General features: G+C 45.1%; 2 protein-coding genes and 1 long non-coding RNA gene across 5 annotated transcripts; 2 read left to right on the forward strand and 1 right to left on the reverse strand.

The window, feature by feature from the left end:
- The first annotated feature begins 11,412 nt into the window (after window positions 1–11,412).
- LOC115276613 lies at window positions 11,413–13,011 on the forward strand. 2 transcript variants are annotated; one of them, XR_003902028.1, is made up of 2 exons: window positions 11,413–12,263; window positions 12,702–13,011. It is a non-coding gene; the product is annotated as an uncharacterized LOC115276613 (long non-coding RNA). The 2 variants fall into 2 exon arrangements; XR_003902029.1 differs by having other exon boundaries at window positions 11,413–11,867.
- Window positions 13,012–40,239: 27,228 nt separating this feature from the next.
- Window positions 40,240–46,986, reverse strand: SEC61B (SEC61 translocon beta subunit). Its single transcript, XM_029919895.1, has 5 exons — window positions 46,891–46,986; window positions 46,622–46,782; window positions 46,328–46,425; window positions 43,706–43,807; window positions 40,240–41,134 (listed from the first exon to the last, which is right to left on the reverse strand). The coding sequence occupies exons 2-5, from the start codon at window positions 46,622–46,624 to the stop codon at window positions 41,047–41,049; spliced, it is 291 nt and encodes a 96-aa protein (XP_029775755.1). The 5' UTR covers window positions 46,625–46,782; window positions 46,891–46,986; the 3' UTR covers window positions 40,240–41,046.
- ALG2 (ALG2 alpha-1,3/1,6-mannosyltransferase) lies at window positions 46,983–55,005 on the forward strand. 2 transcript variants are annotated; one of them, XR_003901810.1, is made up of 3 exons: window positions 47,012–47,434; window positions 50,177–51,986; window positions 52,090–55,005. XR_003901810.1 is itself a non-coding variant. In XM_029919894.1 (2 exons), the coding sequence occupies exons 1-2, from the start codon at window positions 47,087–47,089 to the stop codon at window positions 51,077–51,079; spliced, it is 1,251 nt and encodes a 416-aa protein (XP_029775754.1). In that variant the 5' UTR covers window positions 46,983–47,086; the 3' UTR covers window positions 51,080–55,005. The 2 variants fall into 2 exon arrangements, 1 of the variants encoding a protein (XP_029775754.1); XM_029919894.1 differs by having other exon boundaries at window positions 46,983–47,434; window positions 50,177–55,005.
- The last annotated feature ends 5,336 nt before the right edge of the window (window positions 55,006–60,341 follow it).

A 60,341-nucleotide genomic window follows, 5' to 3' on the forward strand; every position in this document is an offset into this window, starting at 1 on the left:
TACAGCAAACACTCCCAAAATAATCTTAGATTGTATTGTAGTTTCACTTAACAGTATATAAAATGCTGTGTTGTGACAGGTATCAACTATCCATTAGATACTGAATCAATTCTTCTTAAGCACTACTAACTGCTTGTTTTTCTTGAAGCTAGATCATTCTGAATGTTTCCTGTTAGACCTGTGAGTGCAAACATATGGTTTCTGTCCTTCTCTGCCTGGCTTACTTCGCTCAGCATGACACCCACAAGGTCCATCCACTTTCCTACAAATGGCCATATGTCATTCCCTCTCATTGCCATGTAGTACTCCATTGTGTATATATACCACATCTTCTTGATCCACTCATCAGGTGATGGGCATTTAGGCTTTTTCCATGTTTTGGCTATTGTTGACATTGCTGCTATGAACATTGGGGTACATGTGCCTCAGCATTTCTGTAAGAGATTTGTCTATTTTAAAGTAATCAGCTCTTAGATTTTGTTTCCTACTTTGCTACTTCCATCTCCATTATTTACCTCCTGCTATTGTGTTTAGTTTCATACTTTATTCAACTGTTGAATTTTTCTCTTTCTAAAAAGGTTTACTTTTATATCCACAATTATTTAGGATAGTTTATTCATTATTTTTTTCAAATAGAAATACACGGGAAAGAATATCTTTTTGGGGGGCACCTGGGTGGCTCCGTCAGTTGAGTGACCAACTTCGGCTCAGGTCATGATCTCGTGGTTCGCAGGTTCTGACCCCATGTTGGGCTTTGTACTGACAGCTTGCTCAGAGCCTGGAGTCTGCGTCAGATTCTGTGCCACCTTCTCTCTTTGCCCTTTTCCCGTTCGTGCTCTGTCTCTGTCAGTAATAAATAAATGTAAACAGAAAAAAAGAATATCTTTTTTAAGGTTTTTTATGGTGTGTTTTTGTCTTTGTTTTGAGAGAGAGGAAGAGGGGGAGAGAGAGAGAGAGAGAGAGAGAGAGAGAGAGAGAGAGACCATGAGGTGAAGAAGAGCAGAGGCAGAGAGAGAATCTTAAGCAGACTCCATGCCCCAGTGTAGAGCCTGACACAGGACTTGAACTCATAACCATGAGATCATGACCTGAGCTGAAATCAAGAGTCAGATGCTTAACCAACTTAGCCACCCAGGTACCCCTGGACAGAATATCTTTAAGTAGTTATTTCAGAGAAAGTTTGTATAAGGTGTACTTTCTGAGACCTTTCATACAACTTAATATTTCCAACTGCTTCATGCATGAACATCTTGACTGAGATTAATTCTTTAGTCACAATATTTTTCTTTCAAGCTTTATCTGGACGAACTGATTGTCATTTAGGAAAGTGTTTCCCAAAGTATGTTGGTAGGAACATAGATCTTACATCCTATTTTTGAGAAAATGAGTCCAATGGTCCAAATATTTGGGAAATGCTTCCTGAATAGTGCCAAAAATTCTAGTATTGGAACATTCTAGTATTTGGCATGAACACAGAAAGTCTGAGAACCACTGACCTAGGATATGACATCTGAGAAGTCCTCACTTTGGGAAGCACATCACATCTGCACCATCAGTCTCTTTTCACCTGTCTCTGTGTCATTCCCAGACTGAAATTCGATTCAGCAAGTGGAGAATCCAGAGGACTTCTGAGGACTCCCTTTCTGTCTTCCTCTGGAAATTCTGTTTCTCGTTCTGAGTGATGCTACCCTGGAGAGTAGTGTGTACCTGAGAAATCAGTGCAGTATCATTGGGGAAAGTGAAATTATGTCTGGAGTATAACACAATGAATAATAACTTGACTTATATACTTCAATTTTCAATTTCAATGTATTCAATGTTCCAAATATATTTCATAAATAAATATCCACTTTTTAAATTGACACAGCTGATCTTTTCTCTAGAATTTCAAAGACAGAACCAGTAACAGTCAGTGACCCTCACATAGAACAGAACTTTGTTATTCAATTTTTTGCAAAGCAAATAATCTGACACTTCTACCCAATTTTCAAATAAAAGATTACTTTCTTGACAAGATTAATATCCTATCATAAGTTATCAGTAATGTCAACATTTATCCTAAAAGCAGGTGAAACCTTAAAATTTTTTCCCATTGAAAACAATTCAGCATTGCTCCATCTCTATCAGGCACACTATAAGTATTTTCCCCCAACTTAGTTCATCAATTTCAAATAATTTTGGCACAGTATGAAGGACATCGTCAACTTCAATGATGATCTTCTTCAACACTTTTAAAAATAGCACTTCTGGTTCAAATGTATCTCTAACCATATACCAGGCATAAGAAAATAACTATACTTAATTCTTGTCCTCTGTGTATTCATTACAACTAAAACCAAAATGTGTTATGATTGGTTTTGCAAAATTTGAAGTTTGATACCTTCAACAGTCACATTGACACCAGACTATGGAACTGAATGGGAAAAATGATATATATCCCAGTATTCATCTCCAAGTAGTTTTTGGCAGTATTCCAAATGTAAGATTGAGGAGAGTGTCTCCATTGGATGAATATTTTTAATATCATTCTTTGTGATTAAAGAAGCTACTTTATATCACAATTCCACTTTTGTACATTCCAGTCCAATACTATGCATTGCGGGAAAATCCAGCTTGCAGGAAAATCTGCTGTCTCTTTAATTACGTCAGTATGATTTTAATGTTATTCAACTTGAGAGCCTTTCAAGGCAAACTTGCTCTTCAGTTTTAAACTACTGGTACTGCAAGGAAGCTGGACTTCTTTGCAATATGTAAAAATCTATATGTATTACTTATGTATTGCTGCAAAGAACTTCAATTCTAATTCTTATTCTTATACATCTTTTGATTTTTTTTTTTTTTTTTTTTTTGCTTGGAGTCTTTTCTCTTTGTCTAAAGTCTAACAATAAGGGGGGTTACCTGGACGGCTCAATTGGTTAAGCGTCCAACTTTGGCTTAGGTCATAATCTCACAGTTTGTGAGTCTGAGCCCCACATCAGGCTCTCTGCTGTCAGCCCGGAGCCCAGGACCTGTTTTTGATCCTCTGTTTTCCTCTCTCAGTCCCTCCTCAACTTGTTCTCTGTCTCTCTCCCTCTCTCTCAAAAATAAGTAGAAAGTTTTAAAAAAGTAAAGTCTAACAGTTATACTAGAGTATGTCATAGAGTTGATGTTTATGAGTAAATTTTACCAGATACCCAGTGAGCCCTTTCAATATGTAGATCCTGATCTTTTATTTCCATAAAATCTTCTGGAATTATCCTCTTAAGTTACTCCAATTATATATATGTTGTTTCTACTTTTCCTGTCTACCATTTCAGCCGTGTTTTCTTTAACCCTTTTTGATTTTCACTTTATCTTGCTTTTATTCTTTTGATTGTTTCCTTGCCTTTCTTGCATTTCCCTAATTATGATTTTATTTTAATCTATTCTTTCTTGTGAACCTGAAAAAGTGCCCAAGGACACTTGATCTTGATTTCTGATATGCTTTTGTCTTTTGCTTACATTTCTTTCCTGAATTCAACCATTTCTCTTAGATCCCTAATTCACTTGTTCCCTTTTACGCTCACATATTAAAGCATAATATCTTTAAAGATGGCTTTTATTCTTTGAGGTTGGGCAGAAATATTGTGTCTTCCAAATTTTAGTGTTCTCTCTTATTTGCAAAACACTAAAATTTCTCCTTTGCTTCTTTTCATGATTGCCACTAAATTACCAAAAACCATCTCTCCCTACCCTTTAACTTTCTTTTTCCTCAGTAGCAATATCTTTTGAAAACTGCTCCCTTAAATAGCATACAATTTTACATTCCTTTCTTATAGCAAATGCTCAGATACACAAGGACTCTTTTTCAGTATTTTCTGACTTAGGATAGACTCTCCCTCTCTGGCAGTGATTTTAGATCAAGCATGGGTTTGTCAGTATCTACCCACTTCACTCTCCATGTAACATTTTCCCTACTGTCCTTGTTCTTTGTGAAGCCAGTGGGCAAAGCATGAAAGTTAATTTACTGCAAGTTGGTGTTTCTTAATCTACTTTTGGGTAAATTTGAAATGTATGCATCCTCTTTCTTCTAGTTACACTGAAGACATGGTTATTGTGCAGTTTTATTTATCCTTCTAGTTAGTCTGTGTTGTTTTTGAGAGATTCAGATTTTTTGGCCATCATGTAGGCTACCCTTAGGGCTAATTTAGAATGCTTTAATTTAGAACACCATATCTTTTGTGTGACCCTATCAACCATGAAGATTTCATCAAGCTTTACTCCCTGGAGTGTTCACTAAGAATCTGTTAGCTATTTTGTGTTTTCCTGACATAAAATTATGTGATGATATGGAATATCCTTTTTTAAACTGCATACCCCTCAACCACAGATTCTAATATTGCCCTCGCCCACCCCAGGAGACATCCTCCACAGTTATGGGCCTGAACTTAAAGTCCTTAACTATGAGGGTGAACAAATAAAGCATCCACTAGGACCTTGTCCCCACATTGTTACTCTGTCTCCAGTCTCCTTGTTTGTGTCTCAAACAAATAGTTCTTGTCTTTTGACACCCAAGCCAAGAGCAGCATTGAAGCATCCTTCCTACTTGAGAGGTCTAATTTATCATCTGACAGGGTCTGGTGCAAATTATTACTCACCAGCCTTAAATGAGACAGAGTGGGCTAATGAGGGCCAATAGGGGTTAATGGGAAGATAAAGCATTGGAAATCAAAAGGCTGGATCCTAGCCCCAGCTCTGCCACTGGCTCACATTAACCTAGAGAAAGTCCCTGCCCTGATCTGTGAGCCTCAACTTTCCCATCTGAACTGAATGCTGCCTGGGGACCTTCACAGCTCTGAGGAACTCAGGCCTTTCCTAAGTGGAACTTTGGTTAGAAGTTAACCTCATGGCCTCAAAGAGCTTTACAGGCTCCATGGAGTAGAGGCTTCACAAGCAAGAGAAAGGGTCATCCAAGAGACAGAAGGGCTGAGCCCTCACCCTACACTCAAGTGAGAGATGTGTGAATACTCACAGTCACCTAGGCATCTAGCCCCTACTGTATCATTCATGCCAAGTGACCAACCAGTCTCTGCTTGGATAAAGCCAACAATGGTGCGCTCACTCTCTTTCAAAGTAGCCCCTTTTACTTTATACCTTTATGTAGCAAAGATGGAGAGGATACTTCAAGAGATATTAACACACACCAAAAAAAAACCTGACAAGAGGGAGATGTTAAGGACGAACCTAGTTTCCTGACTTGTGAAAACACACGGATTAGAGGTGCATTCACTTAGATAGAAACAGATTAGGGATGGCTAGAGCAAGATTATGAGTTCAGTCTTGGGCACACAACTTTGAAGAACCATTGAGATATCCAAGCCAAAGCAAGTGGCCAGTTGGATATTCAGATCCAGAGCTCAAAGGAGACAGTCAGAGTGGGGACAAATAAGTTAAAGTTGCTTTTCAAAAGATTGGTAAATGCGGTCACTGAGGAAGACAGTGTGAAATGAAAAGGAGAAAAGGGCCTCAGATGAGAAGCTGAGGGATACCAACATTGAAAGGGAAGGGAGATGAAGAATTGCTCGCCAGCCTGCAAAGTGAAGGAAGAACCAGGAGAGTCTCACTTCAGAAATCGCTGGAGGAGGGTTTCGGAAAGATGAAATTGTCAACAGTGTCAAGTGCTGCAGAGGAGAGTTAAGTGAGGACTGAAAATGCCCACTGGATGCAGTGTAGTGGAAATGCCTGCTGACCTTACTAAGGATGGTTTTGGTAAACTGGTGGGGCCAGAAGTTAGAGTGGAAGCACTGAGGGCCCAGTGGGAGGTGAGGAAACGGGGCAGCAAGTGTAGACAACTCTCTGGAGGCATGTAGTTGTAAAAGGAGAGGAAAGAGATGGGAAGTACTGGTGTGGAATGTGGAACATTAGATGCTTTCTAAATAGGAAAGGGCTTACATCATTACATCAAAGGGATGATCCAGTTGAGACAGAATCATTGAATATACAGAAAAGAAAATGTTACCTATAGTTCCTTACAAGGCAGGAGGAGATGGGCTCAAAAGAGCAGAAGAAAGGGTTATTTTGTCAGTGTTTTAAAATCCTTAGGACTGAATCGCTTCTCGGCCTTTTGGCTAAGATCAAGTGTAAAATCCTTAGGACTGAATTTCTACCAAGGCCACACAAGTAAATAACTGGGAGTTTTTGTTTTGTTTTGTTTTAAGTACCATGCCAATTTGTTAAAATACGAGTTTCTAATCATCTGCACATATATATTGTCTTCTTTTGCTCTCCTCACATCTCAAAATTATTCAATTACTATGAAACATGTTGAAAAATATAACCAGTGTACAAAAATTATGACACCTGAGGAAAAGTATTATTTATTCAGGAAAATGAAATTTAAGTAGTTCAGAGAAAGAAAATCCAGAACACTGTGTTTTGGTATACTTTTTTAGAATATTCTTTATCTTCTGAGTAATTAAAGGGAATCCAAATGGGAAATAAGACATTCAGATGATAATCAACGATCTTTTTCTTCAAAGTAGAACCACCGAACTAACAGAGAACCAGACTGCTATGGTCCTCCGTTATCACCCATGTGGCCGCCCCAACCATCTAGTTTCTTACAAAGCCCCCAACTAGTGGGTTTTATTTTTTACCTCTCATTCACTAGCAGTTTATAGAAACACATATAAATTCAGAGCCATACTCATCCCAACTCAAAAGAGGGAAAGGTCTCTCCATGAGGATCATCACTCAGAAGAATTATTCCCATTTCGAGGTCAAGCACCACAAAGCCACTGAGGGCCTCACCACTACCAGGACTGCTTGTATCTCCGCAGCCCATTCATTTACAGATTCCTTCTCTATTCACATTTGCTGAGACCATTAGGCAACTCACAGAGAAAAAGGCCACAGGGACAAGTGGATGATGAAAATGAATATAGCCCTTCACCAGTGATCTTAGCTTCATATAATCTAAGAGAATTCTAAGGAACCATGGGTTAGTGGGATCAACCAGGACAACCACTCACCAATGGGGATCTCCTTATCGGCTCCTCTAAAATAGTACTGTGGCCTCTATTTGAACCCCTTGAGTGACAGGGGGATTCAACACCACAACACTGACACAGAAAACAGGACACTGTCTTTGAGTTTCTAAAATGTTCTTTAGGAAGACAAGCCTGAGTGCAATCAACCTAGGATAGAACCACAAAGAAGCAGATTTTCTCATTTCAGGAGACAGAGACTTTGAGAGAAAGGGCCGTCCAAACAGATCTCACAGACTCATGGTCATTTGTTCTCTCTCCTTCCTTCTGGCACAGAGCATCCTCCTGCCTGGCCCACTTAGAATCCAATATCATTGTTGGAAAAGATCTCCTGGTACAGAGCCCAAGATCTTCTGGGAGCATTTACTGGTTTGTCCTTCTTCTCTTATGGAGAAATAGTGACCATTCCATTCATTTCCTAGGGAAAAAACCTTCAGAATTTGATAAGAGGGTCCTGTCATACCTTAAACCCACTTAAAAAGGCAAAGGAGTCCATAGTCTACCCAGCGGACTGGTGAAGGAAGACTGCTCGGGCAAGAGCCCTCCCCTGGCAGTAACTTGTGAAAAGCAGGGCATGGTAGAACGGGGGCTACCGCTCAGCTTTACCAGCAGTTCCTGCTGGGTCCCATCAGCAGGGCCCCTTCAGCCCCCCTCCCATCCCCCTCCTGCTCCCCAACCACCCCCTCCTATTCCCCTTCCATCCCCCTCCCACCCAAGTGAAGGCGCACAGCTGGATTGCAGGGCCCATAGTTTGATTTACATAAGTGGGATCAGATGTCACTTACAGTCCTGCAATCTGCTTCTTAAAGTAATAATTATGGCCATTATCAGGTTTTTTAATTATTATTATGCATATCTCTCCATGTCTACACATATAGATTGACCTCATTCATTTTACAAGCTGGTAGTATTCCATTAAGTGGATGCACATAATCTATTTACATGATCTCCTCTTATTAGACATCTGAGGAATTCCCAAGTCCTTCCAAAACTACGGTGACAATCCTCACGCATACATTTGTGCACACTTCTGTAAGTGTGCTCCACAATACACGACTCCCTTTTCCTTCACCTGTTACAACAGTGAGCAATCAGCACTTTTTACACACATCTCTGTGCACATGTATAGTATTTCTGAGACTATGTCTCTTGAAGCTGAATTTGCTAACTAAAAAGGACCAATATTTAAAAAATTTACGTCAAATTGCCCTCCTGTAGACCTTGCTCATTTATATCATCTCAGCAGTGAGAGCTTAAGAAGGTGACTGCTTCCCTCACACGCACTCCTACTTTGGCGTTTTTTAACTTTTGATTTTTGGCAATTTGTGAGGTGGGAAGGGGACTTTAAAAAAAAAAAGAGTTACATTTCCCTGGTTATTGGTGAGACTGTGCATCTCTTTATATCTTTGTTGGTCACTTTTATTTGTGCCTCAGTGGTGTGCCCGTTCACAGCCTCTGCTGGTTTTCTGTTGTCTTTTTTCATATTGATCTGGAGGAGTGTTTTACACTATTAATACTTTATTAGTACTTGACCTGTTCTACACACTATGGATTTTTCCCCCTGGCCTGTCACTTGTCTTTCAACTTATCTTTGCCCATTTTTCTGTTGACTTAGACATATTTTCCCATTGATTTGTAAAGTCTTTTTCTATCTTGAGGATCATCTACTTTTGCCACACATCTTGTAAATGTTTGTGTTTGCCACTTTGTTTTGGACTTTGAGTTAGAAAAGATTTTATGTTTCTTTAGATACAGAAATATGCCTTTGCACATCTTAAGTCTTTAGTAAGTTTTCCCCCACTCTGAGATGAGATAGTCACCAATATCTTCAGGTTTCACTAGCTAAGACTCTTTAATGCATCTGGAATTTATTTGTTGTGCGGTATGCCATAGGAATCTCTCTTTTTTTTTTTCCAAAATAGTTGGTTACATTTCTCAATATCTTTCATCAAATTAGTCATCCTTTCCTCTCTGGTTTGTAATCCCGACTTACTCATATACTTTTTATTTGGACTTAAAAGAGATTGAAATGATTAATATCAAAAATCTTGACTTCATTTACAAGGGAGAGAAGAATCATTATTTGTTTTGGATAGGAAAGGAAAGTATTGGTGTGGGATAAAATCGGGGGAAGGCAGTTAAGATAGTCATGGAATTTGCTGTGAAAAAGGAAAGTCTAAGGAGCAAATGGCAAAAGAGAAAACTACTGAGTCATAGAAGGAACGTGTTATCACAAAAATGACGGCCACAGGGAAAAAATATTTGGGACAGTCTTAAAAAGAAGATGATGCAAGCAGAATTGAGTTGGTGGCACTGAGCTTGCCACTGAAGGGAAAAGGGTCACGGTCAGTGTCCTCACCACAGAGCCGAAGTGGCTGTCTCAAAGCCTGAAGGACAGTGCATGTTAAGTCATGGTTAGTTAATTAATTAACGAATATAAAGAACTAGTGTCGTGGCTATATTAAATAGCTTTAAAGTAATACATGTTCATTACGTAAAAGGGACAGAAAATAAAGAAGACTGGAATAATGCTAGCTACCTTTTATTGAGCACCTACTGTCATCCAGCATTTTATCAGCTGCTCTACATATATTTTATTTTATAAAGAAGAAAATCAAAACTCCTATAATCCCATCACCCAAGATCAACCACTAATATCACTGCTACATTTCCTTCGAGTCTTGCTCTTTGGACAAGTTCTGTGACACTTGCTAATGTTTATTGAGCCCTTACTGCCATGCCCTGACTAATACAATCTTTTAAACTTTGTTAAAGAAATACTTTTGTAAGCCTTGTAACAATCCTAAGAGATAGGCGCCATTACTGTTGTAATTTCATAGATAAGGAAGTTGGGACCGAAGAGGTTAAGTAATGTACCCATGTCACGCACTCAGTTTTGTAGATCGCTTCTTACCATTTAAGCAGTATCAGGAGTATTTTCCCACCTCATTAACTCCCCCAGAGGAGATGATCTAATAGCTGTCTAGTATCTCACCACATGGGCATGTCATTTATTTAACCATTTCAGTATTTCTGTTAAACCATTACTGATTTTTCAATAGAATAAATACTGCTGTTCTGAACACCTTTGTACTTAACACTCTGTGCATATCTAAACACTTGATTTTTTTTTTTTTTTTTTACCAAATGACAGTGGAATTAACTGAGCCAACCTTCTTCCAGGCTTTTTCTACATATTGTCAAATTCCCTTCCAGAAAGATTCTACCATTTTACGCTCCACCAGAAATAAATAAAAGCACCCATTTTATGCTCTTGTCAACACTAAATATTATTGATTTTAAATCCTAACCAGTTTAAATAGGTAAAAGATATTCTATAGCATAATTTTAGTTTGCTGTTATCATGAAGGAGAAACAAAAGAGACTGGTTCTTCCAAAAACTTAAATTAACTCTCTCTCATCCGCCAAGCACTCTTCCGGAGGCTAAGGATGAGACAGCGAGGCTAACCGAACCCCTGCAAGGTACGTTCCGCGGGGAGCACGGGAATGCCAACTGGAAGTTTCCTTAACAAGCACTTGGTAGCACTCAGTGTTTATCAGCCCCTTGTAAAATAAGGCACTAAGAACTCATTTAATCATCACAACAACCCCTGTTTTACAGATGAGGAAACTGAGTCACCTATGCGAGGTCATACAAGGAAGCAGCAAGAACAAGAATCAAACCAGGCAAGCCGGCTCCGGTGCCTTTGATCACTGCCCCACCTGCCTCCCCTCTGCAGAGGTGTGCTCAGGGTGTGCTGACTCACGAAGCGGTGGAAAGAAGACAGAGAACAGAGAAACCTAAAAAGAATTGAACAAAGCTGAACAAAGAGAAAGAGGATCAGAAGCAGGGGTTCATTTGGTCCGGAAATATTATCATGAAAAGCCAAACTGTATCTTTCCTCTCCTATGGCAAAAAAGAGCAGATCATTAGTACACTGAACAATAAACCTGGAACAGTCCAAAGACGGAGGAAAGGAGTGGCCTAAATTCCGCCTGCAATGAGGCGCAGGGGAGGGAAGAAGAGAGCATCCTCCGCCTTCCTACCCCTCAAGCAATGGGAAGTACAGAGGGTTCAGTCCTAGTAGCACTCAACACTGAGCAGATGGGGGAGGGGGAGGCAGTGAGGAATGGAAACTTGTACTTTTCCTGGGCTTCTGGCCAAGCGATCTCCCAGCTTGGCCGGAGGCTGCGGCCTCCTCTGGCAGGACCTGCGGTTTTGCCTGGACGCGGGGCACATTCCCATGGGCTGCAGCGCCATCTAGCAGATGTGCTGGTGAAACAGCACCAGCAGGGCCATCCAGGAGTCCCTCCAAGACACATGTCCTCTGTGCTCAGTGCTGAGGTCACTGGGAACAAACAAGTCATTGTCCTTGAGAAGTTCACTGTCCATCTGGGGAACAGTCACAGGTTCTAGAACAGTCACTTGGACCAGTGTCTAGGGAAGAGGGAGGAGCGGGCCAACCTTCACTGGGTTCGGGAGAGGCCGCGCAGAGAGAGCAATATTCAAACCGGGTCTCAGAAGATGTGTTATTAGTCAAGCAGTAGAGATGAAAGAAACCTCCAGGCAAGGAGACCGAAGCCTCGAAGGCCCAGAAGTTAAGAGTTTAGCGCATATTAAGAAAGGCTGGAGTGTTCAGATCACAAGGCAATAACAACTTCACAGATCATCTAGTTTAACATCCTTGTTTTGCAGATGCCATTTTTGACATTCACGCAAGGAGGGGACTTCATGCAGATTTACACCACACCGGAACCTTATCTCCTGACCCTCCATCTCCTGCTCTTCCTCTCAACCATGGAAGGAAGAGGCCAGCAGCCAGCTCTCTGGAAAAGGTCACTGTTACGTGGCAGAACCCTATAGTAAGGCTGTGCCCGTGGAAATTAGACCTTGACTCAAGAAGACATGCTTGGGTTCGAAACCCACCTCCATCAGTAGCTATGGGACAGAGTACTTAGTCTTTCTGAGTCTCACTTTCCTTATTTGTCAGGTGGGAATCAGTAGTTCTTACCTCATATGGCTATTTTCGAGGTAAAAAAAAAAAGTTAATCCCATGGGCACAATGCCCAGCATAAGCTAAATGCTCAATCATTGGATAGTAGAGGTTATGATTTTAATCTTGTCCTTCTTATTGTAATATTATTGGTATTTTTCTTACTTGAAAGTATACATTATCACTAATGGATTGTTTATGATTTATTGTTTCTACTGTTAAAGTACTGAGTACTTCCTGAAGGAAATGGAGCTATTCTATCTAGGTGAGAACAAACACAGAAGCCACAGTCCTATTTCAAAACTTGAAAGGCTGAGATAGAACAGGAGTAGAGATGGTCTGAGGGGCCCCACGGGGCTGGGCCACAAAGGTAGAGAGCTGCAGAATGGAAGATTTTACTTCCATGTGAAGAAAAACTTCCTTACCCTCCAGGTGGCCTTGGGAGATATGCACCTGTTACTAGAAATGTTCATTCTGAGACCAGATGACCATTTGTAGGGCCTGCACCTACCTTGCACAGGGCAAGAAATCATCTAGTCCATTTCACTTTCTGATCCTTTTAACATCTAATTTAGTTTTGCATTCTAGGGGAATATGATTCAGTAGGTCATCTGGGAAGACAGATGTCTATGTTTATAAATTTCAAAGTCATGAACAATGCTCAAGGAAGTCAGGATCCAAAAAGCATTACCCTGTTTTTCAGAGGAACTCGTTAGATTTTAACTGGAAATGTGAGGATGAGGCTGAATGTCCCTGTCAGACTGGAGACAAAAGGAAGAGAACAGAGGAAGAGAAGGCAGCTCAGCCTTATGCCCCAGGTGATGCTCGGAGAGTGAGTCTTCATTCTGAGAAGATGAAAGGGGCGTTTGCAGTCCTGATATCTATATAAGGTGTAGAAATACCATCTTAAAGGCATTGAATAACAGAACACATTGAATGTTTACTGTTCAAACATTTATGCAGAGTCTACTGTGTGCAAAGCACTTGGAATATTAAAGTAAACTAAAACTAGAGTCTAGATGAAGCTTGGAGGTGTAATATATGTGAGAAGGGAATATGACTTAAGCACACCATGTGGGGCTCTGGGCCGACAGCTTCGGATTCTGTGTCTCCCTCTTTCTCTGCCCTCCCCTGCTCGTGCTCTGTCTCTCTGTGTCTCTGTGTCTCTTAGAAATAAACATTAAAAAAAAAACCTAGACACAAAATAACTGTAATCCCAAACCAAGAGGCCTAATGTTATATGGCAGACAAGTGAGGTTGCATGACTCTCTGTAAGAGGCATTAGAAGAAGGTTTTATGGAGGAAGTGATAGTTAGGCTGGACCTTTAGGATTTGAACCCCAAAGGATAGGAGGAAGGAACTTCTCAGGGGATACAGTAGTGTGGACAAAGCACTGGGGTTTTAAAGTATGGACGAGGAGTGGGGGAGTAGAGCCCCACCGTGGTCAGAGTAGGGCGTGTGAAGGGGGGTGTGTAAGATCAGAGAAGTCATCCTTCAGCCATCTCACTCGCGGCTATACACCCAAGACAACGGAAAACATGCCTCCACATAAAAACCTGTGCACCAATGTTCACAGCAACTAATTACTAATAATATCCCAAAAGTGGAAACAACACAAATAATTGTCCATCGACTGATGAATAGATAAATAAAATGTAGCATATCTTCTATATTATTTAGCATTGGCAATCAAAAGCAATGAAGTTAGGATAAATGTTACAACATGGATGAACCTTCAAAACAGGTACTAAATGAAAGAAGCCAGAGACAAAAAAAAACCACATATGAAAATCCATTAATATGAAAGGCCCAGAGTAGGTAAATTATACTATAGAGACAGAAAGACTGATGGTTGCGTAGAGCCAGAGGGCATATGTGACTTCATGTTTTGAAGGTTACACTTCAGGTTTTCTGGCTCTACCCACTGTTAGAGAACTCCTCGCAGCTCCCTCCACAGTTCTCCAGCTAGACTTGCCCCTGGGGTAAGCCTGGGCAGCAATTCCAAGTGTCCCCCAACATCCTGACTGAACGCCCCTCCTCATTGCGGGTGTCCAAAAACAACTGAGCGTGCCTTCACCAAGAGCAGCGCCCTCCCCAGACCTTCCTGCCTCTGATTAGTACCAAATATGGCAGAAAAATACTCTGATAAGTTAACAAGTACATCTTCATTCTCTTGTTCTCTCTCTTTCTTTTATGCACACCCCTCTCCCATTAAAGCAAAGTCAGGAGGCTGAGACATACAGGACTTATGCCTCTGAGCAAAGCTGGCATGGCTGAGATGTAAAGAAAAAGCAAAGAATCAAATTCTTGGCTTTTGGAGTGGGCTCTGGAAAGTCATAGCAAAAACAGTCTTGAAAGCCAAGAGTGTGGTTTGGAAGAGCCAAGCTTTTAAATTTAAGATCAAATAAGGCTCTGAGTTCTAGAAGCGTGGTTTGCAGCTTGAGAGGCATAGTTGAAGAAATTGGGACTGTATTTCCACCTATTTGTGACCTTTCCTTCCTCTTTAAACATACCCTCATCACACAGGCTCAACCATTCCCATGCCTTCCGTCCTTCCTTGCCTCCTGCCTGCTGCAGGCTGAACCCCTAACACTCCAGGCCTGGGCTCCACCTCGAGTTTCCCCTGTTACCCAGCCAACCACACTGATCTTTCTGAAATCCTACCTCAGCCCCCTGCAATGTTTCCTTTTTGCCCACTAGAAATGCTTGTAGAATACTTGTTTAGATACTAGGCATTGTTCTAAAACTGGGGTAAGATGTGACCCCTGAGCCAAATCAGGCCCTTCACAGGTTTTTTGTAAATAAAGTTTTATTGGAACACGGCCCCAACACTCATTTACATGTTGTCTAGGGAAACTTTCCTGCTATAAGGTCAGAGTCAAGCAGTTGTGACAGAGGTAGTATGGCCCCCAAAGCCTCAAATATTTACTACTAGGCCCTTTCCAGGAAAAACAAAACAAAAACATTTTACTGACCCATGTGCTAGAGGCTGAGCTTACCACAGGGAGCAAAACAATCATGGTCACTTGCCACTTATAGACTAAGATCTTCCACTTCCTGCCTTTTTCTTTCATTATCTTCTATTCATAAGTCCTCTGAGAGTATGCTGGTTCCTAGATCTTTGGAATTCATCCATCAGTAAAAATAATTTTCTTAATGACAGAGGATTGACATATCAAGTAGGTATGTTTTTAAAAACTAACTACCATCTAGTATCACCAACATTTTATAAGAAAGAAACGTTTTAACATTAAAAAAAGAGCAAGGAGGGGGCAGCTGAGTAGCTCAGTTAGTTGAGCATCTGACTTCAGCTCAGGTCATGATCTCATGGTCATAAGTCAGAGCCCTACATCGGGCTCACTGCTGTCAGTGGAAAGCCCACTTCAGATCCTCTGTCTCCCCTCCCTCCGCCCCTTCCCACTTGCACTCTCTCAAGAATAAATACACATTTTATTTAAAAAGAAAATATATCCCTTAAAAATGAAGAAAAATTCCTCAAGCTACATTAGTTTTACAAAATTCATTCTATTAGCTTCATTTTCCCCATTTTGCTGTGAAGAGTGAACATTCTTCGCAAATCATCACAGGTTTGTGATCATATGCATAGGAACCTTTGATCTAGTCTACGCAAACTGGTTTAATTTGTATTGCCCAAATTTGTTATGAATCTTCCCATGCAAGTTTGCATCCAGAAAGTTCTTCCCCCTTGTCTCCTGCTCACTGTTCAGAGCTCAGCTCCTCAGCGGCCAAAGTATCGGGTTCCCTACGGCAACAAGCTAAAAGCCCAGCTGCTCAAGCAAGCACCCAGGCTGTTGGCAGCACAAACAAGAGATATGGCTATGGGTGTCTGTCAGCCACAGAGCAGGGTGACAGGACAGCCAGGAGGGCCACCACTGGCACATGCAGGTGAACCCATTTGATACAGGCATGCTGACAGCTCCGTGGCAAAGGCTCCCACCCGAATGCTTGACAGATGAGCAGCGGCTTCCTGGTAAGTCGCTCACATGACCTGGGATGCCATGAGGGCCCCAAGCCGCCTCGGCCAGCTCCCAGTCAGCAGGTGGTGGCAGCCGACACAGAGAGCACGCCTTACTGGCCGGCGGCCCCAGGATACCCGGTCCTCACTGCTCACATGAAGCTTCTGGAATCCCCTTTAACAATCTCGAGGTCAATGGAAAAATAAGGTATGACTCTTCCACAAAGAGAATCCCAGCACGACCTGGAGCCAAGCACAGTTTTCTGCTTGACTTTCATTCAGGGACAAACATTTTGCAAAAGCCCCTGCTTCCCTCCCCACTGCTGTGTGTATGTGTATGGTGGGAGGGCGGGAAGCACCATAGAAACTGGGCACCTCATCTTTTTTGCAAACAGGGCGGGGGCAGCAATTCTTGAATTGCATTAGAGGTTAGAGATTTCATTGTCCTGGGCTGGTCTCCTACTGAAATGTTCCATTTCTCAGACATTCCCATTTAACCCGTTTGTGAGACAAAGTGAAGGATGGGGCATGGGGCGAGGAGGGTTAAATTTCCCAGGAGAAATTAGAGACACTGAGACTAAACTGGAAAGAAACACCTCACACTACAAAAAGGGAAACTGAGGCCAGAAGGGGAAGAGAATGGCTCAAGACACTACCAGTAGAGCTGGAACTAGAAATTAGGCCTTCTTGGTCAGTCCAGACCTCTTCAACTATACATTGAATGACCAGATTGTCATTCTCTATAATCCAACATGAAGGGAATTTTCCTTCTAGAAAATGGGGGAATAGGGACCAGCTGAGACACAGGACATGGTGAGAACAGGTGAGTCTGTGGTGAAGAGAGAGACTGTCCACTGTAGCACATAATTACACAGCATATATTTACCCTTCAGAGTAACATTTCCATTAAAGGCTGAAGGAACAGCCCCAAATTTTAAGTAAAGACACCACAAAACTTGTTCTCTTAATATTTACCCCAGACAGGGAAGTCAGGTCCTGAAGAAGGGAAGGAACCAAGTGAAGGTGAAACAGACAGCAGGAGGGTGGGGTTAGGGGCTTGGCCTCAGAGGGTCCAGTCCAGCTCTCTCCTTGGCAAGGGTTCAGACCATCAGCAATCCCTGTCCTGAGGCTACAGGCCAGTCTTGAACTTGAGACTTCATCTCAGCTTTCCCTGCAGAATCAGCTGTTCTCTCAGGCCAGTTGGTGCCAGGCTGATCTTGCATTCCCCTCGTTGGCTCCAGGGCCAGGGACACGCTTTCCTGCAGCTTGGTCCCCTCCCCCACAGGGTGATGTCTGTGTGGTGTGGCCCAGGGAGCAGCTGGTGCAGGGACTGGCAGGCCGAGGCTCTGAGTCAGGCCTGGTTCCCTCCCCGAGGATCACCTGCCCGCCGGGAGGGCTTGTTTGGCTGCCCTCTGGCCATGTGTCATGGCAGGCCATACTGAACTCTCCCTGTGATTTGAGGACATGGGTTGGGCTCTCCAGGGCAGGGGGGGCAAGAACCCTGAAAGTAATCCCGGCAGCACTTCCCTGGGGGTGTCTTCAGGGCATTCAGCGGGGAGGCAATAGTCTCAGGTCCTGACCTCATGCAAGGGGAACTGACATTCTTGGCCTCAGAGCCCCGAGTTCTGGACCCCCCCTCCAGCATGCCATCTTGTGGAGCCTGCCTAGAAAACCAGCAGAGCAAAGGGTGGAGTGGAAGGAGATGTCTTTCTCCAGGGAAAGAGTCAAGAGTATGAGAAAGTAACACCCTGTCCATGGCCCAGACACCCAGCTTCTGTGGGCCAAAGGACCTCAAACATCTTCTAGTCCAAGGCCTTCGTCAACCAGGAAAGAAAACAGAGGCCCAGAGAGGGAAAGAAGCTTGCCCTAGGTCACACAGCCATTTAGAAGCAGGACTAAAACCAGTCCTGCTGTCCTGTCCAGTTCTCAGCCCACAAGTGCTGTCAGAGCATGATGGTGACAGACTTCACCCAGTCCCCTGAAGTGTGAGCCACCAGGTGCCTTCGTAAGACAAGTACTAGGTGCACCTGCAGTTCTTGCCCTTTATGGCGTCAGGCATTGCACAGAGCACTCACGTGCATTGCCTTTTTAAACATATCCAGCAATCTTATAAGGTAAGGCAACTATTATCATCACGTACAAGAAAATAAGCCTGAGGACACTTAGATGGCTCAGTCAATTCAGTGTCTGGCTCTTGACCTTGGCTCAGGTCATGATCTCTCTGTGGGCCAGTTCAAGCCTCACATCGGGCTCATGCTGGCAGTGGGGAGCCTACTTGGGATTCACTCTCTCCCTCTCTCTCAGCTCCTCTCCTGCTCATTCTCTTGAAAGGCAGGAAGGAGGAAGGCAGAAAGGCAGAAAAAGAAAGAAAGAAGAAAGAAAGAAAGAAAGAAAAAAAGAAAGAAAGAAAGAAAGAAAGAAAGAAAGAAAGAAAGGAAGGAAGGAAGGAAGAAAGAAAGAAAAAAAGAAGGAAGAAAGAAAGAAAGGAGGGAGGGAGAGAGGAAGGAAGGAAGGAAGGAAAGAAAGAGAGGGAGGGAGGGAGGAAAGAAGGAAAGGGAAGGGAAGGGGAGAGAAAAGAAAAGAAGAGAAAAGAAAAGAAAAAAAAGAAAAGGAGGACCCTCTCTAGTCAGCCCTTGTTTTTGTTTGCCCCTCAGTATCTAGGCCAGTCAATGTACTAGTAAGTCAAGCCATTTCTAGAGGACCCCTGGAACAGAGAAGGAGGCCATAAATAGAATTCCAGATCACCAAAATCCCAAGGACCACGCTATGGACTCTGTTGAACACTATCCAAAACCCTTCTCCAACCACCAAAGAGGAACAGCCTGGGTATGTCCAGTGCTCCCCTAAGGTAGCTCACCCTGGGATTAGCACAAGGCCTGTTGCGCTCACCTGAACTGGAGCCTACCAGGAGCCTACTAGCCTACATGCTTGCCCATGGCTGTGGGCCAAGCTTCTACTTCTGTTCATGACACACACTGAGGCTCCGTTTCCTTCTCCCCCTGCTCTCTACCTGACAGCAAGATACCCATCCACCTGAGGAAGCCATTTGAGGGCCCTCCAAAGTCTTTCTCCCTGCCAGCCCAGTGGCATCTGTTATGGGTGTGTTCTTCTTGTCACTAAGTCTCAGCTGAGAGCACATCTGAAGGAGGTGGCCCAAAGAGAAAGGGACTGAACTTCAGGTCCCTGGAAAGCCAATGGGAGAGCTTGAAGTCACTGGGGCCAATCAGGCTGAGGAAGAAGAAACTCAGGGGAACACAGTCATTGTAGCAGATCCCTGGAAGGGCTTCAGAAGCAGAGAGAACAGGTTCACTCTTCAGGGCCGCAGGGGAGAGGGTGGGAGGGTAGTTGACACAGATTTTACTTCAAAATAAGAAAAAGCTCCTCATTATCCCAAGATGGCCCAGGGTACTTCAGGCCAAATGGCACGCACATTATACTTCAGTCAAGGAAGCCCAGATCCTACCTGTGCCACAGTGAGCAAGGTGCTCAGTAGTCATCATTTCTAAAATGGATCTGATGAGGTGTATCTCATGGACTTGCTTGGAACTTCTCATAACATGACCAAAGGCAAACTAGAAACTTCCCAAGAGAAGAGAGGCTCAGCCCCCATGTGTGCCAGACAGCCTCACCCCTGCACAGAGGCCATGATCCTAGCCAAGGCAGCCATGAGGAGTGAAGCCGACCAGGGAGTTGGCACAGGGAAAGGAGCCCTAATCAGGAGCCAGACTAAGCTGGGTTTAAGTCCAAGGTCTGCCACATGACATCTCTATCTCTAGCAAGATGCTCAGCCTGTCTGAGTCTCTGATTCTCAGTTTTCTGACCTAAAATGGAGCTGTAAACCCTGCTATCCCTCCCCCATAGGGTGGTGGTATGCATCAACTGAGAGAAAAGAGCAAGTATCTTGAAGGCTCTAAGTTACTTATTCAAAAAGCAATGATATGTTGAGAGCCTCTGGCATGAATTATGTTTATCCCAGGAACAACACAGGTGACACAACAGTGACATTCAATAACAAATGTCCACTCAGCAAACATTCACTGGGCACCTGCTGTGCCAGATTCTGGAGATGCAAACATAAATAAGACAAAACTTGTGTCCTTCAAGACAAACCAACTGAAAGAACAGACATGGGAATGATTCATTAAAGCAGAATGTGGTACATAGAAGTGTATACTAGTTAGGGAACACACAGGCAACAATTATTCTGCCTGGGCTGAGGGAGGCAGGGACAAGGGTGCCGGAGGAGGTAGCATTTAAATAGAGTCTTTAAGAATGAGGATAAACATTTATGTGCTTAATAACAGACCACCAAAATATATGAAGCAGAAATAGACAGACTTGAAGAAATAAACAATTCTACAATAATGCAGTGGTTGGAGACTTCAGTTCTCCAATCTCAATAATGGGCAGAACAACCACATAGAAGATAAGTAAGGGATAGAGGGCTTGAACAACAGGCATAACACAGAACACTCTACCCAACAACAACAGCACACACAGCTCCTCAAGTACACAGAGGACCTTCTGCTGCACAGGCCACAAATTAAGTAATAGCCAAAAGGTGAAATCAACTGAAGTATCCATGGATGGAGGAATAGAGCAACGAATCTGGTGTGTGCATACAATGGGATACTGTTCAACCCTAAAAAGGAGGGGAATTCAGGGACACCTGGGTCAGCTCAGGTCATGATCTCATGGTTTGTGGGTTCAAGCCCCGCATCAGACTCTTTGCTGACAGCTCAGAGCCTGGAACCTGCTTCAGATTCTGTGTATCCCTCTCTCTCTATCTCTCTCTGTCTCTCAAAAAATGAATAAACATTAAAAAAACATTTTTAAGGAGGGAAATTCTGACACATACTATCACATGGATGAAACTTGAAGACATGATGCTGAGTGAAATGTCAGTCTAAAAAGGACAAGTACTGTATGATCCCACCCCTAGAAGGTGCCTCGAGTGGGAAAATTCACAGAGACAGAAATAGAATGGTGGCTGCCAGGGGACTGGAGGGGGAGGGGGTGGGGAATCACTGTCTAATGGGGACAGAGTTTCAGGCTTGTAAGAGGAAGAGTTCTGGAGATGGATGGTGGTGATGGAGAATGTGCTTAATGCTAAAAAAAAATGGCTAAAATGGTAAATTTTATGTTTTGTATGTTTTGCCGCAATTTTTTTTTAAATAAATCATTTTTAAAAATAAAAGAATAAGGAGGGAGTGTTCCAAGCAGCAAAAAGAGCAAAGGTGTCCCGGAGGCCACAGTGGGCTGAGGACGCATTCCCTGAATGGCCCCCTGGGGGGTTTGCACGCCACCCTGTGGGCTCACAGGGAGACCTGGTCACAGCGTAGCTTAGAAAAGTCAACCCGCAAGGAGCTTGGGGAGGGCAGATGGGACCAGATTATGTATGAGGAGCAACTTCTAGACAGACATTCAAAAGGAAACTGTTTTCTAGACAGCCACAGCTTCCCAGCCCTGTGGTCACCCTCTGTGGTCACCCTCTGTGGTCACCTTCCCAGTGCTGTGGTGACAGTGACTCAAGGCATTTGCCCCATAACGCCAGCAGCTGAGGGCAGGAGGGATTCCCCCGAAAAATGAAACAAGGACCAGACGCGTTGGCGGGGGTACGCGAAAAGTTGCTCTCTGCCCTGTCACTGTCCCTGCACCGTGCCGTCCCTCTGGGTGGTGGCTGAAGGGTGATGGGGGGCTTGTCTCCCCACGGACCCACTCTGGAGACCCGCTCACGGAGAGGCAAGTGAAGACGCTTGAATGTGCATCTGGGTGTGAGGAGTGGGAGGGGGCCCCTGTGAAGTCTTTGAGTCAAGTAAGTGTGGGAAAACCCAACTCTGCAACTTATAAATAGTGACCTTGGACACCCCCACGTCTCTGTGTAGGTCTCAGCCTGCCTACCTATGAAATGAAGGAGTCAGACCTGCAACTCCATGTGCATGACCCAGCACAGGACAGTGATTAGGTCATCCAGTATGCACACACACACTCCAAAGGATGGAGCAAAATAGATTAGCCTGTGAGGAGATGCACATCACGGCTTCTTGCCTTTAAGGGCCCGGCCCTAAGTCACATGTCTACCACATCCCTGAGCAGGCCAGTTCTCCCGGTGACAACCCTCAGGGGGGCCTGCAGAGGAACTCTTATTTTCAGTGGGGAGCCAGCCATCTCTGCCACGTAGGTGTTTCAGACCCAAAGCTCTTCTCAAATGCTCAACATCCTACCCAGATGTGTGTGGACCTTTTCTTATACATGGCTGCTCCTCTGTTTGGCAAACTTGGATTCCGCCCCTGCCCTCAGACTCCTGTCTACGCTCCTTATAAAGACGCGTGCTGTCTACCTTGGAAGGTGAGGCTGGTGGAGCTCTACCGATGGGGGCAGAGATCTTAGCTCTGGAGAGTGGGGCCTCTCTGTGGAGCCTCTGCGGTAAGGGAAGGAAGAGGGAGCCCTTGCACTCTGATACCAGGAGAGTTGTCCCGGTCCCTCTGCGCCCTCACCACAGAAACCTCCATAAACAGACCAACAAAGTACACCTCATTTAAACATAGGAAACAAAAAAGAATATGGAGATTTCTGCTCTCAGCCAAGAGGAGCCACAGGGACCCATTTACCTGCCTGCCTGAAACAAGAAAAAGAAAGAAAGAAAAAATACATAAAACAGTGGTTTTCAAAACACAGGTGGTCACACAGCAGAGAGCAAACAAGCCTGACCCGAAGCACATGAGCTGAGCCCCGTGGTTGCCCCAACTTTTGACGGTCCTCCAGCCGCGGCAGGAAGGGAGCTGGGGCAGACTCTGGCAGACTCCCTGGGTTGAGCGGATGGAGCTGAGTGTCTGGGGGGAACCAAAGCAGCAAGAGCTTATAGGACAGAGGACCAAGAGGCAAGTTCACTCGGAGAGAAAACCTCAGAAATCTGCACAGGGGCCCTTGGCACACCCACCAATAACACATGCATGAGGAGAAACTCCCTAAGAAGGAAGAAGAAACCACGTGAAAGGCTAAGAGATGATAACATCTAAAGCCCACACAGGGCTGGAAGCAGCGCCCACGGCAGCCATCAGACTGAAAAACCCACAGTCCACAGGGCACGGGGCACCGCACTCAGGAAGGGCTTGCGTCAGCAGCCGGCTAGCAGCTGGGGACTGCACAGCTCCAGACCCGCCCAGCGAATCCTAACAGCGAGAACAGAAGGAACCCCCGGTTTCCCAAGCACTTAACTGCATCTGTCTTTTAGAGATCAAAATTACAATGTCTACAGTGAGAAACACAAGCATTGCGTGAGCAGTAGAGGGTGAAGAAAAAGTATCAGTGAACTTGAAGGTATGGAAACAGAACCTAGGCCTCATGAAACACACAGAGAACAAAGAACTTTCAAAAATAAGAAGAACGTCAGTGAGCTGTGGGGACAAGCCTAAGTGAGGATGAACTGGCTTCCGACCCCTCCCCTTTCAGCCCCTCTAAGGCTGCTGGATTACAGCTAAGGGCGGCTTTGTCCTCCCCGTGTTGCTCTTACTTAGAGTTTTTAGGGTGTCTGTATGTTTTATGTTTTTAAAAACATTTTGCAAGGAGAGTACAGAGCTTTATTGGATGCCTTCACCCACGTTCCCCAGATATTAACGTCTTACAGAACCGCGATGCGATTGTCAAAATTAACATTGGAGCACTACTATTAATGAAACTACCAACTTTATTCAGATTTCATCAGTTTTTCCACTAATGCCCTTATTCTGTTCTAGAAGTCAATATATAAAATAGCACACTGCACTTAGCACCTAGAGTTTCAAGTTGAAACTGTCTATCATCAGTATACAGCTCACTTATTTTTTTAAATATCTTTTAGAGCTTTTGGTCTTGGAGTAATTTTAGACTTGCTAAAAAATTGCAAAGTGCATATTCATCAAGATCAGCTGCCTACGTATTTTCATTGAAACCCAAGCTAATAAAACAGCTGGTATCTGGACCAGGGCCAGGCATGTGGGGGACAGGAAAAAGAAAGAATATGGCATATCATGTGCTGGCTCTTACAGATTCTGCCTGGAGGTAATAGAAGTCATTTTTTAAAAAATTTGAAATAGTTTATTGTCAAATTGGTTTCCATATAACACCCATTGCTTCTCCCCACAAGTGCCCCCCTCCATGACTATCACCCCTTCCCTCCTCCCCCTCCCCCTTCAGTCCTCAGTTTGTTTTCAGTATTCAAGAGTCTCTCATGATTTGTATCCCTCGCTCTCCCCACCTCTCCTTCTCTCTTCCCCTCCCCATGGTCCTCCATTAGGTTTCTCCTGTTCTCCTGTTAGACCTATGAGTGCAAACATATAGTATCTGTCCTTCTCTGCCTGACTTATTTAGCTTAGCATGACACCCTCAAGGTCCATCCACGTTGCTACAAATGGCCATATTTCATTCTTTCTCATTGCCATGTAATACTCCATTGTATATATATATATACCACATCTTCTTGATCCATTCATCAGGTGATGGACACTTAGGCTCTTTCCATGATTTGACTATTGTTGAAAGTACTGCTATGAACATTGGGGTACATAGGCTCCTATGCATCAGCATAGAAGTCATTTTCATTAGTTACCTAAAGCATGACCAATGCTAAAGTTGGTGGTGAGAGAAAGTACATACAACCTTTCCCCAAAGAGGGGAAGCTAATACTTGAGAATAATAATCAATATTAGGAATTGACAAACTCTTTCTATAAAGGGTCAGAGTAACTATTTTAAGCTTTGCATACCATTGTCTCTGTCACCAGTATTCACCTCTACTCCTGTGACAAGGAAGCAGCCATAACAACATGTAAATGAATGAGCATGACTGTGTTCTGATAAAACTTTATTTACAAAAACAGGCAGTGACTGCACTAGGCTCACCGGCCAACATTGGTCAGCCCCTGTTCTAAACTACCATATTTGCTGATATTAACCTGAGAAGAAATGGAAAACCCAGTTCGTTTTATAACAAAATAAGAACTTGAATGAAGAGTTTTTCAATTTTCCCCCCAAAGAATGCATCCTCTAGACTTTCATGACAATGATTAGATGTACAAATTGTGAAAAAACAAAATCCATGAATTTGTATCGTGACAGAGAAAGGAAGCCTTGAAAGCATGGCAGACAAAGCGAGTGGGAGCCAGTGCCCCTGGTGGGTCGTTTTGAGAAGCCAGATGTGTACCTTGCTACCAGAGGAAAATAAATACACCCCAGCTCTGCCTGGTCCCCCCGCCTCCTGACAAACTCCTTTTCCTCTTGACCACTCTGGGTCACCATGCTATTTTCAGCTTGTTCTCCTTCCAATGACTATCCCCACAGCACCCCAATATGAGCAGAACACTGGTGACAGACTTCCACTTTAGAGAAGAGAATTGTGGGATTCATATTTACCTAGACTGAGAAATGGAAACCGGCTTTTGTGACTTTTTTGCTGTGGGACCTTGAAAATCTCACCTTCTTCATTCTCCAGTTATCTCCTTGGTACAACAGGGATTAAAATCATTTCACTGGGTGGTGATTAGGATCTGATCATTCACCAGCGAGAACGTGCTTGTGAACGTCCACACCAGCAGACACTCAGGCCACCGCAGAAGAAAGAAAATATCTTGAGGGAGGATGAGGGAGGGGTGAGGGGGTCCAGCTGCTACGGGCAGGACGAGGCCTAAATCATTATTATTTTGAACTTGAATAATGCACTGAACCCTTAAAAAAAAGTCTGACTGCAAGCGCTGACTTCAGTGACTCTTATTATAATATTCCGGATACACGAAGAAACATAAAAGGAGGTTTGATTTCTTGTTCTTCCTATATGATTCATAGTGAGAGCGTCTTGTGAAGAAGCATGGGCATGATGGCATCGAGGTGCTGAGAGCCGGGCGGGGCAGAGGCCTGCGGAAGCGAGGGGAGTCCGGGGAGCAGCCCTTCGAGAGAGATCCCCAACTTTGTCCTGCTTTCTCTGTCTGGCGTGGGGACTAGAACTCGCTGTATTAAGATCAGCATGACTACTGTGGCTGAAGTGTGCTCCCCGAGTTCACATATCAAAGTCCTAACCCCCATGACCCCCAGAGAGAATGTGGCTGCATTTGGAAACAGGGCCTTCAAAGTGGTGATTAAGGTAAAATGAGGCAAGGAGCTCATAGTGTGGGCTCTAACTCACAGTGACCCGGGTCTTTATGGAAGAGATTAGGACACAAAGCAGCACAGAGTGGGGGACAGTTAGGAGATGGGGGGACGGCCTCGTGAGGACAGAAGGCAGCCATCAGCAAGCCAAGGAGAGAGGCTGCCAGAGAAACCAAATTCACCGACACTTTGGACTTCCGGTCTCCAAAGCTGAGAAAATACATTTCTGTTGTCTAAGCCCGCAGTCTGTGGTGTGTGATTATAGTAGCCTGAGCCGACACAATGACCTCAACTTCATGGTTTCTTTTAAAAGACTTTCAGGGGCACCTGGTGAAGCTTCAGACTCCTTTTTCTTTTATTTAAAAGAACTATTTTTTTAAACATTTTTTATTTTTAAGAGAGAGGAAGCAAGCAGAGGAGGAGCAGAGAGAAGGAGACACGGAATCTAAGGCAGGCTCTAGGCACAGAGTCCATGGTGAAACTCGAACTCACGAACCTCGAGATCAGGACCTGAGCTGAAGTCAGACTCTTAACGGACTGAACCCCAAGTGTTGGACTCTTGATGTTGGCTCAGGTCATAAACTCAGAATTGTAAGATTGAGCCCCACATTAGGCTCTGTGCTGGGCGTCAAGCCTGCTTAAGATTCTCTCTCTCTCTCTCTCTCTCTCTCTCTCTCTCTATCTCTCTCTATCTCTCTCTCTGCTTCTCTACTTCCTCACACTCACTCCCTCTTGATGTCTTTAAAAAAAAAAAACCTTTGTGCTTGCTTCTCTCAAAGAATACTCTGTCAGGCAGAGGCTATTGTTGTAAATAGTTACAATTTGCATATGTGAATATTTATGGTTAACCTTCTCAGCACACAGGGTGGGGGCTGGGGGCCTGGCAGCTGGGTGGGTGGCGTTTTGCTTGACTGCCAGGCTTCGGTGCCAACAGAAGGCCAAGCTGATCACATTGAAGAGGTTTCTCGCTGGTGCGGGCCGGGCCCACCCCCCTGAATTCCTACACCTGGATATTCCACAGCTACTCAGAAGAGCACATCATAGCCACCCTGCACAACAAGGCTAATCTCACAAACAGACCAGGAGAAAACGCAAGTCACACAAGAAGACGTGCGGGATGATCTCATTCGTACAAAATTCACAAACAGGTGACTCAACTCTGCCCTACTGGGACAGAGACGTAGGTCATAAAACCAAAATGAGAAGCAAGAAATGGACTTTCCCGGAAGTGAGGTTAGTGATGACCCGGATGGGGAGGGAGGCGTAGCCGTCAGGAGGAGATACAGGCTCCGTTCTTGACGGGGGTGGGGGTCACACAGCGGATGGCTTCGTAACTGCGTTAAAATGGACACGTTTTCAAAACTTTTCTCTTTGACTTAATGACACAACAACAACCACAAAAAACATTAGGAATGCTGAAGCAAATATGACTAAACATTAACTATTCTCAATCCTGGCAGCTCTATACTATCAATTCTACTTCTCTATAAGTGGGTTTGTGGCTTTTTTCGCCCATATTATTATACTGAGTGAAAGAAGCCAGGCACAAAGAGCACATACATGATATACATTTGCACGAACGTTAAGAACATGCCAAGTAATCTCTAGTGACAGAAAGCAGACCAGGGATGCCCGGTGGGGAGGCAGGGGCATGGGGGAAGGAGATGAGAGACGTTTTGGGGGTGATGGACTTGGTACGCTGATCATAGTGATGGTTTCAGGGGTATACTTACATCAAAATGTATCAAATTATACACTTTAAATAGTACAGTTTCCGGAGTGCCTGGGGAGCTCAGTCGGTTAAGCGTCCGACTTCAGCTCAGGTCTTGATCTCACTGTTCATGGGTTCGAGCCCCACATCAGGCTATCTGCTGTCAGCGCAGAGCCTGCTCTGTATCCTCTGACCCCAGCCCTCTCTCTGCCCCCTCCCCTGCTCACTCTCTAAAAAATAAATGAATAAAAATTATTTTTAAAAATATGGACAGTTGCTGGTATGTTGATTATACATCAACAAAGCAGTCTTTAAGAAACCCTTTCTTGTCCCTTTTCAAAATGTGTCACATGGTCTATTTAATATACATATATTGTTTTGAAATATGGGAGATGTTTTTAAACAGTGAGAGACACTGGAATAAAGAAGTGTGACGCCAGCTCCCAGGCCGCCATCTGTACCTTCGGGTCACTCACGGGTGTCAACCTTACCAATATATGTTTATTCTGACTTGGATGTTAAAGAAGCCTCTGCTTTTCCCCCTTCCCTCTTCGCTCCCCTCTCCCCTCCTCTCTCCCCTCTCCCCTCTTCTCTCTCTCTCCCCACCGCCTCCCTCCTACCCCTTGGACTCCTTTGTGCTCTGGCTCTTGCTCTCAGAAAACCCTTTTCTTCAGCTGAGCAGGCAGCTTTCGCAGATGTGACGAAACTCAGAAAAATGATCAACGATCATTTCTGTCACCGAACTGAATCTACAGGTTATAACTTGGTTTCTCGTATCTGACTTTTGGATCTCAGGACAATCCCTGGGTGACAAGGCAACTGTAACCTCTTCTGTTCTAAGCAGGGTGGACAATTTCACATGGGGGGAGGGGCAGAATAAAGAAACTATTTAATCTCTTTGCTGCTGCTTCCATTTTCAGAGGTTGTTAGTGAAGACAGCAGATGAAAGATCCAACCATTTCTTCTCCTCCAGCTCTCTCCCTTCAGCAGCATGATGGTCTCTTAGTTTTGATGCAGTGAGTCATTGGATACGCAAAGGGAGGTCCAGAACTGAGTTGGGCTGAGTTTGCCTACCCAAAATGTATTCCTCTCTTCCTACTTACACAGGCAGGGCCCTGATTTTGTTGGAGGTAGCAATGTGCCCGGCTGAAAAATTGGCTTTCCCAGCCTCCCTACCTGATAAGAGTGGCCCTATGACCAACTTCTGGTCCATGGAATAAAGAAGTAAACTACAGATAAGACTTCTGGAAAAGCTTCCTGAAAATGGGGCTAAGTTGACAGGTTACTTGTTGGTCTTCTGTCTTCTTCTACCTGAAACACGGATGTAAGGACTGGTGCTGCAGCAGCCATTTTGTGGTCCTGAGGTGATCTTGATTGAAGACGGTTGGCTTGTGCTAAGGATAGCAAAATAGAGAGACAAGAAGTTGGGACATTGGTGAGATCATGGCACTACCATACCAGCCCTAGGATGCCTATCCCCAAAGTTCTTTTACATGGGAGAAAAATTCAAACCATATTTAAGACATTGTTTCACAAGTCTGTATTGAAGCAAAATGTAATTCCTAAGTGACAGAGAATTGATGAGCTAGATTATTCTGTGTTTGAAATGGGCGGGAATTTCTGGGATGAATGAAGCCTACGGAAGAGTGCTCGAAAAAGAGGGGGGAAATAAGCCACACGATGATGCAAACCTGTTTCTTCAAGCCTCGTGTAGAGTCTGCAACACATGCGTCAATGCCTTGTGTGCCCAGAAGGGGAGAGGGGGTTGTGGTTCCTCATCAGTGGGCATGAGGACGGGGCAGCAGCTGTGAGGCGGCAAGCTGATCGGCCTGCAGGATCTCAGAGCCGGAGGCCGAGGAGCCGGGAGCACCGCCCTTTATGCCGAGAGCCTGCTAAAGAGGCTCATCTCACTGCACACAGGGCGAGTTTTACACCAATACCATTAGCATCCCGTGTGACAGATTCTGCAGTTAGCATGGGGGTCATAGGAAGAAGTAAGTCCCTTTTCCACAGGAAGACCAAAGAGGCAAAGTGACAGCCGGCTGGAAGGCCAGCTTGTCTAATTCAGGGTTCGTCTGTCTTTTTTATTCCACCACATACCTGGGATGCAAGAGGCACAGAGATGGGGAACGCGAACAGCCACGGAAGCACCAGGTGGGCCACATGAATCTGGCGCTCAGCGCTGACACACATTACAGCCCGATGCCCTCTTCGTAAACATCCTTACGGGTGCCTGTCGCCTCCCTCCTGTGCGGGTCTGTACGGAAGAGCCGGACACACACCCATACAGTGAGGAATCCGTGCTGTGGTAGAAAGAGCGCTCCATTTGACCGTTTAAAATCCAGGCTTCCTGCCAGTGTGACTGCGGGCAAATCCTTTATCCTCTCTGGGCCTCAATTTTTTCATCTGTAACAGCAAGGATTGGCCAAATTACATTCTAAGGCCGAATCCAAACCTTCTAGGAGCCTGTACAAAATAGATCATTAAAATAAGATTAAATCGATCAAGTGTTCAGTGAGAAGAAATTCGGTTTTATATAAACATGTGTTACAGGGCGCCTGAGGGGTCCAGTCTGTTGAGCGTCTGGCTTCAGCTCAGGTCGGGATCCCCTGGTTGGTGTGTCTGAGCCCCGCTCCAGGCTCTGCGATGCGAGGGCGGAGCCTGCTTAGGATTCTCTTTCTCCCTCTCTCTGTCTCTCTGTCTCTCAAAATAAATACATAAACTTAAAAAATATATATATATATATATATATATATATATATAGGCTACATACCAATGCGAATCCACTGTTGCACGAACCCTAAGTCTTAGGAGAATGGTATGGATCTACAATGAAATGAGCCGTGAACTCCTTGTTGCTCCTTCCTTCCTATACTGTGCTCCCCTTAAGTCATCTCCCGGCTGTCTTGATATGTCAGTATGTAGGTATATTTACATGAGAAACCCTGCCTTACATGGCGAAAACCATTTCCTTTAAATAAAAGTCATATAGACACAACAGGAATTTAAAATACATTCTGGCACTGTCCCAATAGCACAAGAGTGTGTGACATGAAGCTGGTAACATCAGACGGGGAAGAATTTTATTAGACAAGTCGGGTAACTTAGAGTAAACACCCCAGGGCCTCTCATCATAAATGCAGCCAAGCGGCCCGGCGTAACAGGGACGAGGCCCCTCGTGAGCTCTATGCTCTTTATTCTGACATTTAATGAGCGTAACCAGGAATAGATGGTATCATTTATGAGCGCTCATGAGCCCAAGGAAAGGGTGGTTTCAAAGATTCCTTGGGGATCTTTAAGGCCTTGTCTATAAAATGTGCCTGGATTAGCTGGGCTCCTCCTTCGGTCCCAAACCTCGTCTCCAGCTGGACCAGCATCCCAGGACCCAGGTAAGGGGAGAGTCTGGAGTCTGGAACCCTCATCTGTGAGTGTGTGATTCAGTTATTTGCTAAATTATCCTCCAAACAATCATTTCGTCCTGTTCTCTGGCACCCTGCGTTACTGTTGGATAGGGAAGGACATTCCCTGCAATTGGAATGCGGTTTAAACACATCAGACCTGCAAATACATCTCCTACCTGGCATCAGCAGAATGGCCCAAAGAATGGAGGGATTCTCAAAGAGCAGGGAGCTCCCCATCGCAGGAGGTAGGTATCCAAGCAGAGTCAGAGACTGAAGAGAAAGGACTTCAGATTTGGACTGGAGATTTTAACTGGAATTCAAACTTTCTTTTCAGTTCTAAAAGTTGGGAATCCTACAACGTATGACCAAATGCTCCTACTTGCTATTGAAGGCTTATTACGTGCCAGGTGCCGTACTGAATGCTTCACTTGAATTCATTCATTTAACCCTGCCATCAAAGAAAAGGCAGGCCTAGGTCCCTTTCACATGTGGACGAGGGACCCGAGGGTGGCTGAGCACAGAGATCACACAGCTCCTAGGTGCCAGGCTGGGTGAGGCTGGTCTGGGGGCTCCACCCACAAGCAGGAGCTGTGGCCACTGGGTCACACCAGAAGCCGACCCACCTGCAGTAGCCCCACCTCCTCTGGCAACTGTTTTTCAAGATTTGCACAAAGACAGAGGAGATTCTAGGATTAAAGAGCCAGTCCCCGCCTCCCCCATTCCCTTTCCTCACTATCCCAAACCCTTCCTGGCAGAGTCATCATTTGTTAAGCCTGGGCTGCCTCCCCCAAAGCCCCCAAACTTGCTCACACCGGAGCCCTTGAGGGGTCTGGGGTTCTCTGCTCTCCGATCTTGAGATTAGAATCAGTAGAAGGTGGAAGAAAAATGTAAGAGACTTTGCTTTCTCTCTCTCTCTCTCTCTCTCTCTCTCTCTCTCTCTCTCTCTCTCTCTCTCGCTCACTCACTCGCTCTCAAAGGCAGCCCCCAGCAGTGTTTGTTCTCAGAGATGCCCAGAGAAGACGGGTGGCCACTTTCCTTTCTCCAGGAGATAATGGAAGAGAAGCAAGAAAGTGCCTGCGTTTGAGGGTGAAATGATGACAATTAATCTCTGAGCGGAGGCCCTCGCCGTTAAATTCTTTGGAGAAACAACACCAGGAGTTTCATGACAATCAAGAGAATGAAATTGAATTAAGAGAAACAGTAATTAAATCAGGAAAGAAGTTTTTGCAAAGGGGATTGTAAAGGAAATTAAAACCAGTAATGCTGAAAAATGTGGTGGGCAGAGCAGGGGCGAGGGGTGGAGGGAGGCTTGGTGGGGAAGAGGAAGGAGCAGACACAGCAAAGCGAGTTGCCAGGGCCCGTGTTTGGCGCTAGGGAAAGGAATTTGGAAATTGTTCTCCCTGAGAGCCACGTGTCTGCTCTTCCAATTCAGGGCTAAGTATGCCCAGCTCCTTTAGGAAAAGAGAAATCTCCAGTCAGATAAAGGATAAAACAGCAGTAGGCTTGAGGCTGGGGGACCACCTGTGCCGGTTTGCCCTGGACCACCCCAATTTTAGTTCTCATAGTGCCATGTCCCAGGAAACCCCTTGGTGGAGAGGACACTAGGAAGTTCATCACCCGAACGCACAGGTGGCCGCTTGGCCTCCCAGCTCTGCTGCATGGTCGGTGGCTCCGTGACTTTAGGTGAGTCACGCCATGTCTGTGGGCCTAGGTTTTCTCACCTGTAAAATGAGTCACCATGGGTATCTCCAAAGATCAAAGAATTGCTATCTGCCAGTGTGTCTAGAATACTGTGCGTGAAGGAATAGGCTGACTAATGAGAGTTGAACTGAATAATATTGATATTAGAAAACATAGTCCAACAGCGCATTAAAAAATAACACATCATGACAGTTTCAGGGGTCCCCAAGACCACCCACGTGTTTGTGGAGTTTCTAGAATGACTCAAAGGATTCAGCATATAGCCATCCTCATAAACTCAATAAGGTTTATTGCAGTGAAAGGATACACAACAGAGTCATCAGAGGAAAAAGACACAGATGTAGTCTAGAGAAATCCATGCACAGGCTTCCTATACTCTGTCCCTCCTGCAAGGGTCACATCAAGTGTGATCCCTTCTCTAGCAGTGAAGGATGCAGTAATGTGTGCAATGCTTCTGTCCGGGAGGCCCATTAAAGACTCAGTGCCAAGGACTTTATTGGTAGGGGGTTCATAGGCATCTTCTGCCTGGCAACTACCAAAATTCCAGACTCTGGGAAGGAAAGCTGGTGTCCAGGCTAAATCACATTGTCAATCAGGCTTACAAGTTAGGGACTGGCTCAAATGCCATGTTTCCCGACCACCGGTCAAGGGCCAACCTTACAAACAGATCTTTCTGAAAATAGCAATCTCTGGCCTGCTGTGCTAATTCTTCTCACCCCAATGACCAAGTGGAGTTCATTGCAGGAATGCAAGGAGACCATATGCAAGTGAAAACTTGAATCTAGATCCCGAGCTGTGTTGCATATCACCAAATCCCAGCTGGCAGTGCCAAGGCCTCCGCTGGCCCGGGCTTCACCGCTGGTGACGGGAGGCCATTCACCCACCTAAACAAGGTCTGCTCACTGCCAAATCCCCTCCCAAGAATGCATCGCCAACCACGTGTCCCTGCTTGGTCTCTTGAGTCAGAACACGGGTGTTCTCAGTTCATTACTAGAACCAGCTGGATGGAAACAGGGTTTGCCTCGTGCATAAACAGGCCAGGTGTTTGTGGACACTGGGGGACACCATCACTGCTGGTGACCCACAATGCTGGCGCTTCAGGTTTGGGGCACCACCTTCCTGCCTCCTAGGGGGAGGCTCCCCAGCTGCTGCAGCTGTCACAGGACGAGGAGGACAGGAAGGGGGGTGTTTAAAAGCATGGCCGGGCTACAGATTGGCTTCCCCTTCAGGGTCCTTGCGTGTTGGGTTGCTAGCACTGCCACAGCACAAGGTGGGGTGGCTTGAACAACAGAACTGGGGGGTCCCATAGTCCCGGAGGCCAGAAGTGCAAACTCCAGGTGCTGGCAGTTTTGCTTCTTCTGAAGGCTTTGAGGGAAAGCGCTGGTCCAGGCCTGCCTTTGGCTTGTTGACGGATATCTTCAAGTTCACATGACATTTTCCTTCGTGGCTACGTGTGTTCAAATCTCCTCATCTTCTTTTTAATTTTTTTATAGTTTTTATTTTATTTTTGAGACAGAGAGAGGCAGAGCATGAAAGGGGGAGGGGCAGAGAGAGAGAGAAGGCGACGCAAAAACCAAAACAGGCTCCAGGCTCTGAGCTGTCAGGACAGAGCCCGACACAGGGCTCGAACCCACAAACCGTGAGATCATGACCTGAGCCGAAGTCGGACGTTTAACCAACTGAGCCACCCAGGTGCCCTGCAAATCTCCTCGTCTTAAAAGAATGAAGTCAGTGGTGCCTGGGTGGCTCAGTCCATTAAGCAGGCGACTTCGGCTCAGGTCATGATCTCACGGTTCATGGGTCGAGCCCCGCACCAGGCTCTGTGCTGACAGCTCAGAGCCCGGAGCCTGCTTCTCATTCTGTGTCTCCCTCTGTCTCTGACCCTCCTTTGCTCACACTCTGTGTGTCTCTCTCTCAAAAATAAATAAACATAAAAAAAAAAAAAGAATGAAGTCCTCAGGGATTAGGACCCATGCTAATGGCCTCAGTTGAACTTGACTACCTCAGTAAAGACCCTGTCTCCATACAAGGTCATATTCCGAGGTGCTAGGGGTAAGGACTCCAACCCGTAAATTTGGAGAGACACAATTCAACTCACAGCTCGCAAAAGAATAGGCGAAAGTCAGAATTATTTTTTAATAACCTTCACTGGAAGATTGTTGTTTCTCTGCATATGATAGTCCAGGAATCTGAGCTGAGGTAGAACAGAAGAAAGTCAGGGGAGGTGGAAGGGAAGGAGGGGTCGGGAGGAAGAGGAGAAAGAAGAAAAAAAGAAGGAGGAGGGTGAGGGGAAGGAGGAAGAGAAGCAGGCGTGAGCTGGGTGGGACTACCAAGGCTGGGGCAGGGGCAGAGGTGGGTGAGGATAACTCCCCACTTGCCGAGGTTTACCTGTGGTTTCCCCCAAAGCCCACCAAGTCGTGCGAAGGTTGCACATGGCATGAACACAAGTGTGGCACGGCTCCCTGGCGCATGCCACACAGGTGTGTCCCAGGTGGAGATTCAGCAGCTCCCAAGGCCAGGCAGGCGTGGGCCAGGCACGGCCGTGGCTCCCTGCCGACTGCACCTCGGGGCTGGAAGAGCGGGATTCCACACCAGCATCTGCCGGCCCACCCAGCAGGAAGTCCTCACCTGGCAAAATGACACATGTCATACGGTACTGCTTCCTGGAGCAGGTTGAGGGTTCCAGTGCTGTGAGCCTCCCGGACAAGCAAGTCTGACAAGGGTCTGTTCTGAGCATCCGGACGGCACGTCTATAAAAGGAGGTGCTGCCAGGAGACAGAGGGAGGGAACTGAAGAAGGGGCGATGGGGACTCTGGGCCTGGCAAGGCCTCGCGGCCCCGCTGCAAACATACAAAATGCAGAATCCCACAGGCACAGTGAATTTCCCAGCGCGGCGCAGGCTGCAAAGCAAGTACCGTGGCTGAAGCTTCAATGACGAGAAAGGGGAACAAAAATAACACCCTTGCATTGGTGAGAGGCCTGGAGCCACCGTGAGCCCACCCCGGGACTCCTGCGTTAGAGAGCCCCCCCCCCCCCCCCCCCCCCCCCCCCCCCCCCCCCCCCCCCCCCCCCCCCCCCCCCCCCCCCCCCGCCGCCCCCTTCCCCCGCTGCTGCCAGCCAGGTCTGCCACGAGGCAGGAGCAGGCTCCTTCCAGGTGATTCTGACACACGCCAACATTTGAGAACCACTTCAGTCTACCACCCAAACCAGTTTGGGGAGGGGTTCTAGAACGAGCCCCCCTACAGGACTTTTTATCTACTGTGCCTCTGACCAGAGTCAATGGGAAGAAAGACAAGCTTGTTTGCAGGACCCACTTTACCACTCATGTGTAATTCAAGTTCTTTCCTTCATGTCCTTTCTTTTCTGAGATACAGAGGTCTAGACCTTTCCCCAAAACGGAGCCATCTAGACTGTGTATGACTAGTCTCAGCTTCCTAGCTAGTTAATTTGCACATTTTGCTTTATTTGCATTATTAATGTCTCTGGCATGGGAAAGACGCCTAGTCGCTAGGAATCGGATTTAAGCTGTGTCGCCTTCACCTGAGCCCTCCTGGGTCAGGCTCCCTGGGTGCTTGGCTCACCTAACATCTGTGGTCCCGAGAACGCAAACATGCCCTCTGGCTGGCTGCTTCTGCCGATTATGTCTCCGCACGAAGTCTCAGGAACCTGTTGACTTTCTCCCACATTTATTGACAGAATTCATTTTGTTCCTACAGGCTAACCTTGCTGGCTTTACTCCTCCCCCCTTGATCAACATCGCCCACTAATTCAAAGCCCATGGCTGTTTATCTAGTCCGAGCCTAGCCTCTAGAGAGAGGTCACTGACTTCTGCACAGGCCCCAGATGGGGTCACAATGCAGTTCTGAGGAGGAGCCCTGGTCTGCAATCAGGAAGCCTGGTTCTGGCCTCCTGCTCTGCTGTGAACTTGCTGCACCATCTGGGACAGCCTCTGGCTCCGGGCCCCGGGCTCCTCTGTTAGACATTGGGAGGATGCAGTGAATTCCCAGCCACTCCAGCTAGGGGACCCCGGTTCTCTGGTTTTCTTCTATCAGAGAAGTGACCATGCAGTATGGATTCCCTGAAAGGCAGTGACAAGTTGGCAATCCCTGGCACCACTCCCCACACACCACGAGCGTACCAGTTCTTTAAGTGTGGTCCCAAACATGGCTTTCACCAAGTTGAAGGGGCTTTGATTGGGCTCCCTGTCTGGTTTCATAATCACATAGCTATTTAGACTTTGGAGCCCCAGGTGAGACAAGGATGCAAATCCCCCGCCTTTTTAAGCTGTGGGTGACCTTGCCAGGTCACTTTAAAAGCGCCAATAGAAGGGCATGGCACGTAGTGTGAATAAACACAGGCTTTCTCTACAAACACAAAAGTCCCACACTATGAACAAAGCTCAGAAGGCAATTCCTGAGAAGCCAATCCCTTGTGCAGAGTCGAAAACCTCGAACGAAAGCTATGTAATGCCTGAAACCCAGCAAATCAGTGTGGCATGGTCTTAGACCCGGTTTTAAAGCTGCATTGTGGAAGCTCTACTGTGATACCTACTCCTCTGTCACCCTCACCTCAAAGAACTGAGTAATTCTGCCCATATGACTCCGGTGGGAAAGCCCAAGACCTGGTGTTATAAGCTGAGGAGTTGGACCTTCCGGTTACTATTATGTAAAATACGGCAAATAGTAAATTCCTTGGCTTGTCGATTAAATAAGAAACCTACACCTCTGAAATTACTGAAAATAAGCACTTGTTAACTATTAGCTAGTGAAGAAGGCATTCTTGGATCTTTTCTCCCGTTTAATTCTATGTGGTGGGAATCCTTACACCCATGGGTGTTTACACCACAGACAAACGAGAGCACAGGACGGAAGCGAGTCGACCTCGATCTCATGACTGGTACATGGCATGGCCAGTAGTTGAATCGAGGTCAGGTACACTTTCAAGTGTGGAAGTCGGGGCAGTAAGTGCACTAACTTTGGATGTCCTAGTTGTGTCCCCAGAGTCAAGCAAACTTAGTCCCGGCCTGAACCCTCCTCCAGCAGCATTTTGGCGTGGGGGGTGATGTAGGGCTTTGAAGGAATCCAGAGCAGGATGCTGCGCACACAGGAACTCCACATGCTGCACAGAACTTTCTGTGGAATGAAGCCAGCTTTGCAGACATTTTCATCCATCTTAACCTGATGCCCACATTTGTAACACTTCAGAAAGTCTTTTTCAATTCTTCCTACAAGGACATCAGCGCCCTGGGAAAAAACTGGAGTCTAGACCAGGCCAGGTGTGAAAACAAAAGCTACATCATGTTCCCCTCTCCCGGAAACAGACCTCTCACCCAGTGTTACAGGCACGTGCTCAGGGTACTATTGGACCCCGGGATCCTAGTCAGACGTCCCTCACGTGTCTCAGGGACTCTCAGACCCTTTCCCCAATGACTTAAAAGGCTCTGCCCAGAACACACTTACAATATAATTCATTTTCCTAGTTTTAATAATTTAGCACTTCTGTTTAGCATATGCTGGCTTGTGTCCACCTGAAAGTGGCTAGAATTATAGCCCAGAGTGAAGGGGGGGTCAAGATAAGCTTAATGCAGACAGTCCTGACTTGTTAGACTTTCAGAACTATTATGAATAGCTTACAGTTCCCTAGGGATCGAGAAACAACAGCCTAGAAATCTCTATTTAAAAAAATTTTTTTTAATATTTATTTTTGAGAGAGAGAGAGAGAGAGAGAGAGAGAGAGAGAGAGAGAGAGTGAGTAGCGGGGAGGGACAGAGAGAGGGAGACACAGAATCTGAAGCAGGCTCCGGGCTCTGAGCTGTCAGCACAGCTGACTCATGAACTCATGAACCATGAGATCCTGACCTGAGCTGACGTCGGATGCTTGACTGACTGAGCCACCCAGGAACCCCTAGAAATCTATTTTAAACAAAAAGAACACAAAAGGTGATATATACATACAAATGATTATTCCGCCTTAAAAAGACTGACAAAGGAAATTTTGAATACAGAATTCTGCTACAACACGAGTGAATCTTGAGGACCTTATGCTAAGTAGAACAGGCCAATCAATCACAAAAGGACAAACTACTGTATGATTCCACTCATAGGAGGTACTTAGAGAATGAAATTCAGAGACACAAAGTAGGATGATTGTTGCCAGGGGCTGAAGGGAAAAGGGAAGGAGAGGGGAGTTTTTATTTGTGGATTTACAGTTTCAGTTTTACAAGATGAAAAAGAATTATATAGATGGACTGTGGTGATGGTTGCACGTGAATGTGCCTGATACCACTGAGCTGCACACTCGAAAACGGTGAAGATGGTACATTTTATAGTATGTGTATTTTACCCGTTTTTAAAAACGAAAAAGAAAAGAGAAGGGAACAGCTTGAACACTGAAATTCTCAGCTATGGTATTAGCATTGTATCATCAGAGCCAAAAGTAGCTACAGAACATAATAGACATCGTACATTTTTATGCCCAACCACCAATTTTCCTTCTGCTGAAAGAAACCTCTCCCTGCTCTGCCACCGACAACTAGTATTTTCTTACAAATCACTAGCTCAGAAAATCCCATGACTTTCAGCCCCCAGTCCCCTGGGGATTACGGAGGCAGCCAGGGCCGACGGGCAGCATCCTGCAGCGGACAGGACGCACCCCCACGCCCAACGGCTCCTCCGGGCGGCTTCAGCAGAAAAAGGGGCCCTCAGAAGAGGGGGGCAGACTTCTATCAAATTAAATGCCTAACTTTTAGTTGTTACTGGAACCATCAACCTGAATATCAGGAAAACAGTTCCATTACAGATACTATAATCTTCAGCTTCTTCCAAATGAAACTGACTTTCTCCCCAGAATTTCAAAATGAAGGTAGCTACTGCACTTTCAAGCACAAGCAGCACCCACAATCCAAGGGAACCAGTTTTTCATCATTTTCCCCCAGTAAGTTGCCATTTGTTTGGATTTACAAGAGCACACTCACCCCTAGACTGCCTTAGGACATCTCCTTTCATCATTTAAACTTGGTACTCGAGACCTAACGTCACTTTACAGCCAGGACTTAAGAAATACACTTAAAAAATTGCTTAGCTGTTCTAAGATGTTTTTCTTAAACAGACTTGAGAAAGAGGTTTTTTAAATTAGCTATTTTTTAAACTAATACATCACCTCTTCATTTTGTGATTCTGTCCAACGACTAGGGCATTTCACACGGATCTCTCACTCCTCAGAAATTCTGGCTTAGAGTCCTAGACTCCTGGAATATGCACTCTGAGCTATTCTTGGTATTTCCTAGGGTCTACGAGAAACTGAATGCTTTTCCTAGAAAGACAACACAAGCTAAGTGAAACTTCAAACTTTTTTATTTTGGGTTGGAATTGTATCAACTCAGGTTAGAAATGCTGGTATCTCACCAATTATTACGGTCTTTATTTTCCAAATGAAACAAAATTTTAGTTGATTAATCTAATTTACCAAATAAATTCTTTCAAAATAGGTTTAACAATTAGTGATTAATAAATGGAAATCTCGGGTCTACACTCACAGAATTAAGAACTGAGAAAGAGAAGTGGCAAAAATATTATCTATAGTTTTAAAGACAAAGAACAGAATGAGGAAACATTTTACCCAAGATATTTGGTTTATGGTCCCTATGCCTATTCCCCTGAATACCAGCTGCCTCTGGACACAGATCTGCCTGATGGGGTCACAGGCACACTTGTTAACAATCACAGAATACACAAAATCAGTCACCAGGACAGGAATACCTGGAAGAAAACTAGAGGAGGCCAATTACAGTATCTTGGATTTGAGGGACTACAGTGTCATATAAGCACTGTTAACCCAACAAAGAAAACACCCTCCCCAAGACATGTTTCTGCATATTCACATGTAAATCTGAAGGCAGAGAGACTAAGGGCCCTGGCAGTCAGGGACTGGCAATGAGACTTGGTATAAATGAATTAAAAAGTTTATTAGCTGTAGAAAAAAACTGATTCCTTAAAACCAATTCTTGTTAAGTTCCCTGTAAAACAATAAGCTTACAGAATATTCTTTCTCGCAAACAGAAAATCACTATGTTTTTGGTCCAAGATATGTTGGGTTTTTTTTTCCTTCTTCTTCAGATGACAGACAGATGGATGCAGCCGAATCTATGAACGAGTGTACTTGCCCCAAATGTGCAACATAAATACAGAAGCGATGAACAGAAGACTCATAACCAATACTGGAACAGGGCCACTGGAAATAAGAAGAGAAGGCGTGCTTACTTTTAGTACTAATACTTCATTGTATCTGTAACACTAAAGATTGCCGAGGGGAGAGCAGGGGGCATCCCTAAGATTCATCCAAGAATATCATTTACAACATTTAATAATAATCCCCCAAATTATTACTATGAATATTTTGCGGGTGTGGAAATGGCATTATGCTTACTTAAAAAGGAGGAATCCTTATCTTCTAGTAAAACATACCAAAAAATACATAAATAAAACAATTGATGTCTTGGAGACACCATCTCTGTAATTTCATGTATTTGGTATTTTCCGTAATAAAAAGTAGTTAAGAAAAATTTCCCAAACTCTTCAAGTCCAACTAACCCAATTACCAAACTATTATTTCAAGTTAATATTTATTTAGAGACAACCTTCATTGTCTAACTAGAACATATCAGGCAGAGGTAAATTAAAAAGTGTTTCAAGTATATAATCCCACTTGATCCACAAACTCATGACCCAGGACAAATATTAATCTCATTTTATAAATAAGGAAAACTGCTGCTCAGAGATTAATTATTACTTGCCTAACAACACACAGCCAGAACAGAAAGGAAGAGATCTGAACTCAGGTTTTCTGCTTCCATACATATTGCTTATCTTAATCTTTAAGGTTCCCAACTAGCTCGATTTATGAGTTTGCTATGAGAAGAAAACAGATTTTACTCATCAGCCCTTCCCAAATCAAATGCTTTTTTCAAGCTGAGGATGAGTACATGGGTTTCTTAAAGGAAGAACCCTTTGATCGCATACAACCTTGACTGCGGGCTGCTGCCTTCCCCCAGCCCAAACCATTAAGAGGAGGCTTGGGGAGTGGATACTGAAAAGACCCCAGAAACCTTTATTGTGAAGGCGGTGAGTGGAGTAACAGAGTCCATTGGTGGCCAACAAACAACACAGAGATCAAAGTCCTTGCTACACGATTCTGTTCTCCCAAAATCTGTACAATTACTGAAATAAACAAATTAAAAAACTACATGGGAAGCAATCTTCACTGAGATACACTTGCTCGTACCCTGTACTGCGGGTGCAATGTTAGAGCCACGTCAGACACGGGGCATCTGAGAGCGCAGCTCCCGAGAGCTGGAGTCTGGGAACCAACTCTGCCCCTCATGAGCTGTGGCCGTGGCCGTGTTACTTACCTTCTCCAAGCCTCATTTTCCTCATCTGTGAAATGGGGATAATCCCAGTGCCTCTCCCGCAGGGTTGCTGAGGTGTTAAATAAATTAACACGAACACAATACAGGCTTGCAGTAAGCTCCAGGAAATGCCATTATCATCAGGCAGAAAACAATTCAGAACTGAGAAGAACCAGCAACAAGATCCAAGATGTGGATCTGTGGATACAAATTCCCAAGTGTGTCCGTTCATCAAAAACACTGCCTCTTCCTGACGATGAAAACTGGTTTGCGACACTTCAAGGGGCAGCTGCTCTCCTGGGAGGAGTCAAGCCCTAAGCAGCGGCAGCAAGCCTGGCTGTTCACAACACGGAGCCCAGAGCACACACAAGCCAGACACCCTCAGGAGAAGAGGTTTTACCACCTTCCTGAAAAGTCCTCTGGGTCCCGTGAAGAGCTTCAAAATTTCTCTCTGAAATACTCACAAAGATTACCCTACAAGTCTTCATGACAATGGTAAGAAAAAATGAATAAATAATAAAAATAAAACCAAATCTCAAGAATTCTAAGGAATTCTTAGGAAGTCTTCATCAACTGCATTTGCAGTCCAAGTCAAGCTACAGGCCAAGTTAATTAAGTTCATCCAAATAAATCTAATTTTGTTTCTTTCTACCAGACAAGCAGTGTGGAAAGAGCGTGGGACTGCACAGTTCAGCTCGTGCTGTCTGCCTGTGACTTGTGGGTGCCCCTGGGAACAGAGGGGCCACGCAGATGAGTCATCAGTATTGCAAGCCCTCAGCCACCACAGAACCCCGCGGGATCAGGTCTGCCACAGGTACCAGAAACCGTAGAGGGCAAGGTGAGCAAGGCCTACGGACCCTGGAGGCCCACTTCGCATCACCTAATGAGCACTGCCAGACGTAAGAACTTAGCAAGTGATATGTTCACCCTCCAGGGTCTACTCACCACCCACCAAGGGCAAGGAGGCCAAAGAACTTCTAGTAACACAGCCTAACGGAGAAACTCCCGTGAGGCTGTAATGATATCAGCTTTGAAAACTCACCCAACTCCAATTCAAGTGGTCACCCCTATTGCTCAGGGAGGGGCGAGAATACCACCCGAAGAGCAACTTCACCTAATTACGCAGCGTTCCCTCCAGCTTTGTTGCCATTCATTTCTTTTGACACAGCTACATGAAGATTTTCTCTCGCTGTCACTCAATCCAAGAAAAGATGTTATTCCAGGCCCATAACTGACTGACTGACACACAGACAAACCAAACCCAGGCCTCCCGGCCCGAATGGAGCTCTTGTGTACCGTGAATCTCATCAAAGCAAACCCCGCTGGTGGCAGAGACCGCGCTGCCTGACAGCCGTGTGACACTGGACAGAAACACAAGGTCTGCTCCCAAGACTTACACCTTGAGCCCAGGGGAGTCTTCCGTGTAGAATCGCCACATGCCCCCCGTGCCTGCTGAGGTCGTGCGACCCGCGCTCCTTGTTCCACAGCTAGCGTTTTTTCTGGAAAGAAAAGAAATATTACCAACAGCTATTTCTCAGATGCCCTTACAACAAGAGCATTATAACATTTGTGACCACTATGTTGTTAAAGAACCAAAAAGAAAAAAAGCACACAATAAAAACAAAACACTTCTCTTAACCTCCCCCGCCCCAAATTCTCGCTTGTACTCCAAAGACCAGGATAACCACTAGGGACTGAGCACTGTCATGTCCTTATGAACACAACAGCCCCAGGAAGTAGTCACCATTTCCGCTTTATAAATGAGGAAAACAGGCTCATAAAAGGTTAAGTGAAGTGCCGGGGGCCACACAGCCAGCAAGCAGCCAAGCTGGGCAGTGCACCCAGTTCTGACTCGAGCCCATCCACTTGCCCACATGCATGGGCACCTCATTTGGACAATGCATTTCAGTTTCTCTTCATACATGGTTTTGAAAAGTAATAAACTCATGCTTAAAAGCCCTGAATCCATATAAGCAGGTTTTAAAATGCTTTTAAACATTTAAATAAAAGAAACAAAAATAATTAAGCTCTCACTGTAATCCAGGTCCTAAAACGGACTGTACCGTTAATAAAAATTTATTTTGTAATGTTTTCTCTATTTGGATATACTGTCTGTAGATCTTAGGCAGAGAGAGAAGATATGCAAAATGCAGACAACACCCAACCAGAACACGTCCCTCACAAGGGGATCAAGGGTTGTGACATGAGCTGTGTGGTGCAGGCGGCCCTGGACCACGGAAGGAGCCACAGCACTTTGCCACCGACCAGGGCACACGGGGAGGAGCCGGAAGCGAAAACCCTGCTGCCACCATCTCTTCTCGCCGCCCTTCCAGCTCTGCCCCTAATCCCCACCTCACCTTCCCATGGCCCAGACTCAAGTTCAGACACACTGACTACGGGCTATCTGGCAGCCTGGGGACTTCGAAGTCCACGTGTATGGCTGTATCTGTGAGAAAACTGATTGTAAATAATAAACATAATTGCACTGGAATTAGAAGAGCCTTTACACACAAGGATAGACATCAGTTAAGCTGTGTGGTAGGTACCTGAAATTTTCCTCCTTGTTCATAAAAAGGAACTTGAGCTAGATAGTAAACCCAGCGGGGCCGGGATGAGTCATCAGCTGAGCCAGGACTAGGCCCCATGCACTTTCCACTCTTCCCACAACCCCCCAATTGCAGTGCTTATTCTCAAAGTCTCCCAGAATCACAGAAGCGCCAAAGAAATCAGTCTAGGCTCTTTACAGATTTCTTGTATCTACTGGCACAGGGGGAAATGCAGAGGGCTTGATAATCAGGGCACCTGGAATTCTCAAAATACTTGCCATCCCTCCACTGGAAAGCCAAGTCAAAGTTGACGAGCCCGTTTTAATCTTTTTTTATTTCCACTGGGGTCTATTTTACCCTTTCCTTCTGGTCACAGTGTAACTGCCTCCCACTTTCTATGCCCAATGGTCCCTTCAAAAATCCCAAGACTACAGGACAGCTTTATTCCTTTATTCATTCATCATTTATTATGCCAGGTCTTATAGTCGGCCAGAGATGATGGGCCATTTCTATCTCTGAAAGAGATAAATATGGAAACATAAATGTTATTATCACCACATGAACAAAATGCTTTGGGAACAAGAGGAGACTCATAGCTACTGCTGCCTTCCAAGGCAGGAAAGGCCTCGAGAGGAAATAACCCCTAAACTCAGTCTTGCAGAATAAACAGAAAATGGGTGAAGGGGTTGTCTTTGGACTAACCTCACTGCTGCTGGATCACAAAAGAAGAGGGGCAGTGAGGCTGAAAAAACACCAAGAGCACTGGTATCCCACCCCCCACCCTTTTTCTTTAAAGTTCAGCAACAAGCAACAAGACACAATCAGAGGGCAGGACAGATTGGAGTGGAAATGACCTGGAGACAAGACTTTGGTAGAAAATGTAAACGTCTAGAGGAGAGAAGATGGGCTAACCTAGAACAGTGAAAATTTTAAAAAAAGGATAGGACGAATGAGCTTTCTGTGTTCCATTCGGTCTCACAAATTACTAAATAGAGACAGAGCCTAAGAAAAATCCAACACGACCCTAAAGTTTTGGCTTTGGGAACGAGCGTATAGTAACATAACAGATTCCTATGGAAGTAAGGGGAAATATAACTGGGGCAGAAGCTAGGATGAAAGGAGACTGACTTTTCTATCAGACAAGTCCTGTTAGACTGAATGTGATGGGACCTCCAAATAAAAAATGTGACGGGGAAGCTCTGGTCCAGAAATCAGTTTAATAACATCAGTTTTCTCAAAGTTGTCTCTGATCAGAATCCAGTTTGTTAACTTTACGTTTTTAACAGCGGTGTCCAAAACTGAGAAATTCGAAGAAAACATTGCCTCCCTCTCGAGACACAAAAGACCAGCGGCCACGTCGCCCGAGGCTCATTTTGCCCTGGTGATTCATCCCGGGGTCTCTTTCTCCGGACCAGCGAATTCTTGGACCCCATCTCTCTGAGACCACAGCCAGAGGGTCGCGGGAATCCTTACCTCTGCCGGACCGTGGATCCGGCCGCCCGGGCGGCCACTGCTTTGCTGGGAGAGCGCCCTGACGAGCCCACATTAGTGCCGCTGGGAGTCGGACCCGGCTAGAGAGAGACCACAAGATAGAAGGGTGAGCGCCGCCGACACGCCCCCAGACCCCAGGCCCTGACAGCCAAGACCAGCACCCGCACGGGAGGCTGGGGACAGCAAGGCTGCCACAAAAGGGGGGCAAGGCAGAAGGCAAGAGTCGGGGCGCCTGGGAGAGGCGGAACCAAGGAGGGAAGGCCAGGGCAGCCATACCATGTCGGAGACTGGAAGGGGTTGGAGGCAGAAATTGACGGCCAAGGAGCGGTGGAGACCTCCAAAGCCAGGCGGCTGGAAGACTGGCTCAGACCCCGCCCCCAGACCCCCGGCGGGGTCCTCGGCGGCTCCCGGGACGTCTGGGCTGTCCTACCATATGCCTGCAAAAAATTTGTTACAGGAGACTTGGTCAGCCGCGGTGTGGGAGGTACAGACTTTCCGCCTCCTTCCTTTGCATCTCAGCGTCCTCCATAGAGTCCGTTCCCTACCAAAGGAAGATATAGCTACGGTCAGACGAGAAATTCCCTCTGGCAGACACTGGGCGCCCGCAGATTTGCGCTGATGTGGCCTAACCGACGCTGGCGCCGCGAGGCGTGGTCTGCCACGTAGAGGCCCCGTGGGAGCCGGGAAGGAGCCTGCGCGAAAGCACGCAGAGGCGCGGGGCGCTGGCGCGACTTCCCGGCCATGGCGGAGAAGCGGGACCAAGACGAAGACCGTGGTCCCAAACCGTCGGTGCTGTTCCTGCACCCGGACCTGGGCGTGGGTGGCGCGGAACGGCTAGTATTGGACGCGGCGCTGGCGCTGCAGGCGCGCGGATGTAGCGTGAAGATCTGGACCGCGCACTACGATCCCGGCCACTGTTTCGCGGACAGCCGCGAGCTGCAGGTGCACTGCGCCGGGGACTGGCTCCCGCGCAGCCTGGGCTGGGGCGGCCGCGGCGCTGCTGTCTGCGCTTACGTGCGCATGATCTTCCTGGCGCTGTACGTGCTGTTCCTCGGCGACGAGGAGTTCGACGTGGTCATGTGCGACCAGGTGAGGCGGCCGTGAGTTCGGCCACGCCCGTGCCCGCCTCGCCTCCTCTTCCCGCGAGGGAGGGCCCACTGCAGGGCCTCTGCTGAGCTCTCCGGTCCGCGGTTCGGAAAGATCGGAACTGATGTGGAGAGATGAGAACTGGGAGTGTGACTAGTTCTCGAACGTTAGTGTGGACACATTAAAGTTGCACGTTGTCACAGGGTCCCATCCTCAGAAGCTTTCATTCTATAGTCCTGAATTGGTGGGCCCCAGAAATCTGCATTTTCTCCGGATCCTCGGGTGACGCTGAAGTAGAAGCGTCTTGGAGCCCGCTTTAAGAAACGGAAGCTTTAGGTGTCAGCCTGCAGTCACCTTTTACTTCTGAGTAATTTGTACGTCTTCTCTCATTGCATTACATCTGTTGACTACTTCCAGGCCACATGCATCCGACTGCCTGTAGCTTTTGCAGCCAGGCCACCCCATTCGTCCTCAGTGTCGTGTTAAAAACACCAAACTAAACATGTCATGCCTCTGTTAAAACTTTAACATAGCTCTCTTTTGGGCTTGAGAGAAATCAAAGTTCTTTTTCTTTCCTTTTTCCCTCCCAAAATTATTTATTTTAGAAAGTGACATTCAGAACAAAAATTCGAATAGTATAAATGTCACATCCCAGTTCCACTCCCTAAAGATAGCCACTGTTAGCAGTTTCTCCTGGATCCTTCCAGAAATTGCCTGTGGCTGCACTAGCATAATGTGTCTGTTCTCAGATGCATCTAATTTGTAATAATGAGGATTATGGCACACCTACTATTTGATAACGACCTTTTTTTCCACCCAAAATTTCTGTTTGGACATCCTTCTATATCAATATTAAAGATTCACTTCATGCTTCATAATAGTTGCTTTTGTTTGAAAGTACTGTAACTTATACATTATTCTGCTAAAAGACACTCATTGTGACCAGTTTTGCAAATAGGTCAGTATTGTAAAGGACATTCTTGTACCCTTTTTTGTGCTTCTGTCAGCATGTCCTTTGAGTAAATTTGTAGAAACAAAGTTGGTGTCCAAGAGTGTTTTTAAATTTTTTACTTTTTTTTTTTTTTGAGTGACTGAACACGAACAGGGGAAGGGCAGAGAGAGAGGGAGACCCAGAATCGGAAGCAGGCTCTAGGCTCTGAGTTGTCAACACAGAGCCCAAGGCAGGGCTTGAATGCACAAACTGAAATCGTGACTGAGCCAAAGTCCCGAAGTTTCACGCTTACACTCAGTCACCCAAGGCGCCCCTCCAAGAGTTTATCTTACTAATATTTTTAATATTTATTTATTTCTGAGAGAGAGAGAGAGTGCAAGTAGGGGAGGGGCAGAGAGAGGGAGACACAGAATCTGGAGCAGGCTCCAGGCTCTTAGCTGTCAGCACAGAGCCCAGTGCAGGGCTTGAACCCATGAACTGCAAACCCAAACCAAAGTCAGACACTTATCCAACTGAGCCACCCAGGTGGCCCCAAGAGTTTATTTTAAATATCAGTAGCTATTGCCAAATTTATCTTTTAAAGAGGCTGTGTCACTTTGCTCTCCCACAGTGTATGATAGGTTCCTGTTATTCCCTGCTGTTGTGCCCATTGGATGTTATCAGCCATTTTAATCTCTGCCAGACTGATAGGTGGGAATGGTTTCATATTTGTATTTCACAAATATATTTGTGTGTTTCTTTAATTATTATTCCTGAGTCACTTTGGTCATCCTTGCTTGTATAAGAAGCTGTTTCTTTTTAAGAAGTGTGGATATTGTGATTGTAACTAGTCACTAAGCAGGAAGCAGCTGAGACTAGTGAATAGGGAAAAAAAAACAGCTTGGAAGTAGGAGACCTGGATTTGGTTCCATATCTGCTACTTTCTAACTAAGAAGCTTGGGATGAATATCACAGTATTCTTCCAGTGGTAAGTGAGCCAGAGATCAAGTAATTCGTACATGTTACCCAACAGGAAAGTCGCTAGGAATGCCAGCATACAGTTCATGCTTAGTAATGATTCTGGTTAACATTTATTGAACACATACTGAGTGCTAAGTTCTTATGCATTTTACATGCACCTGTGCATTTAATAGTCACAAACACCATACAAGGGTTTTTGGAACTGTAGTTGTCACCAGGTGACAGAAGAGAAAACTGGGGCACAGAGATAGGTAGATTACTTGGTCACGGTCACACAGATTCCAGAGCCTCTACTCTAACCTACTATATAGATCATCTAGTTCCTTAGGAGGAGAAACCTACTAGAGCTGCTCTGTCCAGCGTGGGAGCCACTAGGCACATGTGGCTATTAAGCACTTGAAATGTGCCTAGTCTGAACAGATACGGTGTCAGTATAAAATACACGTGATATTAAAGAATTAATGTGGAAAAGTCGGATGTAAAGTTTTTATGATATTGATTACATTTTGAAATGATAATTTGATATTTTTTAATTTCACCCTTAAAAAATTTGTAATGTGGTTACTAGATTTTTATTTCCATTGGACAGTGCTGTTCTAAAGGAAACCATTTGGATTTTTAAGTACTGCATTTTAAGTACTCCGCACACAGCCAGCAGATGTCTGTGAGCCTTTTATACACTGGCCATTGTACCGGAGGGGAACACAAAGCAGAATCTGACATTGACCATGAGGAGCCAATAGCCTAGCAGGCAGGGTGGGTGGCTGCGCTTTTGACTTGGTTGAAATGGAGTTGACCAGTCTGTATTTGCTGTTGATTTTTGCTTTGGCTAGGTGTCTGCCTGCATCCCAGTGCTCAAGCTGGCCAGACGGCGTAAGAAGATCCTGTTTTATTGTCACTTCCCAGATCTGCTGCTCACCAGGAGAGATTCATTGCTGAAACGCTTATACAGGGCCCCGATTGACTGGATAGAGGAGTACACCACAGGCATGGCCGACTGCATCTTGGTCAACAGTCGCTTTACAGCTGCCATTTTCAAGGAAACATTCAAGTCCCTGTCTCACGTAGACCCTGACGTTCTCTACCCGTCTCTGAATGTCACCAGCTTTGACTCAGCTCTTTCTGAAAAGCTTGGTGATCTCGTCCCCAAGGGGAAGAAATTCCTGTTCCTCTCCATCAACAGGTACGAAAGGAAGAAAAATCTGACCTTGGCGCTGGAAGCCCTGGTCAAACTGCGTGGAAGACTGACGTCCCAAGATTGGGACCAGGTTCACCTCATCGTGGCGGGTGGTTACGACGGAAGAGTCCTGGAGAACGTGGAGCACTACCAGGAGTTGAAGACAACAGTCCAGCAGTCCGACCTGACGCAGTATGTGACCTTCCTGCGGTCTTTCTCAGACCAACAGAAAATCTCACTCCTCCGCGCCTGTACCTGTGTGCTTTACACACCAAGCAACGAACACTTCGGCATCGTCCCTTTGGAGGCCATGTACATGCAGTGCCCAGTCATTGCTGTTAACTCGGGTGGGCCCTTGGAGTCTGTCGTCCACGGGGTCACAGGGTTTCTGTGTGAGCCTGACCCCATGCACTTCTCAGAAGCAATGGAAAAATTCATCCATGAACCTTCCTTAAAAGCCACGATGGGACTGGCCGGGAGAGCCAGGGTGAAGGAAAAGTTTTCCTCTGAAGCTTTTACAGAACATCTCTACCAGTGTGTCACCCGACTGCTGGTATAATCAGACTTTTTGAAAGGCCTTTATGCTGTATTCATTCATACCGCTTTTTGTAGCTTGTAGACTCTCGAAACTGAGAAAGAAACCTAGAATCTATTGCAGATGAGATTAAAAGAAAAATATACTTGAATCTTAAATCTGAGCCACTTTCCTCTACACCACACCTTCCCATCTACTTTCTCAGAGAAACAAAGTATGTTTTATGCTATGATTATTCCACCTCTTAACAGTATTGATTAAGGTATAAAAATGATACAATTCCACATTCAACAGAATATTTTAGTTATATTTTCTCTGGATCATTGTTGCTCTGCCTATAAATTTGGAGTCCTAGTGTGCCTTACTTGGTTGTGATAGTCGAAGTTTATCATCATTAAAATCAGTTAATTTGAGTTTGTAATGAAAACAGGGTCAGTGTAGTTCCCCAAATCAATGCACCTAAGCCTTCACTGTCCTCTGTTACGAAGTTTTTGTCAGTTATGCCTTTGCCTGGATCCAGCACAAGAATGTTCCATACTTTTTTACAAGATGACTTATTATATTTTTGCACACTGAGACGTGGCATCAATAGGTGTTTATCACAGGAGAAGAAAATAACATTAGATTTGGGCCTCTCTGATCTGTGTGGTGTTAGGAACATAGACAGCCAAGTCTGAAGTCCAAAGCTAGAGCAGACTGGATGTTGAAATGAGGGGACAGCATCACTCACAAGTGTGCATCTTGCGTATGGTTGGCACCTTCATGTCCTCGGAGTCATGGGCTTTGTTAATGCTGGTGTTTTGTTAAGTAAGCTCCTACCAAGTGTAAGACATGGTTGCTTTGTGTCCCTCAAGGCCTGCCGTAGATGCCATGGCTGTGAAGCTTGACCCTCCTCCCTCCTCCCAACCTGCTCGTGGTGTTCGCCTTCCAGGTACCCTAGCTCTTTCGTGGTACTGACCAGTCTTACGGTTCCTCACTTAGCTGTTGGTCTAAGGACAAATAAACATAAGGCACTTTTCAACATCTCTTTACAGGGTAATCCAGGACTGCACGCACGGGATGTCTCAGCCCGTCCCCCTTCGGTAAAGCATAAATCCCACGAACTTCGGAGTTTGCAAAGCTCTTTCCAGGCTGTCTCATTTGCTCTTTGCAGGATCATTCCAGGTAGCTCTTAGAGCTGTGCTGACGGTGGAAAAGCCACAGCCACGGCTTATAGCTAGGAAACCCCGGCGCTGTAGCAAACCCCGCTATCTGATGCCAGCTCAGCAGTTCCGGCAGGAACAGATGCCTCTTCGGGGAATGCTTCGCCACCTCTACCTGCCCAGCCCCCAGCTCCACATGTTCTACCTTGCTCGACCTCCTCTAACGTAAGAATGAGGCACCTGCACGAACACTTCTTTCCTGCTCTCTGCTCACTGCCATCTGTTCGCCTCGGCCAGCATCGCCAGCTGCCCTGTGACCTCCTTTCTTTGCATTTCCAACTCCCAGAATCAAACCCATTCAGAGCTGAATAGGACCCCAGAGGTCCCCCAGCCTAATTTGTTCTTACACAGGTGGGAAAACTGAGGCCCCAAAAGAAAAAGGGACCTGCCTGAGGTCACAGTGTCATCATAACTCTCCTCTACTTCTTAATGAAGCCCCTCACATCACCTCTGCTTTTATCAAAAACCCTCATCTCCTGCCACTTCCTTTGAACCCCTTAGTTCTTTATCCCTGACCTCAGCCCCTGCAACTCCATCCCCAGCAGCCTGTGAGGATGTCACCATCCAGACACCAGCGCCACCTACTAACTGGGGGGTGGGGAGCTTTCCAAGTGACAGACCTCCTTTCCAACCTGTCCTCGGAATAAACAGCAACCATTGGGAGGAAGGAAAGGGAGGGACTTTACCATACTGGTTCCTGAGCCAAGGGGCTGCTGGAGCCAGTGCACTGGTCTTGTCAGAGGATCAGGGTTTTGGGTGGGGCTCAAAGTAAGGATGAATTGTCATCGTGACCCAGAGATGTGAACACAAGCAAAACTATCGCTAGACCAGCTACTGATGTCATTTCAGACAAATCTAGAAGTGTGTGTGTTGGGTTGGGGGCGGAGGGGTACAAGTGTAGCATAGATGTGACTTGCCTTTGTGACCTGCCACTCACCCAAGAGGTTGGCAGGCACCATTAGAACAGACTGCTAAAATGATGAAGTCAGATTGGCCTTTGTTTTTCTGGATTACTTCTAGAATTCCAGAGATCCACAACTCTGAGAAGGTGTCCTGATCCAATATTTCTGAAGTCTACATTTCTTATCCAGAAAGTGGTATGATCAGAACTAAGTAGCCTGGCCAACAGGGCGGTTGTGGCGAAGGACAGAGAAGAGTGAGTTGGAGGTGCTCAATCAGTATGTAAATGAGTGAGCCAGAGGATGTGGAGCTGACCTGTAAGTTACTGCATGTCAGGAGCCTGTTCAGGGTTTCACAGGCTGGATGAATTGCCCTTAAGAGCAGCATTGGAAGTCTGCCCATGTCAGGGCAAGTCACACCATGGGGCAACGGACAGGTGGTTTAAAGAACCCCAAGAGGAGTATTTCCCTCTCAATTTGTGCATTGCTTAACTCAATCTTGGGAGGTTTTCCAACAGTCAAGGCAGTGTGGTACCTAACTGAGGATAGACAAATAGATCAATCCAACAGAACTGAGTCCTAAAATACATCTGCACATATGTGGTCAATTGATTTTTGCCAAAGGTGCTTAGGTAATTCAATGGGGAAAAGAGAGTCTTTTCAAGAAATGGTCCTGGAACAACTGGATACCTGTATGGGGGTGTAAAAAAGAAGCTCAACCTGTATCACACATGATATACAAAAATAAACCTGAAGGGAATTCTAGGCCTAAATATAAGAGCTAGATCGCAGAACTTAGAAAACAGACGAGAATCTCCATAACCTTGGGGTAGGCAAAGATTTCCTAGATAGGACACAAAAAGCACAAAGCCCAAAGGGAAGAATTGATAAGTCTTATCAAAATTAAAGACTGCTGCTCTTCAAAGGACACTTTAAAAATAAAAGTGGAAAGACAAGACACAGACTGGGAGAAAATACTTGTAGTTAATTTGTCCGATAAGACCTGCACCCAGGATATGGAAAGAATTCTTAGGAGTCAAGAGGACAGACCACCCACCCTTTTTAAAGAGCAGAAGATTTGAAGATATGCACGTAGTCCATAAGCACATGATAAGATGCTCAACATCATGGGTCATCAAGAAAACGCAAATTAAAGCCACAATGAGATACCAGTACGCACCCACAAAATGAAAGACTCTCAGAATGTTGACAAGAATATGGAACACTTAGGTTCTCACCCATTGATGGTGGGAATATTAAAAAGTACACTTTGGAAAGCACTTTGACAGTTTCTTATAGTTAAACATGATACCCGCCATCCAAACCAACAATTCTACTTCTGGGTATTTTGCTTAAAATAAGTGAACACATATATCTGAACAAAGACTTTTATTCATAGCAGTTTAATGTATTAATAGTCAAAAGCTGAAAACGATCCAAGTGTCCATCAACAGGTGAATGATAATAGGTCAACAAAATGTGGTTTTATACCATGGAATACTCAGCAATAAAAAGGAATGAACTAACGATAAACACAATGACATGGATGAATCTCAAAAGCCTGCTACCAAGTGAAAGAGGCCAGGCACAAGAGACTTCATGCTGTATGATTCCGTTAATAGGAAACTTCAGAGAAAAAAAAGTCCAGTCTACTGTTTTCATGCAGCCCAGGGTGAGGCCGAGACCAGCTGGGTCAGGGCATAAAGAAACTTTGTGTTGATGGAAGTGTTTTATGTAATTATTATGATGCTGGTTATAAAGATGCATGAATTATCAGAACTAATAAAATATGGGCTTAAAATGAGTGTATGTTATTGTATGGAAATTAAACCTCATAAAGTTTTTTAAAGCACGTGTGCTGTAGTTTTCATTTTTATGGGAAATGAAAGATGTTATAAGTGAATAAATACAAAAGTATAGGTGCATACGTAATTATAGAAGTTTCTAATAGAATATATACCAAGGTGATAATTTAGGTTGTCGCCAGGCAAGTGTGACTATCAAAGTGCATTAAATTCTTCTGTTTGCTTGTATTTTCTGATATGGCATAAGTTGTCTTTCTAGTAAGAAAATAAAAGAAAATTGAAAATAAAAGTAAAATACTTAATGGTCAGTTATATTTTTACAACATATTTTTAGACATTTGTGTTTCCAACCATGGCCTTACTGGGGATGTACAGTTCTAATTAATCTGTATTATTATGTATCAAAAGTAGTCCAACATTTTTACAGTTATGAGCAGCCTAAAGGAGAAATAACTTGAATTTCTAAAAGCAAATCCTTAAACTTTTAAAAAGGAGATTTAAAAAGCAAAAGCATTAGAAAAAATAGACATACAAGAAACTTGCCAAACTGCCTACCAATACACACACACACACACACACACACACACACACACACACACACAAGCAATTCTCAAAAACAAAAATCACTAACTGGTGATGCTTGTTTTCAAACCAAATCACCGTGTTGACCAGCTTGCTTTCAGCCAAATTTGAGGCCTCTTGTGTTGTGGAACCAGGAAATCTCACTTAACACTCCAATTTCCTAGAGCAGTACAGTCTCCTGTGTCAGGATGTACATACCACTATTTCACATTCTTAACAATTAGTTAGGACTCTTGGTTGCAAGTGACAGAAACCCAATAATGGTTTAGGCAGGAAAGGGAACTTGGGGAAGCTACAGGGATACATCACCTTATCACAAGGAAAAGTTGCACAGCTGAACCAGGAGAAGTGCAGGGGTGTGGCTAGGCTTGAGGTTCAAATAAAACCAGAAATTCAGATGTCACCAGAATCCCATTTCTGTATAGAAGACTTCACCATCATTCACTGTGGACTAGTTTCTTCCTCGCAGCAGGAAACATGGTCACCAATGGCAGCAGAGACCTCCCTCTTACTGTCTGTATCATCCAAGTGGGTCGGGTCCTTTTCTTCAGAGTTTGGAGGAACATCAGTGAAGGACAGAGATGGACCCTTCTCTTAAATTCATGCAGCACATCAGGGGCAGGTTTCTACTGTTTGCTGGGCTCACACAGCGAGGCGGAGGAGGCCCTGGGCAGACAGAGGAAGGAGCCAGAAGTCAGTGGGTCAGGCAGACAAAGCAGGTCTCCTCTCCAAGACTCAAAATGGAGATCCCTCAAAACAGTCCACTCAGCGGGCCCTGGCAAACAAGCCATCCCTTCCCACTTACATTTTGCCAATGGCTTCCACTTCTACAATAAACCTGTCTGTTTAGGACCCACTTGTGCAAGAGACTGGAATAAAGAAATGAAATTGTTAATGTTTAATACTCTCTAACCTGTAGAATCTTGCATTGTTTGATATTAATAGTCCCAAACCCGACTTTCTTTTGGGGCACATTTGAGTAATCGCAGTTTACCCATATTTTAACTTTGAATATTTTATATTTTGGTTTGTTTAATCAGAGAAACCTTGAGGGGCCCCTGGGTGGTGCAGTTGGTTAAGTGTCTGACTTCGGCTCAGGTTGTGATCTCATGGTTTGCGAGTTTGAGCCCACATCGGGCTCTGTGCTGACAGCTCAGAGCCTGGAGCCTTCTTTGGATTCTGTGTCTCCTTCTCTCTCTGCCCCTCCCCCACTTGTGCTCTGTCTCTCTCTGTCTCTCAAAAATAAATAAAAATGTAAAAAAAAAGAGAGAGAATACTTGAATTTAAGGATTTTTCCCCTTTATACCTAGGAGTATTGGCCTTTGATGTTTTATGAACGATTACTGGAATTGCTTTAATTACAGCTTTAGATGATAGATAACCTGTTCTACCTTTTTTTTCTTAAAAAAAAATCACCTGCTTTTTCTTTCCCATTCTTCATTCTTTTGATATGAATTGTTATATGTGATTATTCCATTATTTTAAGATAACAATTTCTTTCAAATATTTTAATCCTTTGAGGTCCATTTGACAAGATATTCGCTATGATTGCTTAGACCTATTTCAGTGCAATCCACTGGTCTCACCGTTTTCTAGAAGTTCTTAGCTGCCATCCTCATGTTCCCTCCATGTGGCATACACCTTTGAATGACATATTTTTCAGAAAGAATATATGCATTTGCATAATTAATTTCTATTGCTTTCACATATAAATAGCTTGATTGGATATAAACTCTTGAATCCCACGTTTTTCCATTAAAGCTTTGCAAATGTTGGTACATCTGGGTGACTTAGTTGGTTAAGCATCTGACTTCAGCTCAGGTCATGATCTCGCAGTTTGTGGGTTTGAGCCCCGCGTCAGGCTCTGTGTTGACAGCTCGGAGCCTGGAGCCTGCTTCAGATTCTGTGTCTTCCTCTCTCTCTGCCCCTCCCCTGCTCACGCTCTGTCTGTCCATCTCTCTGTCTCAAAAATAAATGAACATTAAAAAAATAAACCTTTGCAAATACTGTGTTGTATTCTAGGCAGCTTTTCCTATAGTATGTTCTGGGGAAAATAGGCTGTGAAAGATGCTTCAGGAAAAAGGACTCCATGACCATTTAAGTATGGGAAACATTCCCTATCCCTGGAATGGTGCCAGATAAAGCAGCATAGTAAAGGCCAAGGGACATCCTGAGGTAATGAAAATGGTTTAACTTTATTTTCAGTGTATCTAAGCTATTTGACCGCAGTAATATTGAGAAAAAGCAAATGACCAATAATATGGTCATTGTTAACATTTGTTGCCTGCATACTATAAGCCAGGTACTGTTCCAGGATTTATTCTCTGTATATCAACTCACTGGATCTCACAGCAGCTCTATATGGTTGATAGAATTTTCCAACCCATCTTAACAAATGAGAAAACCAAGGCAAAATGAGCTTAAACTAATAAGCTAGAAAATGGTGGATTCAAACCCAACCAGTCAGCTCTGCATTACTCGCAGCCTTAAGAGTTGGCAGGTGAGGAGGGCACAATAAGGGAACTTTTATACCTTTTCCAAATCTGAAACACATAACAGAACATCTCATTGCACCAAAAAGGAAAGGGAACTTTCCACCAATCAGTCTCTAACAGAATTTGCTGCTAAATTACCGCAGAGGTGCTTTGCAGGGTAATCTGATTATCGTCAGCACAAGTTCTCAAACTCTGCTGTTGGCCAACGTCCAGGACCCATCACTGAACTCTCATCACCTCATCCATTCAGCCTCCTCGACTGACGGGCAAAACCACATCCAAATATTCATTGCACATCTGTGCCGGGCAGATTATACATTAGCAATTCAAATCTGGCCAGAGCACCGGCCTATCCGGCAAATGCGTCTGTTTGGGTGAGAGGCCTTGTTGTCTGGGATGGATAATAAGGCGACTCCGTCTAATCTTGAAGAACAATCAACTCATCTTGCGAAGGTGACTGGCTGCGTGCGTGCGTGCCCTGGCGGCGTTGGAACAATGGCCCCATAATGCACTCGACTCAGCTGGCGATGAAGTCCCATCCTGATTAGTAGCCGTGGCTGGTGTCAATCACCACAGGATGCACCATTGTCCTCCGGTCCCCAACACCGTTTATTTACAGGAAAACAAAGGCTTTGGGGGGCTATGGCTGCTTCCCAGAGATTGCAAAATAGATTGAGCTGTCAAACACACAAAGTAGATGAAGATTAATGAGTCGTGTGGACAATAAATGTGAAGAGATGACCATGAATATGCTAATGGGCATTATCCAGAATCACTGTAATTGCTACCAAAATTAAAAGGTGGCATGAAGAAGATGGGTCGCGAGGTGACAGGGAGATAATCTTGGATGCTTGAGACACGCACCCCAGATAAGAGCCTCTCAGGGTTCCTTTTCCCGATTAAACCATCCCAAAGCATCATTGTCCTCAGCTGTCTGAATGGGCTCCTTTTAAACGGGGACATAAGGGGTGGGGTGTGAAGCCGGAAAAGTTACTTCAGGGGAAGGTGCAATTAGAATAAGGAAGGTGTTTATCAAAGGCAAGAAACGATTGGCTGTCAGGCTCCCTCCTCATCCCCGGGGACAGAACGAGGGAAGCCACTGCAAACTTGGGACCCCCCCCAGGTCACAGCCACAGACATTATTGCAGCCACAAGCCTGTCAGATCACCTTTCAGGGAGGAGTGGGTGAATTTTCAAAGTATTCCAAAACACTGGTGATTTTTTTTTAAATACCAGAGAAATTTGAAGAACATGTTTAAAAGTGAATAAATTTTGTTTCCACGAACGATCTGAGTGGGGAGAATCCTTACCCTGTGGAACAGTGGCATGACTGATTTCCACCCGACCCTGCAGCCCGTCCACACAGTCTTCCACGTGGCAGGACACGGTTCCCTGTCCGCATTCACCCCTTTCTTCCTTTCCATCCTCACGTCTGTGGATGGTGGCTAAGTTTGAAAAACAACATACTGAAGTGAAGCTCCGGGAGACCATGAACACTAAAAAGAGAAAATCTTTGTTACTGCTTCTATCCTCTGGGGGATCCACAACCTTGGACTTCAGCCCCCAGAGGTCTATGGCACATCACCCCTTGATGGTAAGAACTCTCCTCTGCTCCTTCAGGATAGAGACCAAGTTCGTATTCCATGGCCTTCCCCAGGGAAAGGGCTGGGGGTGCGGGGGACAGGTTTTGGGAAGAGGGAAGAGGGTAGAAAAAAGGAAGGGAGGTCAGAAGAAAAAAGAGGTCCCAGGGACTGGGAAGACTGACTCCATTTGGGCTGAGATCTGCATAACGGAGAAAAAAAGGGATTTTGCACGAAAGTGAAATAGCCTTACTGAAAGGGGTGGAGAAGGTGCTGCCTGAAGTAACTTTGGAAGTTAGTGGTGTGTGTAAAACTAAAGGCAAAAGCAGGGCACCTGGGTGGCTCAGTCAGTTAAGTGTTGGACTTTGACTCAGGTCATGATCTCACATTCATGAGTTCAAGGCCCGGTCGAGCTCTGTGCTAACAGCTCAGAGCCTGGAGCCTGCTTCAGATTCTGTGTCTCCTTCTCTCTCTGGCCATCCCGACTCATGCTCTGTCTCTCTCTTTCTCAAAAATAAATAAAACATTTAAAAATTTTTTTTAATTAAAAAAAAACTAAAGGCAAAAAGAATGACACAAAAATCTTTTTTTCTTTTTTTTAATATAACACAATTTATTTTTTGTAACATATGCAATTATTTTCCATCATTTACAATACAGTAGTTACAATGACACTCCAAACAGAAAAGCAAAGTAAAAAATCAAAACACCAACTTCTATTTC

The sequence above is a fragment of the Suricata suricatta genome, chromosome 13 (genome assembly GCF_006229205.1).
Source record: "Suricata suricatta isolate VVHF042 chromosome 13, meerkat_22Aug2017_6uvM2_HiC, whole genome shotgun sequence".
NCBI lineage: Eukaryota > Metazoa > Chordata > Mammalia > Carnivora > Herpestidae > Suricata > Suricata suricatta.

Bases quoted from the DNA above. Each gene is read 5' to 3' on its own strand.
- SEC61B (XM_029919895.1), bottom strand. The intron at 43,808-46,327 runs GTAAGGATTCCC...TTTTCTTTCCAG, and splicing joins GGATCCACGGTCCGGCAGAG to AAAAAACGCTAGCTGTGGAA. The intron at 41,135-43,705 runs GTAAGTCTTGGG...TCTTATTTCCAG, and splicing joins GACTCCCCTGGGCTCAAGGT to TGGCCCTGTTCCAGTATTGG.
- ALG2 (XM_029919894.1), top strand. From the start codon at position 47,087: ATGGCGGAGAAGCGGGACCAAGACGAAGACCGTGGTCCCAAACCGTCG. The intron at 47,435-50,176 runs GTGAGGCGGCCG...TGCTTTGGCTAG, and splicing joins ACGTGGTCATGTGCGACCAG to GTGTCTGCCTGCATCCCAGT.